Source organism: Puccinia triticina, chromosome 17A, assembly GCF_026914185.1.
Source record: "Puccinia triticina chromosome 17A, complete sequence".
In the NCBI taxonomy this organism is placed as follows: Eukaryota; Fungi; Basidiomycota; class Pucciniomycetes; order Pucciniales; family Pucciniaceae; genus Puccinia; species Puccinia triticina.
In genome coordinates this window covers 2,141,191-2,209,842 of record NC_070574.1, presented here as the reverse complement: position 1 = coordinate 2,209,842, position 68,652 = coordinate 2,141,191, and the positions used below count along the sequence as shown (strand labels likewise).

Sequence of the window (68,652 nt, the reverse complement as noted above, 5' to 3'; positions counted from 1 at the left end):
GATTATCCTATTCCGATCGTAATCCGAGCTAGTTAGCCCTGGCTAATCTAGCCACGGATGCGGATGCTCTAACAACTGCACTCGGGATGATTGGATGCGGACTGTTGCGCCAACGGTTTGGGTAACTACTTTATACTGTTATGACTGGTTATGTGCACCTGTGCACGCAGATAAGCGGATACGTTATAACATGTTTCATACAGGAATGGAATTTTCCCGGTATGCAAGCTACTGGAAGATGTGTCACACTAGTTCAATATATGCATTTGTACAGCTCAAGGAGCCCTGAAAATCCATAAGTTTGAAGGGTCATGGAGCGTGAATGGTTTGACTTCTATGGGTGTGTGTAGCGGGAAAAGATGGGGAAGGGTGAGACGAGTCTCCTGGTCCAAAGGGCATGCGTGGGGCCCTTTGGGAACACGGTCTAAATTGAAAAGGCACAAAATCCCCACCAAAAAAATTTGGAAGATGGGAATCTCTCAGCCCAGTTTGGGGACATTAGTCCCAAGTCCCTCCTTCGGAGGTCGCGCTTCGCGCGAGGGCGCTTCGCGCCAGCCCAGGCTGTACCAGGGCCCTCTGAAGGGGGGACTTGTGTTAAGTTAGACCACTCCCCTCCTGACCAACCTCACCACTCCTCACCCTCACCAACCCTCATCAACTCCAGCATCATGGCTCAGTCCGCCGCCGAACTCATGGAAACCGAACAAGAATCTCTTCGCTATCGTCTGCGCAACAGTCTCACCTCGAAAGGGATCAACACGGTGTCAGATTTCTTGCGTCTTAATCCGAGCCGTAAGCAAGCCAAGCACTCAATCATCAACCGATGTAATCACTAAACATCTCACATTTACCATTTACAGAAATCCAGGATTACGCCTCATCTTTTGTGGCAATCATGTCATCGGATCCTCAATCTAGACGGCTTAACGCGGCAATGATGAAAATACTTTCCCTTCAGTCGCAAGGTCCCCCCGAACTTTTCGAGCCTCTCGTCGCAGTCATCCTCAACGAACAAACCAAATCCGATGAAGACTTGCATACGCTCATCGAAGAAAATTTCACCCACCCCCCAAAGCCCAGTCACCCTTCGACCCGCCCCACAACGTCTTTAGATGCCCCATCAAACCCGGTGAAGACCGGTATGACATCCGGCATCATGAATTCCTCGGGCCAGCTTAATGAGTTTCTTGCTTCGCTCAAACGTGAGCTGAGCGGTTTAACGTACATCAATGTCCCAGGTTTGGTTCAGCACTTCACCGCCAAGCAATGTCTCCCTAGCGCTTTCCGTCTCACACCCAACGAAAGCTTTATTGAAGAAAGATATACATACAAATTTTCCAACAAATCAGAGAAAACTATGCTGGAATGGATCAATTCATTCTATGTCCAGTTGAAGAAGCAAAGCCCAGAGCTTCAGTATTCTCGTGCTTGGCGGTCTTCTCCTACCAAGCCTATGAAGGGCACTACGGACCAACGCAAGATAGACGGCGCGATCGTATCCTTGGGCACCGAAAACGAACATCACATTAAAAATATTTTGGTCCCTTTTGAGCTAAAAAATAGCGAAGCACTGGCCAAAGACGCTTACATCTGCTTGGCCAAAGATGTCTACGAGATCTTCAAACATCAGCCCACCCGAAGCTTTGTTGTTGGACTTACTCTGTGCGGAACCAGTCTGCAGCTCTGGCAGTTCGACAGATCCGGAGCGATTGGTTCCGAATTACTTGAACTCAAAGCGAACCGAAAAAACTTGGAAATTTTCTTTGGTCTAATGTCATTTTTCTTGGCGTGTGATAAGGAACACCTCGGCTTTGACCCAACCTTCATCGAGAATCAAGGGATCCGAACTGTGAAAATCAAAATTGAAAGCACTCCTGAAACACTCATAATTGACGGCCTTGTCTTTCGAGCGTCGGGAATCTGCACACGGGGGACAACCTGCTGGAAAGCGCATCTCAAAGGAAGCGATCAGCAGAAATTTCTGATTAAGGATTCTTGGCAACCTACCAACCGGACAAAAGAAGGTGATATGCTTTGCGACGTGACCAATCAAAAAGTTCCTTATGTGGCCCAATATTATTATCATGAAGACGTCCAGGTGGATAACAAGCAAGTCGACATCGAATCTCACGTTCGGAGGGGCGCCGCTTTCAAGCAACCCGAGTTGGCGATCAATTTCGCTGAAACGACCAGTGATAAAGTAGTGCCAAATGAGTTTGTTAATTGGGTTCATAGGCGCTTGGTCCTCAAAGATGTGGGGCAACCTATTTGGAACGCTGGTTGCCCGATTCGTCTATTGAAGGCCCTCGAGCATTGCATCAAGGGGCACCAGGGATTATTGGGGGCTGGCTATCTTCACCGCGACATCTCGATGAACAATCTTATGATTGGCGACACACACAATCCGGATAAAAACTTCCTGATCGACCTGGATATGGCGATCCCCTACAATCCCACAACGAAGCAAGAACGTCTAGGAAGAACCGGCACGAAACTCTTCATGTCAATCCATTTGCTCGCCAACGAAGAACATTCGCACGATTTCGTCGATGACCTGGAATCATTTTTTTGGGTATTACTATGGATTTGCATCCATTACCCTGAGAATCAAAAGAAAACATCGGAAGTGACAAAATGGAATTATTACCCCCTAAAAACGCTAGGATTGGTGAAATCAGGTGCCCTTCACACACCTGGATAGGTTACGGTCGATTTCACGCCTTGTTACGCCGAAATGCCTCTCATCGAATGTGTGGGCAAGTTTGCCGAAATCATGCGCGATCCTGGTGTCAGAGGAGAGAATGCCGAGAAACTCTATAAAAACATATTGACAATTTTGGAAAACGCTTGGAAAGAGCTCGAGGCAGCTCGGAAAGAGCTCGACCCATCTCGGAAAGAGCTCGACGCATCGTCAGCCTAAGTAGGTCCCCCAATCTTCCTCTGCCTCGTTTGCCTAGCCCGCTGACCCAACCTCTCATATCTAGGATTCTGCTTTTCGCTTACATTTCGTTTCCAATATCGTCATCGTTCCCCGTCGTTTTGATTACAAATCCTGTGGATTTGTTCTTCTTCCCTGTTGTGTCTTTTCCCTTTCCCAAACCATTTCCAATTGTTCCAATCATAATTTTCCTTTTGAATTCAATGGCCAATAGCCTCAATTGCATTCAGAATCATGTACAATCTAGTAAAACTTCATCAAAGATGAGTTGAATAAGCAGAAAATTGCAAATGTATTTGTTATGCTGAGATCTACAGTCGTTATATAATGGAATGGGAATGAATAGTGCGGAGTGTGATTGAGTTCTGCAGATAGCTGCAGGTATGACACAGGGTTGTGTCAGATTCCCATTCCCATTCCATTATATAACGACTGTAGCTTAACAAAGCCTCTCAAACGGAGCGTCCAGGCGGGCCCCTGCGCGGAGCGCTCTCCTTAGGAGAGGCTGACATGGCATCCCTCAATTCAAGCAGGAGTGGAAAGTATCTGCTAAATTAAAAGGAAAAATGGAGGACTTTGTAAGAGTCCAACTGGGACTCTTCACTAGAAGACTCAAATGGGGGGTTGACGTGCTTGTCTCTGGAGTTCAGGGCCCAAGTAGCTTGTATTTCTGAGGAAGTGAAAGGACAACTAGCATGGAGAGAATAATCTCTCTTCAGTAACTACAACCTTTGAGGAGAAAAAGAGAGAGATGAAAAGGGGACATACCTAGCATGGAGAGAATAATCTCTGCCAGGCTAGGTAGGTGGGGGAGGAGCTGGGACTATATGGGTCCCGCCCATTATCAGGTGACTCTTGTGTGACACCCTAGGAGGAGGGCTCACAGTCTCACCTCCTATAAAAAAAGAGCAGAAGAAAGAAGAAGCAGGAATTGGAAAGGAAGGAGACAGTTTTCTTCTGTGTTTTGGATTAGTGGCAGGTAGAAATTTTTTTTGTTTTGTTTTGTCTTGTGAGTTGGGATGAGGGATTCAGAAGAGATTTGAAAGTTAGAAGGAGAGCTGGAAGAGACGGAAGACTTGGATAAGGAAGAAGTGGGCAGTTGGGAAGGATGGAAGGAGTCACAGGAAGGGGGTTGTTGATTGTGTTTTGCCGGGATGACATATCTCAGTGTTTGAGTTGGTACGGTGATTGGCTGAGCTGAGTTCAGGGCATAACACCAGAGGCCGGTTGGTACGAAGGAGTGCAGTGGGATAAAAAAGGATTGGAGTGAACAGGAAGGGAAGGGGTGGAATCGACCGCAGGTAAAAGATCAATCAATTGGTTGGTTCTGCTTGAAGACTGTGAATGGGTGGCCGCGTAAGCGCCTGCCCTTGTGAAATTGGTGAAGCTGGAAATTGTCAGGGGGAGCATAGGGGACGTACCCCTCAACTTCCTCAATGTCTCCCAATTGTCAATGCATCAATACCAATAAGTCGGGGCCGTTGAAAGCGGGTTTGTCTGAGGAGGAAGTCAAAGCAGTATAAAAGTCGGTTCGTTCCTCTTCAACCGTGTCATTTGTGATTGGAATAGCAGCTGCCCCTGTGGTCAAGGAATTGATGCTGGTGCAATTATTAGAGCAACTCCACCGGGGGAGGTAGATTTGTGACAGTTTACATGCGCGGGTACCTCCCCAACTTGAGATTTTCAGGTTGCAGCTTGCGCGCTCTCCACCGCAAGGAGGTAGGTTGGGGTGCAAATTCTTGTGAAACTGATATTCCCAATCCCCAATCCCTCTTCCCTGTCATAGTATACCGCTTTAATCATTGTTCATTCATTGAATACATGAAATCTTTCTCCTATTCAACACAACCATGGATGTGCTATCCATGATGGAAAAGATCATCAGTTCTCAAATTGCTCTCCTATCAACATCAAGAGCCATTGAAAGGGTTATTATTGATACCACACAAATGATAATTGATGAAGATGACAAAGAAGATAAACTGATTCCAAAGCACGGTGGATCACGACCAGGACGCTCTGCCAACCTACCACACAACTTTGAAGCAGGATAGCAGCAGCTCTTTAGTGACTACTTGGCGGAATCACCTATGTACGGCAAAGTCTCATTTCAACGGCGATTTCAAATGCACAGACCACTTTTTCTGAAAATTGTAGATGACGTTGAGGCCCACAACCATTACTTTGTTCAAAAAAAAAATGAGCTTGGCCAACCCGGCTTGAGACCAGTACAGAAAATCACTTCTGCCCTTCGAATAGGGATCGCCTTGGGTACCCGGTATCCGTTGGCGGGTACCTGCAGCTTGCGCAGGTACCCGCCGACGGATACTGGGTGCGGGTGCGGGTGTTTAATTTTGCTGGAAAAAGGGCGGGTACCCAGGTACCCGGCGAAGGTACCCGCCTGTCTGACTGGTCTTGGGACCCAATCAATGGGTCTTCAGACCCAACCAATGGGTCTCAGGACCCTATCAATGGGTCCAAAGACCCATCAATCGGGTCCAAAGACCCATCAATTGGGTCCGAAGACCCAATTCAATCGGGTCGGAAGACCCATTGATTGGGTCTTCGGACCCAATCAATGGGTCTTCGGACCCACTTGATGGGTCTTCGGACCCAATCAATGGTTCTTTGGACCCAATTGTGCCCATGGGCCGCGGGTACTTGCCCCTTGCACCCGGGTACCAGCCATTCGCACCCGGGTACCCGCTCGGCGGGTGCGGGTGCGGGTGTCTGATTTTAGTGAAATTCTGTCCGGGTGCCCGCACCCGTTTGGGTACCCGGGTACGAAGTGCCATCCCTATCTTCAAATGCTTGCCTATGGTCGCGCTGCCAATGCCAATGACAAGTATCTTCGCATTGCTGAAAGTGCCTCAATTGAAAGTCTCAACCGATTCTGTGTGGCTCGCAAAATATATGGCAACGAATATCTTAGACACCCAACTGAAGAGGACTTGAAGCAAATATTATCAATCAATGGGAAGAGAGGTTTCCCCGGTATGCTAGGATCATTGGACTGTATGCACTGGGTGTGGAAAAATTGTCCAGTGGGATGGAAGGGTAAATTTCAAGGCAAGGAAAAGGTGAGTCAGCCCAAGAACTTGCATTTCATCCGGGTAAGTGTTGAATCTGACCATGCAGTTAATCCAGAAAGCAACAATTGTACTCAAGGGTGTCGTTTCACAGCATCTTTGGTTTTGGCACGCCTTTTTTGGGATGCCTGGATCTCATAACGACATCAATGTCCTTGACGCTTCGCCTCTTTTCACCAATCTTCTCAACGGGATTTCTCCAAAATGCAAGTTCAACATAAACGGGAATAAATACAACCAAGCATACTACCTAGCCGAAGTCATCTATCCTGACTATTCCTGTCTGGTGAAGACAATTTCTCAGCCACAAGGGCTAGCTAACCTACTTTATCTCAACAGAAGCCTTGCAGATCACATCGCAGACCAGACCAGAACCACCCTCCTCAACAGGATTACGGGCAGCACCAAACAACAAGGTGAGCAGTTCTGTCCCTTCAGATTCAAGAGAGAGAAACAAAGACAAAGCTGACTTGAGCAAATCATATTCAACGAGCAGATCCTCCAGAAGCAGCCCACCCGTATAGACAGGATAAGACCAGGTTATTCAGATAACTGGTCCCTGCATTGGTAAGCCCAGAAACAGCCAGAACCAAAGCTATGCGCGGGAGGAAGAGCTAATAGTGTAATCTAAGTTCATTAAAGACAGACAATCACAAAAACACAGATCAAGGGTTTCCCCTACAAAATAATAACAAGAAGAAAAAAATCCAGCCAAACAACAACACCAATACCCAACCTCTTCTAGAGAGGTTGCAAGTATTGGGCAGATACCCCCAGCGCGCCGCATTTAAGGCAATTGCAAAGGGGGGTCATCAAGAATTCACCCTCAAACTGCGCAAGTGCAACAGCGGAGGGGGGTGAGGCAACCCGCAGCTGGAATTACAGCTTTGGGAGTTGCCCGAGGAAATCACCATCACGGCTCTATACCCCTATTTATAGCCGTCCAACCTCGACCATGGGCTCAACAGCTGTCCACCACCCAATCTCACCCTTCCGCCACCTTGGCCCAGGATACCAGATACCCAAGCCCTACCAACTGCCCACCAAGGCTTACCATTGCTCACACCTTAACCCCACATGCCTAATGACCACTCAACCAGCCAGCTTTCAAGCCACTCTCCCAAACGGTCATCCTGAACATACTGCTGCGCCTGCTACTCACTTGCTGCTTGAATGACCAGACCCCCACCCACCCATACATGGCACTGATTACCTAGGCCCTGGCCCTTGTCACTCGCCCCCATTGCAACGCCAACCCTATGTACGCTCCAGCCATCTCATCATTCCCTGTTTATTTCCATGAATCACGAACGCCAATTATCCACCCATCTTACTTCCAGCGCTCCCATCCAACAATAATGCCTCGAGCCACAACCATACAACATCCAAGAAGTTTCTGCCACATTGACCGGATCTAGCATCGCCGCCGAGACCACTGAGTAGCAAAAATATAGTGATTGCGTTCTTTTCCGGATTTTGCCTATAGTGGCTGCAATCACCAGTGAGATCCTGGCGTTTCTAAGCGCCATGGCGGCCTGCTTGCGGGACGAGCCAGTGCCAAATTTATGTCCAACAACAAGGATGACACCAGTTTTGGTCATCCGGCTCTGCTGGGCCCGGGCGGTATCCGTGGGAGCCGGAAGGGTTCCTGTGGAAGGAGAGGGGTACAAGTGCCGTACAGTCTCAGCAAACAAGCGGTCGTAGTTCTCCATCACGACTGCTGCTTGTCCCAAGGGTGTAACTGCTACGCTACAAAAAGCTTAGCGTAGCGGTTAGCATAGCTTTTTTCGGCTTGCTACGCTACGCTGCACTGTAGCTTTCAAAAAGGACAGCTACAGCTTTTTGATTTCCCTGAAGAAAAAAAATATTGTATTTAGCGCGCTAAATTCAGCGGCAAACCACTTTTTTTAGCGGTTGCGTAGCGCAAAACCGCTAAAAAAAGCGGCTACGCAGCGGTAAGTAAACCGCTACCAACGCTACCCACCTGAAGACAAATATAGAAGAAAAATTGAAGGAAAATTGATCATAAAAGAGAGGAGACATTTGAAAAACAGGATAGTAAAATGTATCAGGAAATAATAAATAAACTACTTCTTACTGCTGCGCGCATGTTTTTCTTGATAGCAGGCAAACTTTTAATTTTTTCAGCTGCATCAATAACAGCTTGAAAATCAGAGAAGACCCCACCCAACTTGACACCGTTGCGTAGCCACATGTGGCTGGCGATGCAACACTCAATTGTTTGTATTGCAAGCCCAGACCTGCCTGATCCAAAAATGTTGCCGGCTGCCAAGAAAGTATGCTCCACACTGGCGGAGCTGGCTGGACAGGCTAAATAGTCTCTGGCCAACAATGCCAAGACATGGCAGGGGTAAAGCTGTGGTTTGCAAGCGGTGCTGGTAGGCTGCCGCAGCTGTGGTTGCGTAGCACCCCTGCAGTGATTCAGCGCTACACACTTGCTACCCGCTACCGTAGCGGTTAGCGGTCAATTAGCTCCAAATAGCGGTTTGCCGCTACAGCTACGCTTTTTGGTAGCATAAGCAGTGCAATTTCCGCTGCGCTAAAGCTGACCCCCTGGGAAAAAAAGCGGTACCCAGCTAAATGTAGCTGTAGCTGTAGCGGTTTTGAGCACCGCTACAGCTACGTGGTCCGGAAACGTAGCGGTATGACCGCTGCGCTACGCTAAAACACCGCTTTTTTTAGCGCAGCATAGCAGTTACACCCTTGCTTGTCCCTCTGAGGAAGAGTTTGGGCCGCAACTCTTTGGCTTCCCGGCGACCGCACTCGCAGCCACAACAGCACAACTGGTCAGATAGGTATGCGCCAGGGGGTGTCCCATCCGACCCTTATAGTTCCGTTTGGTCGCGCTGATCCCCACCTCATCTTGAGCAGGCCGATGCCAAGCCCTATGCAGAGGCCACATCCGGCGGGTAGGATCTTTGGCCCAGATGCCTGCAAGCTCAGCTTCCGCCTGGACAACGGAGGATGCGGCGGCAACGTAAAACATGACCCCGTCGGCCACCAACTTGCCCTTCATCACCTCCGCTGGCGCCGCAAGGTCCGGTAACCGGGAGTCGACACACAAAACTAGGTATGCCTTCTGGATTGCAATTTCTTCTCCTTCCCCTACAGCCTACTACGCAAACATATCTCACAGGCAACAATCTCTGTCCCCGGCTCCTTCCAGCTAGCAACAGACGTGAGCCACTGATCCCTCCCCAACGCTGCAGAGGCTCATCATGGACGCTCAGCCACTTCTTGTTGCCCTGGAAGCCCTCAGGCTCGCCACAACCCTCTCAGGCTTCATCTACCCCAAGGCCTTGTCAACTTCCTCTGTGATCTTGGTAGCTTTGGGGCTGCTAAACTTGGCCCTTTGACTGTCAACAATCTCCATAAGGTCTGTCTCCGTCCACACAATATATATATCTATATGTGTTTTTCATTGTCATATTGGAGCTACCCCTACAACATGATAAATTATAAGTTTGTGGGCTGGTTCTTAGTGGAGGAATTTTTTTTGACAAGTTACCCAAAAGATAAGAGTTGATTTTAACAATCCTGGAGCTGGATATTTTCAAATTCAGGATTGAACACAGAGGCCCCAATTGTTAAAAAGAGCACATAGATTAGTAAATAATTCATAATCATGGAGCATGTTGCTATGATATGTTGATCTCTTTTTTTCAATTTGTTAAAGCAATCTAACTGAGAGTGTGGAATTGAAATGGAATGATCTATCTAATTTGAAAAAATGTTGATCTAAAAATCTGACTAGCCTATCAAGGGGGGAGGACCTGGGTGTTGGGTTTGCAGCCGCGGAGCCGCCTTGGCCTCTAGTGATTTACTTAAACCATCACTATCAGACTTGACTGAACCTTGTCGCATCTCAAGACTCACAGCTCAGCAACTTAACCAGAAAAATCCCAAGCCCAGCACAATCTCGTGCTGCTTTCAGGTAAACATAAAGCCTAAGCTTTTCTTTATTTTAATATTAAATTGTAAATACAAAATATTAAAATAAAGGAATAAAATTTTCACTTTCTTGAATTCTTTTAGATATACAGTCTTGGGTAGCTCTCATCAATGACCCCAACCAGCAACTGAAAGCAGTTCAAGATGGCAAACACACAAAACCAAAGCGCAAGTGGAAGCAAAGCCACCATAAGATTACCTAAGAATGATGCCTATAGCCCCAATAAGGACCACGTCAACGTGCCAAAACTTGACGGAACCAATTTTGCTCTCTGAAAGCAAAAAATAAAGATGCATCTTCAACCACGACACTTAGACTCATACCTAGAGGAAGAAATGCCGAAAGAACCCAACAAAGAAGAACTCCAACGTGCAGCATTCTCAGTGAACTGATGTCAAACTCAATCTTTACAAGCGTGATCAAAAACAGTAATGAACAAGACCCATACCTGATCTGGCAAGACATTAAAACGATCTACGCTTTGGACTCGTTGCTCTCGGTATTCCAAGTCTGGAATAAATGGCTTGATATTCAATTTGATCAAGACATGAACACATACATTTCTCAGATGGAAGAAATTCTTGCAGAGTTCAGCTCCATTGGACTGAAGGTACCGGACAAACTTGTTGGATGCGGTATTGTAAGCCAAATCACCAAAAAGAGACCAGTGCTCATGCAGGCACTCTTCGCAGATCTCAAGGCGCTGGCCAAACCAAAAGAGATCATCGCCAAACTCTGGGATATTTATGGTATTCAAAATTGCATAAGATTTTTTTACATAAAATCATAAACTGCAATTTTGGCTGGGAGATGTCACTTTAAGTTTTATGCACGCTGACATCTCCCAGCCAAAATGGGCTTTATGATTTTATGTAAACAGTGGCATATGCAATTTTGAATACCATAATTGGTCAACATGAATTTTCCACTAAAAGAAAGCTAGTTGAGGAAGCAGAAGAAAGTACGTCCACTGCTCTCGTGACAGGCACGAGCCAACGGGGCAATGGACGGCCAAAGAGAAGTGGAGGTAGAGGCCCAATCATCAGATGCAGCGGAGGTGTACACAATCTCAAGGCAACCACTCACGTGGAGGCCGACTGCTGGACTATCAATCCCAGCTCCCGACCCGCCAACTGACCTCTCCTTGAGAGACCTGTACCGGCTAAGAAGCAGCGCACCTCGTATCACACATCAGCCGATGCGGAGGAAGAAGCTCATCACACAAGCATCACTAAGCCGGCATTCACTTACAATGTGACCATGTCATCAAAGGATCTCACCACCACCCTTGATTCAGGCACGAGCAATAATATGATTAACTTGCTCACATGCTTCACCAACACAACGCCTGTGCAAATAAACATAATCACAGGCAGTGGAGCGGCAGAAATAGTTGCTGTTGCAAGAGGAACAGCTCATCTGTACCTGGAAACCTGGAATCTGTTGACTTTTTTTTTTTTTTTTTTTGGTCAAAATAATAAATGTTTGTAGTGTAAGAAATGGTGGCACTAGAGCAAATCAAAAAAAGGTCCAATTTTCCTGATGCTCTCAGGCAAGAGGGCCAACATAGTGCATAAGTCCCTCCTTTGGAGGGTCCCTGCAGGACGGCGTCCCCCCTCCACATACAGAGGGACTTAGTTAAGTTAGACCTAATGTAGATGTAGTAGTTCAACCGTTTCTTGTCCAGTTGATTCTGTTCATCTCATTCAACATTGTTTCATCAATTCATTCAACACCTCTTCTCACTCGGTTCTTTAGCTATGCCTTTAATTTTTCTCTCATCATTGTGATCTCTCACTCTCTCACTCATCCTCTTGTCTCAGGTGTGCCTCCACCCTCTTCCGGTGTTCTTAGCGTGTTGTCTCACTCACAGCATCCTGCTGCTATATTCCATCAACAGTTTAGTGTCTTCATCTTCCACACTTGTGTCCGCCCCTTGAATTTTCTTTGGTCTCAAGTCTACCTCTGCTTTTTTTTTGGTGTGAAACCCAGTCAACACATCCATCACCAACGGCGGGAACACCAAGACTTGCAGGCAGAACAACTGTCCGTCCAACCAGGCCTTCGCCCAACCAAATGACTTCCAAGCCATCACCACCAGCCCGGTGGGGTCGACTTTCAGCATCACGTTTTGTGCTTGATGGGAAGCAGATCCGCTCTCACTCGTCTGCTCTTGTGTTCCCCCAACGTCTTTCTTTTGTTGATAGAAATTTTGATCTGGACCCCATTTCTAACAGCAGATTTATGAATGAGCAGCATGTATTGATGTACGCTATGTTGATGAGTAAGACAGAGCACCTTGCAAAACTCCCTGCGAACTCTATTGCCATCTTCCTTTCCCACCAGACAAGGCATAAACGACTGTTGTGAAGGCCCCGGTAGCTTTGGACCCCCACTCCGGCCACGTTCGGTAGTGGTTGTGAGATGGGTGTACTGTTGCACAATTAATTCACGAGAAATAAGCAGGCATCCAGAATGACGTCAAAATGGTTGAACAGGGATGCTACCGCTTCCAAGATGAATTAAGCGCTGCGCTGCATAAAGCGCAGCGCAGCGGGTTCGGCGGTCGCTTCGCTGCGCCGCCGCTTTGTGGGTTGGAGGAAAAGCAGGGACCGGCCCCCCTCAAGAGGTGGATGTTGAGAAAGGTATGGCAAATCGGGCAAAACCTCTGGAAGGTATGAAAGCACCAAAGAGGCCTTTGGGGTGGCACATCTTGGGCCAGACCTTGGGGTGCAGTTGTGTAGTGGGTATGGGATTTGTGTTGGCCCAGTGATTTGGGGTGGTTGGTCAGGCTGCCTTCTCCTGAGAAACAAGGCCCATCTTCTGCAGGGCGGTGCCCTTGTTCTCACTTCAAAGTGTGGTGATGTTATGATGTTCGACTTGAAGCAGCGGATGGTTGGAGTGGCCGTCGAAGTGCGAGGGGTCCCAGCAGCCGCGCCCGCGCCTGCGCCCACCGATCCCACCCCAAACCACGCCAGGACGAACCGACCATCCACCGACACTCCTCAGGCCGGCCGAACATTCCGATACACATACACACACCGACACCCCGACGAGCGCGATCGACGATGTCCGAAGGCTGGTGTCTGACGGAGGTGGGTCCATCTCTGCCCGATCGGCCCACTCCCACCCGCTGACCGTGTGTTGTCCCCCCAACCGATCGATGTCCGCCAGTCCGATCCGGCAGTCTTCAGCACCCTGTTGTCCGAGCTCGGCGTCTCGGGCTTGCAGGTCGAGGAGCTGTGGAGCCTGGACACCGCCAGTCTGGACCAGCTCGAGTGCGCCCCACTCCCTCATCCAGAAGCCCCATGTATGCGCGCTGACGGGTTGTGTGTTTTTTTGGTGTAGACCGGTGCACGCTCTGATGTGAGTCCCCTCTCGCTCTGGCCAGCCCGGCTCGTGTTTTTTTGTGGGGAGGAGGGATGCTGAGACCAGGGCGGGGCCAGCTTCCTGTTCAAGTACGTGGCCTCGAGCCAGCGCGAGCCGAGCGCGCATGCCGGGGTGGCGCAGCCGGCGCCGCCGGGGACGTGGTTTGCCCACCAAGTGCGTTCCCCTCTCTGCTCTATGTGGCCCCAGAAGTGCGACTGACGAGCGATGAAGGTGATCACGAATGCCTGCGCCACCCTGGCCATCCTCAACGCCGTCATGAACATCCCCGCCGCCGGGTCCAGGATCCAGCTCGGCGAGACGCTCGGCCCGCTCAAGGAGTTCTCAGTCGGTGGGCGTGTCTCTCTCTGTCTCTGTGTGTGCGCTCGCCAAACAGGGCCACACTGACGATGAGGAATTCTCTCTCGACGGCGGGGCGGCGGGGCGCAGATCTCGACGCCCAGATGACCGGCGAGCTGCTGACGAACTCGGAGCGGATCCGGGCAGGTGAGCCCCGCCTGCTCTGGCCGCGCTTGTGTGCCGCCTAACATGGGGCGGGTGTTTTGTAGTGCATAATTCGTTTGCGCGGCCGGACCCGTTCGAGCGCGACGAGCCGAAGCAGCCGAGCACGGAGGATGCGTACCGTGGGTGGCCGCTGCTCCGCTGCTGTACGCCGCCCCGAGACTGATTCCCTGCGCTCTTCTCCGGCCGGCGCCCACGCCAGACTTCATCACCTATCTGCCGATCCAGGGCCAGCTGTTCGAGCTGGACGGGCTCAAGGCACTGCCGGTGTGCCACGGCCCGGTGGCGGCAGACGCGAGCTGGACCGCCCTGGCCCGGGAGGTGATCCAGGCGCGGATCCACACGTATTCGAGCAGCGAAGTCAGTCCGCCTGCAGGCCTCCTTGTGTGTCGTTTGGTCTGACGAGTGGGCCTGGTGTATGTAGGTGCACTTCAATCTGATGGCGGTGTGCGAGGACCGGCTGGCGGTGCTGGAGCAGCGGCTGGCCGGCGCGGCGGCGGACGGCGTCGGGCGCGAGACGGTGCGGATGCTGGTGGAGGCGGAGCAGGCCAAGCGGGCCCGCTGGGCCGAAGAAGTGGCCATCAAGCGCCACGTGCGTCTCTCCCTCCTCCTCCCCCACGACACCCTCCTCCGTACCCATGCTGTGTTTTCTGTGTTTTGTAGAATCATGTCGGCCTGGTGCATGCGCTGATGGTCGGCTTGGCCAGGCACGGCTCGCTCGCCGGGCAGGTGGCCAAGGCCAAGCTGGCCGCCGAGCGGCAGCTGTGAGGGTGTACTGTGATGCAATGAACAAATATTTAAACAAATACATGCTGCCCCTCTGTCCCTCCAGTTGTCAGCTGGTTGGCAGGCGACAGTTGCCGGGTGTCGAGTGCCCCGGGGGTCCAGTCCCAGCGAGCCCAGCTTAAATAGCCCAGCACCACCCACCCCCACCCACCAGCACCCACCCTTCGCCCCACCAGCCACCCTCGATGTCGATGCACGCCCGCCCGTCGCCCCAGGACTCCGCACTCGCCCTGCTCCTGCCCCTGCTCGTCCTGCTCTCCAGCCTGCTCTTCCTCCTCCTGCTCTTCCTCGTCTTCCTCATCCTCCTCCGCCGCAGACGCACCCACACACTCCCCGCAGCCTCCGCCTCCCGCCGCCACCTGCTCAGGCTCGCCGACACCGATGGCCCGCTCGACCTCTCGCTGCCGGAGGAGGACGACTACGAGGGCGGCATAGACGGCCTCGAGCGCCGCTGGCTCGACTCGTGCGCCCCTGCCACCCGGAACGGCTATCTCCGCGCAAAAAGTGAGCACTGCGAACACACACACACACACACACTGCCACCGGATACTCACCCTCCGTCCGTCCAGTGTACCAAACCCACCACCGCCCCAACTCGCTCCCCACAGACATCACCCTCTCCCAGTTCCTCTCGATCCAGGAGAAGGGCGTCTCCGCCTGGGCCTTCGAGCCCGACTACGACTCCAACCCCTCCCTGCCCATCCTCGTCCAGTCCCGCACCGAGATCGTCTTCCTGGCCGACGGCGCAGGCATGGCCGAGGAGGAGGGCGGCGGGGTGTGTGTGCAGTCCAACCTGCCCCTGCCCAAGCTCAACGAGGTCTACTACTTCGAATGCAAGATCTACGACAAGCCCGACGGCTCGGACATCGCCATCGGGCTCGCCACCAAGCCCTACCCGAGCTTCCGTCTGCCTGGTAAGCCCTTCCCCCCACCCCGCTCCTCACACACAGCACCACCACCACAATACTCACATCCATCCTCCAGGCTGGAACCGGCTGTCGATCGGATACTTCTCGGCCGACGGCTTCAAGTCGCACAACTACCCCTTCACAGCCACCTCCTACGGCCCGCCGCTGAAGGAAGGCGACGTCCTGGGCGTCGGCTACCGGCCCCGGACGGGCACCGTGTTCTTCACCCGCAACGGCAAGAAGCTGGAGGACGCCTACGTGGGCCTGCACCGCTTCAACCTCTTTCCCACCGTCGGCGCCACCGGCCCCGCATCCGTCCACGTCAACCTCGGCCAGGCCGGCTTCGTGTTCATCGAGGCTAACGTCAAGAAGTGGGGGCTCGCTCCCATGGCCGGCACCCTCGCCCCCCCGCCCGCGTACGGCCACCAGCTCGGCTCCATCCTCCTCGCCTCCGCCACACACGCCTCCCGCTCCGACGCCCGCTACCGTGACAACAACAACGACGACGACGACGAGGACGACGACGACGACGAGCACAGGACCGACCGCTCCTCCGTCGAGACCGTCCGCGCCGCCGGCGCCCAGAGACGCCGCCACCGGCTCATCGGCTACTCCTCCATCGACACCGAGCCCTCCGACCCTCTCCCGCACAACCCCGTAAGCACCCCCCCTCTTCCCTGGCTGGCTGATGTGTACTCATGGGTCTCTCCGATCTCCAGCCCACGCCCCGCCCGCTCGACATCTCCCTCGAACACCTCTCCAACCAGGCCTCCGTCCGCGCCCACCCCCACCGCGCCCGCGACGCCTCTCCCTCCTCCTCCGACGACGACGAGGACCAGCACCACGTCCATCGGCCCTCCCACCCCCCCGCCCGCCCCTCAAGACCCGCCGCCCAGCCCGAGCCCCAGCCGCCCCGATACGCGCCCATCGACCCCTACAAATGTCCGTCCCCTCCCCTCCCCACCTCCCTGTGTCCTTGTGCTCATGCTTGTCTCTCCAGATGCCGCCGGCGTCGCCGAGGTCATGCTCTCCGAACAGTTCCAGGGCTCCACTAGCCATCCCCCCTTCGCCGCCCCCCCTCGGACGCGCGACCGCACCTGAGCCCCCCCGGCCCCCCGCTCTCGAACACTATATATCATTATTGCCTCGTCCTCGCCACCGTCCCTCGCCACCGTCCTTCGCCGCCCGCAGGCCTGCTAGTCTTCGCAGCTCGGCCGCGGCGCAACGGACGCAGGGCCCGCCGGTTGTACATTTATGTATCCCCCCCCTTCCCGGGCCTCCGCCCTGCCCCGCCACATACACGCTTCTCCCGGGCCGCTCTCTCCGCCTTCTCCCCGCCAAAAAACTTGTACTTCTGATCCCCCACTCGCGCCCGCTGCTCCGCCTTCTGGCCGTCTAATCCTGCCCCCCCTCGTCCTTTCTCTCTGTGTGTATGTGGGGTTCCGAGAGCCCGGGCTCCCCCGGGCTCCCCCAGCCCTCCTTTTTTGGTTGTTTATTGCCTGCTTCGCATCTCTACCCTTGCTGCATCTCCTGTCTTATTCTTGCCCTTTTCCCTCTCCTTTCCTTTCCTCTCCTTTCCTTTCCTCTCCTCTCCTTTCCTCTCCTTTCCTTTCCTTTCCTTTCCTTTTTCTTTTTTTTGGCTGGTGATTGTCTTGTTCTTGTCTGCGCTGCTCTGTACATCCTCCGACCCCCGCCTCGCCGCTGGCTGCCCCCAACCACCCCCAAAATAAAACAGAGTGTGAGAGAGAGGAGAGGGTGGCCTCGTTAATGTTGTGATAGATTTTCGATTCTTTTTTCTTTTTCTGGTGGTCACAATAAGCAAAAAAAATAAGGTGGGGTCTGGGCCAGGCGGGTCTGTGTCACTCCCGAATGCCATCACAACACAGACGGGCCAGGTCTCCTGCACCCAAAGCCCTGTGAAGCCGTCAGATGGGCCTGGAAACCCCCTGCAGATGTGGACAATGTAAAACCCAGAAATGTGGCTGAATTCGTGCTTTCTTGGAGGCCTTTCATAAATGGTTCGTGCCGAAGTTCCAAGTGTTTCATGCGTTTTTTATGCCTAAGCATGGGGTTCCCCGGATGGCTGAAAGCCTACTCTTTGGTGAAGCTGGCCACTTCTGGTGGCATCAGCACCCCCACAAGACCAAGCAAGCCCACACGCATGATGATGGTGTTGTTGTGTGATGGACTCCAGCACGGCTGGTTTGCTTCTTCTTTGGAAGAGATGCGGGACTCACAACGGCCTCTTCCCGATGATGTGAGGACGGGGCGTGAGACATGAGGCCGTCCACGCTCGAGTTTTGCAGACCTTTTGCGCGGAGTTCGGGGCTTTCTTGATCCACAGAATGTCTGGGTATTTCTCTGGAGGTTCTGTGAGCGTCAACGTCCAATGCGGAGAGGCTGTGATTCCTGGGGGATGGGTACACCCCCAAAGTGAGGAACATGGGGCGCTTCACTGAGTGACATCGGTGGTCGAGATTGGCTGTTTTGGGGTGTGCCGGGATCCAGGAAGCAGGAGCTGATGTGAAGCGTCCCGCAGCACTTGGCATATCGGGCCCATGTGTATAAGAATAGGAACGCTTATCCCTGCTAGGGGCACTAGCAAGCCGGCAATGGTCTGCTGAGGCATGCTCATCACTTGCCAGAGCTTTTCCAATGCACGTTCTCTGAAACAGAACAATACACTGCCAGACCCCTTGGGAGTGCTTGCAACATGCACAGGGGTCAAGGTTTCAGGAGGAGGAGGGTATCCTCAAGACTTTCACACATATCTAGCTGACGTAGCCTACCTTCCACAGCAGAATTTACGCACATTTGACATTGGTATGCTTGCAGCCAAAAAGGCCATTCATTGCCTACCCTTTTGGCTTTTTGGCCAAAAAATTCCCATTACCCACATTTATAGGGGTTTTCCAGGGTCCTGCTATGAGTTGCACAGTTAGGCATGCATGGATTTCAACTTTGAAGGCCATTATGATTAGGTTATAACATCTGTCATGCATATCAGATGGCTGTTTTTTTCCCTGTGATGGTAAGGACTTGTGTAGTGCAAGTGGGAATGGGCGTGCAGGTAGGCAGGGGAGAAAGGTGTGGGGAGATTGCAAAGCTAGGTCTGCTGCGCTGCTCTCCAACTGGCGCTGTAAGCTGGGGAAGAGCTGCACCCACCTTAATCATGAGGATGGTGTGCCAGCAAGCAATGCAGGCCCACCAGTGGCCGTGAAAAGAGCCATCCCTGCCCTGCTGCTTAGTCCCGCAAGTTTATATTGCAGTTGCATGCTGGACCTTGGCAATGGAGATCTGGTCAGGCTGGCGCATATTCAAAACCCTGGTGTATTCCAAGCGGAGATACATCCCTGGCTCTGCAGGCCATGCAGCGCGAGATCTCTGGAGAAAGAGGAATGTCAAAGCAGTGTTTTTCAGGCAAACACTTGCCTGATTGGCGATTCAGCCCATCCAGAGGATGCAAAGCATTGGCAGGAGCAGTTGATGGGAGTGTCAAGAGGGAAAGTTGTGTGAGCTTTCTGGGTGCAGCAGATTATTATAATGGAATCAGCTTCACTCCACAGAGCTGGATTTGTAGACGCCAATGCACTCATGACATTCACATTTTTTGTTCAAAGAGACTTGTGTTGGTGTTGGTTTTGTCCCTTTTCATTGGTCAAACCGGGATATTTATCCATCCTCAAGGAGGATGTTTGCTTGCAAATTGGGAAAAGGATAGGGATCCAAGCTGGGATGTCTGGCCTGGGAGCTGAATATACATGCATGGCTCAGTCTCAGAGCCTGGGCACGCCAGAGGCCTAGATTTCAATTTTGGCCAAGCCCTAGCATACATGTGTATGGCCGGCAGGAGAGCCCACTTTGTTCAGACAGGGTTTCCCCACATACATACTTGGCCAGGTAGCCAGAAAGATCTGAGTGTGGCTGCACAGCACACATGGGATGATAAGGCGTCCCTGAGGAGGAAATTCCTGCCAGGTACCCTGCTCTGTCTGGATGAGCTGTTGGGGACCAACTAGATCCCCATTTTGCCTGGCCTGCGCCAGATAATCTCCTCTCATCTGGGATGCGCATGCCAAAGTGATTTGGTCAAGTTTATCAAAACTTATTTTGAAATCAAACATGCCGGCAAACACCTGAAACAGGACTGGCGGAAAATTAGTATGTGTGTATAGAGTACAATGGAACAAGTGTTTCACAACCATGTTGAAGGAGGGAGCTGATTTCAGGAAGCCCCCTGTTTCACTATAACACAGTCTGGAATGTATGTTTTTAGGTCAAGGCTTCAGCCTTGTACAAAGCCATCAATATCTAGAGCCTGATGCACTCCCCTGAATGCATACAGAAATTCCATCTCTTGAGGAAAGTGTCAAATCAATATCCTCCCGCCTGTTACACCACAATACAGACAGGCATGTATGTGTTTGGGTGGATTTTTCAGTCTCAGCCTAATGTACAAAGACCTTGAATGTCTAGAGGCACTTTCATGACATTATACAGCATTTCTTAAGCTCGCCATCAATATCCTGCTGCTTGTTTCACCACAATACATTATAATATTCATGTTTCTGGGTAGATGTTTCAGCTTCAGTCCTCCAAAAATTCCCTGAAACCACATTCTCTGGTTGACTGTGCTGATTGGACCTTGTCAGCTATGAATCCTATAACTAATATAAACACTTGACTGGATCTTAATGCCCCCCCCCCCCCAACAACACTTATCATATTTCTTGTGGAAATTCCCACCTCAACCAGGATGAGGACCTCATACCAGCATATGTTATTTTGGATTGCTCTCCATACATTGAGTGTTAGTCAATTGTTACTCTCAAGCGAACAATCTTTAATAAGTGATCTTAAAAGTATGAGTTTAACACTTCATTATTTCTCATTTTGAGGCCATATTGACATTTGAATTACCCCTTTACTGATAAAGACTCAGTAACCGGCCAGGTTGAAGTTTCCTCAAGTTTGCACAGTGATCCTGTGGTTAATTTCCCAAGAGAACATGGAAAGGAAGAGTACTCTGATCAAAAAAGCTTCCAAGACAGTAAACATGCATTGTTGATAAATCCAGGTGAGAAATAAAATTTTGTTTCCTTCTGGATAAACATGAAGGCTTATGTATACTGGTTGGTATTAAGCAGCCAAAATTGAAGAAATGGAACAATATTCACAGAAAATTCCACTATCTGCTGACAGTATATACCCCTGAACTCCATGGACTAAATTCTCAGACATCCTCTTCCAAATTTTATTTGAAAACATATTGTCAGAGAATTTCTGCAATCTTCTGGTCCTGGTTGGCGGAACGCATTGGACAAACTTTTTCTGACAACTGCTTGCAGGGAAGTCTTATTGAAGCAGTTAGCTCCTGCGGTGCTGACAAATAAACCTTGAATGTTGTGGGAAATTTGGAAATAATTTACAAATACATTCACAACAGAATTTGCCAATTGAAGGAAGTCATGAAGAAGTCATCAAAATGGACTCCAGAGGAAAGTCAGTTCAATATTGATCATCTTACCTGGAAAAACTTACAAGAAAGTCTACACAGAGATGCATTGGAAAATACTTTAAGAGACAAGTTCAAGTTCCAATCTCTTAGCTTCTTGCTTCTGTTAGGAAATTACATGATCAAATATGACTTAATACCATCTGATCTTGTTGGTGTTACACTTTTTGAGCCAAATAATCTTGTAGAAACATTTGAATGGAACCTTCACTACTACCCATATTGGTTCACACTTGATCAACATGTTAGTTCAGCTGTTATCCCTACAACAGATTGTCTAACCAAGTACAAGAGGCTAGAAGATTTTCACAGGCCCATCAAAGGTAATTATATCCACCACAGATCTAACCTTAATTTAATTTCATGGATGCTGGATCACACTTACTGACTTACTAAAAATTTCTTCTCATGCAGAACTTTCAACTAAAGACCAGAAGCGTGTAGTCCATACTTCCCTCAAAAGTTTTTATGGATTTGTGAAATACAGATACAGTTACCCACAAAAGCAAACCAAAGAGTTTTTGACAGCTATCAGTCCATTTTTTGAAAATAACTTTCTTGAAATGGCTGATCAACTTAGTGCATCTGGTCCTAAGATCATCACCTATACCTTTCAAAAATCACCTAACTTCTTGATCTCCATACAGAAATCAATGGGCAAGAGGTTCAAAAACAAAATGAGCAGCCATCAAGCAATTCACACAATTAGAAATGCATATCATTTTTTTCAGAACCCTTCAGAAATTTCTCTCAAAGAACATCAAGTGAATGAATTTTTAGTGATTTATTTCATGGTAGATGCTCTTGAAAATTTCCACCCAGAGCTTTTTGATGCAATCAAGCCACAAGATTTTGACAAAGAACTCCTCAAAAAGCAATTAGAATTCATGAGAGTAGGCTTCACCATCTATGAGAATGAGGAAACGGCTGTCACAAAGAAACCCGCATTTGCAGAATTAATTTTGAATGAAATTTCAAATGATGATGAAATGTCAAAATGGGTTGAAAAGGCATCTGTAGGACTAACAGGAGCACCTGTAAAATATTGGATTGATTACTATGAGAAAAATATGGCTTTTGAAAAGCCCTCCTCCCCATGACATTCAAATTTTGGCTTCTTAGTTTTTGGGTGTAGACCTTTCTCATTAAATTTCTAATCACTTGATCAGATTTTCATATTTTTTCCTGATCTCAATTTGAAATATCTTTAGATTCACCAGAAAATGGAATATCCAAGTTTTAATCTTCCCCTTGAAACTACATTTCCAGCTTTTTTTCAAGTGTCCTATGGCATGCTCTCAGCATTCAGTATAGTCTTTGAGTGGTAAATTTACAGAATCATTACTCTAATCTGAGAGTTTGGGTGGTGCATCTTTTTCACAGCTTGAAATTTCATTATTCTATATTAGTGTTATGATTTCATGCAAGTCAAATTTGAACACCTCTACTGTCAATTATTTGATTTTAAAGTTTCAGCTCCCCATTTCTTGGTAATTATTTTGGGTTGGGCTCTAGGCACGCCAACAATTTACTACGCACACGCCAAAAAAGGTGTGAGCCTCCAACCACTCCAATATTTTTGGAGTGGGATGGGGTTCACTCCAAAACCAGGTCTTTTTTGGAGTGCACATCACTGCACTCCATGCTGGTTTGGAGTGAACACCTGAACACTCCTGTACCATTTTCCAGGGCTGGAGGAGGCCGGCCATCAAGCAAAAGTACTCCCCTGGATGGCCGGTCTGCGCCGGCCATTGAGGAGAGTACATAAACATATTTACAAGCCCCTTGATGACAGTTCAGGTTGGTCATCAAGGGGACTCAACCCTCCTGATTACCGGGACCAAACAGTAATCAAGAGCACACAGCCCTCTCAATAACTGGAATCAACAAGTTATTGTGAGGACACAGCCCTCTCTATTTCCGGGACCAACTGGTCATTGAGAGGACAACAGCCCTCTTGATGACCAGTGACCCTACAACAGGAAGCTACCTGCCGGACAAAGCGGTCCATGAGAGGGTTGTGTCCCCTCAATGACCGGTTGATCCCGTTCATCGACAAGGCTTTTGTCCTCTCAATGACCATTTGGCCCCTGTCATCAAGAGGGCTGTGTGCTCTTGATGAATGGTTGGTCCGGTTCATTGAGAGGGCTGTTGTGCTCTCAATGACCAGTTGGTCCCGGTCATCAAGAGGGTTGAGTCCTCTTGACGACCAGTTGGTCCCTGTCATTGAGAGGGTTGACTCCTCTCAATGACCAGCCTGACCTGTCATCAAGGGGCTTGTATGTGTATGTACTCTCCCCAATGGCCGGTGCAGACCGGCCTTCCAGTGGAGTGCTTTTGCTCAATGGCCGGCGGAGGCCGGCCCTGCACAAGGGTACAGGAGTGTCCAGGTGTTCACTCCAAACCAGCATGGAGTGAAGTGATGTGCACTCCAAAAAAGACCTGGTTTTGGAGTGAACCCCATCCCACTCAAAACATATTGGAGTGGTTGGAGGCTCACACCTTTTTTGGCGTGCATGTAGTAAATTGTTGGTGTGCCTAAAGCCTGACCCAATTCTTTCTTCAACTTTGATCTTCAGAATTTTTGAGCCCATCTTGCAGCCAAACAAACAAAAAAGCAATAGAAAAACTATGGCCAGAGAGATGAACTAAATTATTCAAGGGTTTTTGATTTCCAGTCCACCATTATCAGGGCTTCTCTTTCTTGATGTTAATCCGGCTGCTGAGTCCACTGGTGTTCATTTTGTACAAGAAAAAATGAAAAAGGAAATGTTGCACCCAGTTACTGATAACAGTAAAAGTAATGGTACAAAATAAGTGACTTTATTGTTACTTTCTGTGATCAGAAATGTAACTTCCCATTGTTGTTGTTTGGTTGGATTCAGCTGTTTTCTCTACTCTACATGATCAGGAGAGAAGGGAAAATCTGTAAGAGAATAAGATTGATATGATTGAACACTCTTACAAACCAGTAGTAACACTGAGAAACAAGAAAATTTGAAAATGATGAGAAATAAGAATGAGACAAAAAGAAATGGTTGATTGGTTTTAGAGATCGCCAAGTGGACCCGCGCGCGGGTACACGGGACCCGTGGGCGGGTACCCGCCACATGGCGTCGGGTACCCGCGCGCGGGTGCCGTGTACGGGTCCGGGTGCGAGATTTCGGGCAAAAAAGCACCAGGTACCCGGATACCCGCCAAAAATACCCGCGGCAGGCGGGTCTTCCAGGTACCCGGGTACCCGCTGTTACGGTCACCGAGGGGGTTGATTCCTCGAGATGACCGGGACAGATCCTGGTCATCAAGGGGAATCAGCCCTCTCGATGACCGGGACAGATCCGGGTTATCGAGAGGAAACAACCCTCTCGATGACCGGGACAGAACCCGGTCATCGAGAGAAAACAACACTCTCGATGAGCGGGACAGGACCCGGTCATCGTGAGGAAACAACCCTCTCAATGACCGGGATAGAACCCGCTCATCGAGAGGGTTGTTTCCTCTCGATGACTGGGACAGACCCCGGTCATCAAGAGGAAACAAGCCTCTCGATGAGCGGGGTCTATCCCGGTCATCGAGAGGGTTGTTTCCTCCCGATGACCAGGATCTGTCCCGGTCATCAAGAGGAAACAACCCTCCCGGTGACTGGGACAGAGCCCGGTCATTGAGAGGAACCATAACTCCCGATGAACAGTCTGTAGCTGTCATTGAGTGAGGGTGTTGGATAAAAAAAAGCACAAGTACCCGCGGTACCCGCAAAAAGTGTTGTAGCTTGTTACGTAACCTTGGATTACGTCTCACTACATGCGCGTCATGAGTAACACTCACGACATGTCTCGACGAGCAGTCACAGTTTCTCACACTCTTCCTTGTCATTGTCTCTTACATAATGTATACTATAAATACCTTGTATTTCTAGCACATTATGGTTTTCTTTATGCAATCTACAATTACTCTCTCTATTTACATATTCGAGCCTCTTGAGGTTATGAGCCTTCTTTGCTAGTTACTAGGTTCGATATAAACTCTATTCTTTACCTTAGAAAATCTTCCGGGTGTATCTTCCCGTGCCTGTGTGGCAGTACTGTGTGTTTCCGGGTGTATCTTCCCGTGCCTGTGTGGCTGGTAAATCTGAGCCTGTGTGGCTGGTGCATGTGAATCGTTGTTCTCGTTGTTTTCCTGAAACCTGTGTGGTCTGTGCCTGTGTGGTAGTCTGTCTTATCCTATCCGCGTCGGAATTTTCCGTGTTTACCCGCCGAACCCCAACATCAACAACATTATCTCTCCGTTTTCTACCCCAAAGTCTTTCTAGTTACCTTTCTTCCTTTGTCTCGTTTTGCCTCTTCCTTTTATTCTTATATACTCCACCTTTTCGCCCACCACTCTTTCTTTCCTCATCCGCTTTCACCACCTTTTACAACTCTTACCAATTCTTTTGTGAACCCATTTTTTTTGCCACCCTCTCAAACCTCTGTTTCACCATTGTCACATTTTTTTTCTGGAAAACTTTTCGACCTCCTCCCACCCACCAATTTTTTCACTTCAAAACCAACACCATGTCCGTTCAACGCTCCCCTCCTGCTCATCACACTCGCTCCAACGCTAGACGTGCAGCGGCTTCCCACCTGAACTCAGATGACAAGGACGACACTACTTTCCGAGGTCATGGTCTGCCAATTGAAGACCATCGATTTGATCTCCCTCGACAAGAACTTCCCCCTCGTCCAGAACTTCCTCCTCCAGAACCAATCGCTCATCCCGCTCAATTGGCCCCGTTGGATCTTTGCACGGAGCAGGCGCTCATCCGAGACGGGATCGCTCGATTTGCAACAACTGCCCTTCGACCGGATGGGGGCAATTTTCGAGTGTGGTTACGTGAGCTGACCGAGACTGCGTTCTCAGTTCTCAGAGACAAACAGTTTTTTATCAACGATTGGCGTGGTCATCCTTTCAAGCGTGTTGCGCGTGGCATCTTACTTGGTTTGGTGGATGCCTCAATTCGGACCGACCTGTACGATTTCGACCGCAGTGACACCATGATGCGGGCCATTAGGGGACGTTTTGGGACCATCAACCGGGCCACTCAGCTGTCTTGATGGAACGATCTCAACTTCATCACCATTAGCTCTGAAACCAATGCCAGCGAAGTATCTTCCTTATGCCGGACTCGGTTCGACGATCTTATTGCTTCTGGAATTCCCTTATCCCGCGATGCCATCTTAGGTCTCATTCTCCAATCCTCTATTCCTCACGGTACTGACCTTTGTAATGAGTTTGATCAGAGGATGGATATGGAGTTAAACTGGAACAACAATGCCACCCCTCGCTTCGATCGAGTTGTTGACCTCCTATTGGCAAGTCAAACTCGACTCAATGTGCGAGAACGGGACCGACTCCGTGGATCGGCCCCGACGGGTATGGCCGCCGGTTTGCAAAGGACTCCCTCCATTGAGAGTCATCCTGGGAATGTCTACGGGATGGCTGCAAGACCTGATCGACGTTCTGACCAAAGAACACGGTCCTGCTATCGCTGCAATTCCACCTCCCACGTGGTGGCCGATTGCCCTGAACGACCCAGACATACAAACAGGCCAAATCATCCAGCTCCAGTGAACAGCGTGTTGGATTGAAATGTCACATGCATTACACAGTTGCATCAACTTCCATGACATTCTAGAAAGGAGTTCTCTGGACTGAGTGCGCTGGGACAACTCGCGGGCAGGACCAACAATTTTCGAAGCTGGAACAACACTCAAGACCCAAGGATCAAACTATCAACTCAAGCCGAACAATCAAGACTCAATCAGTACTTCACATCGATATCACGCAAGGTACCCAGGGGGAGATCTAGAGTTTCTGTCTCAAGTGTACCATCATCTTATCGTCTGTCTGTTTTTGATTTTTTGTTTTTTTCATCATTGATTCTTATACTTGTTTTTTTGTTCAAGTTATTACTACTACTGGTTTTATCAAGTGTTTGCAATACAAGATCAGACTTCTCAATCTTACATGGTAGCGAGAGACTGAAATTGCACAACCGCCAGAGATAGAATAACGACAGCAGCAGACACGACGATTTCCGCATCATGTCTCAATCGAGTTCCGACGAAGCCGTATCCTCAACCAGAATTCGTATCAAAAAATTAACCCGAACAAACTATTGGGCATGGCGATATCATATGGACAATTACATGATTGGACGCGGTGACGAAGACCTATTTGATAGGACGTACTACGAGCAGAAACCCTTACCAAAAAACTACAAAAAACGGAACGCAGGAGCAATTTCATTACTACTCAGCGTTGTTTCCGATGAGCTTCATCATGAAATTCAGGCTCACGAAAAATTTCTCGATGCCTGGAATGCTCTAGCCACCGCATGTGGAAAGGACTCCGTTGTGGTTATTTGTGAAAAGCTTTTCAAACTACTCTCCCTGGAATTTGAGCCACAATCATCCCTACAAGCGCATATCTCGAAGTTCAAATCACTTTACACCGAACTAACTGTACTGACAACCGACAAAACCTTCATGGACATTTCAACTGGGCTTGCGGCAGCTTTTTTCCTCCGAAGTATCAAGAACGACGAAGCACTTGCAGCTCTGGTACAAACTCTGTACGACGTCAAGCCTTTCAATCTACAATCAGTCACTGATCGAATTGGTATTGAACATATACGTCGTGGAGGAGAAAAAGAATCAGTCCACATGTCAGGCGCTAAAGGGAAAGGACGTGGTTCAAGTGGATCAACTCGTGGTCGAGGCACATTTAGTCGAGGACGTGGAGGATATCGGGGTGTTGCGCCTACTTTTCACACAAATCCAGCCCAGACTCTTGAACAACGACTTGCTAATATCGAACGTGCGATCAGTTCATCCTCTTTGTCCGCAAATCACTCAGCAAATCACTCAGTGCGTGTGGTCGATGATCAACAACCCTCGACGTCGTCTTTCTCTCAAAATTCGGTTTCTCACCATCATACCGATGCCTCCGACTCGTGGTTTCACATAAACCTTGAGCCCGAAAGTATCATGAGTTCTGGCGCAGTTAAAGACACTGAGCTTATTTTCGATACGGGTGCTACTGGTTCGGCTGTTTGCAACATCACCATGTTGACCGACATCAAAGAAATTCCGCACAAGAAAATCACAACATTTTCCTCACCGCTCTATGCTACTCATTCCGGCACGCTCAAACTGGGAGACATGCATATCTCGCCGGTATTATTCGTACCTGGAGCTAGTGTAAACGTTCTCTCCTGTTCACAAGCTGAGGATCATGGATTGCGAGTGCATCACAAACAAGGTGTATTCTTGCTCAAACGAGGGAATGTGATAGTCAAATCGTTTAAACGTCGCGGCCGATTATATCTTGGTAATGGTGAACCCGAATCGATCAACGCTGTCAAATATCTTCCAGTTCAGTCTCGAATTGATTGGCATGTACTGCTGGGTCATCCATCTGATCAATACCTGAAAATTACCTTGGACAAGCTCGGAGTTCAAACTTCTCCTGAAATTTTGGATTCTCACAGACGCTGCGATGTATGTCGCTCTGTGAAACTTAAACAGACCCCACACGTTAATCATATTCCATCTGCCACCTTACCTTTCCAGAAATTACATTTCGATACGATGGAAATCAACACGCCAGCTAAATTTGGTCATAGATATGTCGTTGGCATCGTGGATGATTGGAGTAGATTTGTTCGGATCTATGTGGTCAAATCTAAGACTGAGGTAGAGGCTAAATTACTCAGCTACTTTGAAGAGATTAGGAATAAAGTCGATCGCTACCCGGCCTACCTTCACAGTGACCATGGCTCAGAGTTCAGTTCATCCGCGTTTCTGTCGAAGGTCCAGTCTCTTGGCATGTCCCTAGAGAGGGGTGCTCCATACTCGCCACAAACAAATGGAATCGCTGAACGTTTCAATCAGACCTTGCTGGTGAAAATCCGTTGCTTACTTGCTCAATCCAACGTGCCGTTATGCTATTGGCATGAAGCTGCTCTGTATTCCACAGTCTTAATAAATAATTCACCTCATAAGGCACTCGAATGGCTCACTCCAACCGAGAAATTACTAACGGCTCAAGCAACGATTGAACCTCAGCGAAATCTACTTCATATGATACCGTCTGGTGCAATCACGTTCGTTCATCGCAAACAAGATTCGAAGATCAAACCCGCTGGAGAAAGGATGACTTGTCTTGGTTTTGAACCTCTGTCTGACGCCATGAGATTCCTCGATCGATCTACGGGACGCATCATCCTCAGTCGAGATTATACTCAGGTTGCTCCTCCGAACACAGCTGACTTATTCTCAATGAAGAAATCCTCCGAGAATCTTCCTGTATCTGTTGATGAGTCATACAATACGTCCGAATGGGTGGAGCTTCCATCGCTGCCATCATATCATGACAAACCCACTCAGGAAGATACAACAGAAGCTCAGCGAGAGGTGATACCGCTTCCACAGCGTCACTTTCCGGCGACTCCAAACAATCGCACTGGGGAAAGTTCAGGTCAACGCACGATCAACACTCCGCAAACAAGTACACCTCACGCTCCGGGTGCATTTCCCGAAGTGAGAAATCAGATTTCCGAAGCTCAGTCGACATCCTCTTCCTCGCGCAGGACTGCAACTCACACCGACAAATCATCTGTCACCTTGTCACTCAAGAATCTCATTAGTCTACCAGCTAAACCGCGTAAACCTAACTGGGAGCATGTGGTGAAAGGTCCAAATGACAAAGCGCCCAAGGATATCAGTAGTGCAATCTCAAAAGACAACATCTTGCCCTCATCGAGACGGTCTGAAAACGAGGGTGACGAAGAAGAAGGAAATGAACATGAAGAAGACGAGCGGGTACACTTTATAGCTCTGGTAGATGAAGTTTCCGTCGACAAGGCACTGGCGGACGAAGTCGAACGACCTGTATGGGAGGAAGCCATGGGGAAGGAATTCGCTTCGCTCAAGTTTCACTCCACTGGCCATCTTGTTCCACCGCCTCCAGATGAGAAGATTATTGGCGGGATGTGGCTTTTGTCTCGTAAGCGAAACGAGTACAATGAGGTTTACAAACACAAGGCACGTTGGGTAACTTTCGGAAACCATCAAGAATATCAAAAACATTACTGGGAGACATATGCGTCTGTAGGTCGGAACGAGTCTTTAAAAATCCTCTTGTCATTGGCAATCAATAAAAATATGTGTGTTTGCCAGTTCGATGTCGAAACCGCTTTCCTCTATGGTCAAATCGATGCTCCGGTGTATGTTCGTCAAGTCAAAGGATTTGAGGAGCCGGGCAAGGAGAGTTGGGTATGGAAACTCAACAAGTCGCTATACGGGACCAAACAGGCTCCGCGATGCTGGAAGGCCCATCTGGTAAAAACCCTTGACTCTATTGGCATGTATCCTCTGAATGCTGATGATGCGGTCTTTGCGAACAAATCAAAGACACTGTTTCTACATATGCATGTAGATGATGGCCTACTGGTTGGCGAGACTAATGCACTCGTGGAAGTGTTTCTTACAAATCTCCAGAAAACATATAAACTGAAGATCACAAATCGACCAACACAACATCTTGGATACACGCTTAAGTGGCTTGATAACGGAGAGCTAATCCTTCATCACACAAATGTTATCGAGCAACTTATTGAAGATTTCGGAATGAAGAATGCTAAGTTGGTCCGAACTCCAGCTCCGCCGAACATCCATGAATTACTGAACAAGCCAGATAGTCCGTTTGATGTTACCATTATGCAACGTGTAGTTGGAAGCTTGAATCATCTTGCTTTACATACTTGACCGGACATTCAGTTTACTGTCAATCAGCTAGCGCGGTTTGCATCCGAACCCACTCGGACTCACTGGTTTCTTGTCAAGCATCTGCTGCGCTATCTCAAGGGGACAACAACTCTTGGTCTGCACATACGCAGGACAAAGCCCTCAACCGAGAATAACACACATCTTGTTGGTTGGGCAGACGCCGATTATGCTAACATTATACCCTCTCGGAAATCAATTTCAGGCTATTTTATTCAATTTCTTGGCAATCCGGTATGCTGGCTTACAAAGAAACAATCTGTTGTCGCTCAGTCAACTACAGAAGCAGAATTCATCGCGATAAATGTATGTGCCAAGCAATTACGGTGGCTTTCAAACTTGATTATTGAATTGGGAATTTCAATCAATGCTCCGGTCATCTTTAATGACAATTCGGGGGCAAATAGAATCAGTCAAGAAGTTCAACTAAATCCTAACTCAAAACATATAGAGGTTCGATATCAGTATGCTCGTGATCATGTCAAGAAGAAGCGTCTGATTGTCAAGCAAGTTGCAACTACCGAAATGGCAGCAGATATTCTTACTAAATCACTGGGACCAAAGAAAATTGACGCAGCTCTGCAACAACTGAAGATGGTGCATGCGTGTAACATTTAGGGGGAGTGTTGGATTGAAATGTCACATGCATTACACAGTTGCATCAACTTCCATGACATTCTAGAAAGGAGTTCTCTGGACTGAGTGCGCTGGGACAACTCGCGGGCAGGACCAACAATTTTCGAAGCTGGAACAACACTCAAGACCCAAGGATCAAACTATCAACTCAAGCCGAACAATCAAGACTCAATCAGTATACTTCACATCGATATCACGCAAGGTACCCAGGGGGAGATCTAGAGTTTCTGTCTCAAGTGTACCATCATCTTATCGTCTGTCTGTTTTTGATTTTTTGATTTTTTCATCATTGATTCTTATTCTTGTTTTTTTGTTCAAGTTATTACTACTACTGGTTTTATCAAGTGTTTGCAATACAAGATCAGACTTCTCAATCTTACACAGCGACCCGACTCGATTCCAGGCGCATTATCCCATCATCACTCCTCCTGTCAACTACCGTCAACCCGCTCCCGGCAGACCTTCCGGACCAACTCCGGCCAACTCAGGCTCACAGCCAGGTTTACGACCAGCGGACAACTACCGGCCTCCTCCAAATCGCGGCCCTTTGCGACCGGTGGCCAGACGTGCTGAACCCAAACCAGAAGGTGAGACCCCTCCTGGTGAGCCAATGGAGTATGAGGACCAGGCAGCGCCGTCTCCGGAGGTGAGAAATGTGGAGTTTGAGTTTCCTTCTCCGGAGGCCCTTTTTGATACCGGAGCAACCCATCATTTGACAGGTGATAAGTCAGCGCTCCATCAATTTAGATTGTTAACTAAACCGATCCCCCTGAAAGTTGCCACTAATGGAAGTTCCCAATTCATCACTGCAGTGGGCACCCTGCATTTTTGTGGTCCCAGTTCAACTCCCATCAGGCTTGACGGCGTTCTGTACTGTCCCAACGCGAGCAACACACTCATCTCACCAGCGGCCCTTTGGATCGCCGGTTTCACCTTCTCTTACGATTGTCGGGACGACTCGTTTTCTGTTTTCTCTTCTGGACTTTTCTGGACCAAGTGCGTTCTCAACCCGCGCAACCGGAAATGGCTATTTCCTTTCCCCAAACAATCTATCCCCTCTGTTTCTCCTTTTCCTACCGCTACTGTCTTTTCTCCCTCCCATCGTCATGGCCCCATTGTTCCTGTACTTTCTGGCCTCCCTTCTGTCGTTACTCCCTCTCCTTTTTCCTCCCATGTGGTCGTCGCTCGTGCTAGCCAGGTAGAGGAAGATAATCCATTTGGTTACACCATTCCGGATGTAATCAAACGTGCCCCGGTGGATCCTGGCCTGACGGCGGATGAGAAGCGCCTCTTGCTAATCCATGTACAGCTTGGTCACGTTTCTCTTTGGGTCATCAGGAGAATGATTAAATTAAAAGCTGGGCTGGGTTTGCCGTCCGTCCTGCCTCCAGGACAGATTCATTGCCCCACGTGTATGGTTTCCAAAAGTGTCCATAAGAACACCCTTGCATCCACCCAACGGACCTTCCTGCCCATGGATCTATGGAACGTGGATCTTATTGGTCCTTTTGAGGTGGAGGCAAATACATTCTAACCATCAGGGATATTGGCTCTGGATATAATGAGATAAAAATTCTTTCTCAAAAATCTGAGGCCACTTCTTTTCTTATCAATACCATTCGGCGTCTTGAGTTGCACTCCGGTAAACCTCTCAAAGCTCTGAGATCGGACAATGGGGGTGAGTTCAATAGCCTGGTGTTGGCTAAATTTTTGCGGGAAAAAGGGATCCGAGTTGAGCGGGCGATCGTGTATCATCACTATCAAAACGGGACTATTGAACGTTTTAACAGAACTCTGCAGGATATGGGTAGGACCCTTCTCTTAGGTAGCGCACTGGATAAAACCTTCTGGGCCTTTGCTTTCGTGTGGGCGTGTTTCTTACTTAATTGGATTCCAAACAGCAGGAGCGGGGACATCACTCCTTTCAAGAAATTTTTTGGGCTTAAACCATCTCTGGATACCGCTCGGGTCTTCGGGGATCAGGCGTATGTCCACGTATCTGCGGAGAAACGGAAGAAACTTGACGAACGGGCGATCCCAGGCTTCGTGGTTTCTATCCTTCCAGATTCCAAGGGTTGGTGTTTTTACATCCCTTCTTCGAACTCCTTCGTGAATTCTGCAATAGCCACCTTCCGCCACCATCCCTTATCCAAAGACATAGCTCTACCCCAGTTCTCTCTAGCCGATATGTCGGATTTGAAGCTTGGTGATTTCCGTGACGAAGCAATGGCGGCCGAACAAGATGCAATGGTGGACTTGATATTGTTGTCTGTTCCCGAGATACATGCAGCTGACGTGCCAAACACTTACAAACAGGTGGCAAGGAGTCCCGACAAAGACCATTGGATGATGGCTATTAAGGAGGAGATAGAGAATTTGGCAGACTTAGGCGTCTGGGCAGTAGAGAAGGTGCCGGAAGGGACGAAAGTAATGACAGCCAAATGGGTGTTCACCAAGAAGTTGAAGGCGGACGGATCCGTGGACCGATATAAAGCTCGTTTTGTGGCGCGTGGTTACTCTCAAATTGCCGGCCTACAGTATGGTGAGACCTTCGCACCTACTGCTACCTTTGTCTCCATGCGCCTACTCTTAACCATGGCGGCGTTAAATAACTGGCCCGTTCATTCATTTGACTTCGTGGCGGCATATCTCAACTCACCCATAGACGAGGATCTTTGGGTGATTGCTCCCAAAGGCTTATCGACTCCACCGGGCTATGCTTGTCATTTGAAGAAAGCCCTCTACGGGACCAAGCAGGCTGCAAGATGTTGGTGGCGTCATCTAGCAGGGACGTTGGCTGAACTAGGATATACTGCTTCCAAATACGACTCAAGTATGTATATTGTTGAGGGATTCGGGAAAGGAGGCGCGATTTGGATTCATGTCGATGACGGGATAGTCACCGCGCCGAAAGAAGGAATCCTTCAACAATTGGAGAAAGATTTGTCTGCGAACATTCGGATCAAGTGGGAATGTTCATTAACTGATATTGTTGGACTCTTGATTACCAGGAGCGGTTCCGGTTTTGCATTGAGCCAACCCAAACTTATCAATAAGTTGTTAACGGATCATTGGGACGGCGTTACGCACAGTAAGACCCCGCTTCCGTGTGGCAATCTTCCTCTAACCAATACAGACGTACTCGGTACTCTTCCCTCTCAATACCTTTCTATCGTTGGTATCCTTAGTTATATAGCGGTTGGAACAAGACCTGATATTTGCTTTGCGGTTAACTTCCTGGCTCGGTTTTCCAAGTGTCCTTTGGGTACACATTGGAACTGTCTAAAAACCCTGATCAATTACATTGCGGCTACGAGGAATTGACCACTTCTCTTGCGACCGAAGACGGATCGGCCACCACTTCTTGGTTATGTAGATGCGAATTGGGGGGGTGAGTTCTCCAGGTCTACCTATGGCCTCATCATCCTTCACCACGGTTGTCCTGTTGCTTGGTTCTCTAAGCGGATAGCGACTGTAGCCTCCTCAACGGCGCATGCAGAATATATGGCGCTTGGGCATTGTACAAAACAAATTCTATGGATACGTAATTTACTCTTTGACATGTACGGTACTTGGTTTGTTGGAGACATCAAATGTGATAATCAGGCCACAGTAAAAATCAGCTCCAATGACACCTCCAACAAACGTGTACAACACACCGACCGGGAGTTCTATATTACCAACCAAGCCTTCTCCGAAGGAAAAATTTCCGTAACTTGGGTGTTGACAAAAGACCAGTTTGCCGATATCTTCACAAAAAACCTTAGCCCTTCAGTTCACGAAAATCAACAACTGGTTGTACAAGGGGCGAGCTAGTCGAGTGGGGGGGTGTTGTAGCTTGTTACGTAACCTTGGATTACGTCTCACTACATGCGCGTCATGAGTAACACTCACGGCATGTCTCGACGAGCAGTCACAGTTTCTCACACTCTTCCTTGTCATTGTCTCTTACATAATGTATACTATAAATACCTTGTATTTCTAGCACATTATGGTTTTCTTTATGCAATCTACGATTACTCTCTCTATTTATATATTCGAGCCTCTTTAAAAAGTACCGCCGGTACCCGCCCGCGGGTGCCGTGTACGGGTGCGGGTGTCTGAATATCACGAAAAACACCGCGGGTACCCGGGTCCACTTGGCGATCTCTAATTGGTTGACTGATTTGATTTGCTGATAGATGAATATTTCACTCAAATGTTGATGTTGAAGGTCTATTCAAGGGATAATTACAGTATCCCTTTCACTTTTATGCAACATTTCATGATAACACAATCAAATGAGAAGATAATAAGAGTGAAAAGGAAGAAAGGATCTTAGCTAGCTCAGTAGATGAGATGAATTTGGTTTTCTCTACTGAGTTATGTATACTGGGATTTGGGTATCCTGATACTCTGGGTTGTTTATGTGCTTTTGAAGTGAATTTTCTTGTGGAGCCCACAGCACAAGTGGTGGGGCTTCACACAAAACACAGCTTTTGTATTAAAAATTTGTCCAAGAATGAGGTCCATAAATTTAGCAGCCCAGTCAAAGGTATGTATGATCCAACTTTAGGCAAGCTATCATTTTTCATTAAGCATAATTTGAAATATGGTTCATTTCCGCTGATACATGTTTGATTACTTTGTCCCTATTTAACATCCCTTGACTATTAACCTCAGCGCCCCGGGATATGAATTTTGATTCCAACATTACTTGAAAATCATCCCTGTGGTATAATCCAGGTGCCCTCTGGATTGACCTTTTCCCTAACTTAACTAAGTCCCTCTATTGGAGGGGGGACACTGTCCCACAGGTCTGTTTGGCGCAATGCAAAAGTGTTTTACCACTCCACAGGTAGGGTGAGCCTTTGTTAAGTTAGACCTTTTCCTCACCAAGATTGGAGACCAAGTGATATGTGAGTCCCAGCTACCAGCAACCAATTTGTTTTGGCCAGGCGTGTTCCTTTTCCATTACTTGAGCAACATGAGATTGGAGACTGAGTCAGTTTCCACGGACTGCCCAGCGACGGAACCTTCCTGCAGGCCAGTTTCCACCAACCCCTTGGGGTCCTCATACTTCACTTCCTCTCGGTGAGACGGGGGAATCTCTGAGAGGCTGGCTAGGGTCCAAATCTCCATGTTTGATTGGCAGAAGGTCAAATTCACCTTCCTCATCAGTGTTCACAGTGGCTATTTAACACACACCACTACAGTGATACCAGAACAACTACCCATCCTCTCATTCAATCCCAGTTAGACATAGAAGATTTTTGAATACAACTAGAGGCAACGGTGAAACAGATACTATACAATACAGTATCTTCAGATTCTTGTGTATTGTATCTGTTGAAAAATACAAAATTGTAAATACAAATGTATTGTATCTGCCTGAAGATACAATACCATAGTATTGTATCAATAAATTATTAAAACTTGATTTTCTTGTTTTTTGCCACTGTGGACTGTATACAGAAAAACTATTGAAAAACATAAAAATACACTATCTTGTATTGGGCTGTATTCGCAACAAGATAACAAAGTTTGAATACATTTGTATAGTATTGGTCTTGGAATACAATACAAATAAATAGTATTGGGTGCAAAACAGATACAAATACAGGCAGATACAGATACATGTATTGTATTTGTTTCACCGTTGCTAGAGGCCAAAGCGGCTACGCCGCTGCAGGGTGTAACCCCCCGCCCCCTGTAAGCACATTGCTTGGTGTTGGAACTTGGATTGCCCCCCCCCCCTTTTCCAGTAGTCTCCACCATGAACCATCCCACTGTGAAAACATTAACCCCTGTCCAGTGCCCATCCCACCATTTCACACCCACACTCACGATTTGGCAGAGGTCTCACATTGCCACTCACACAGCACAAGCTCCTTTGGCCAGCCGTTTGTCCCCTTCCCCCTGCAGTTACCCTTTATGTCCCCCAACTGTATCACCCTGTGGGATAAGTGACCGCTGTGACTCTACTATTTGCAACTACTCAATCAATGTTTTCCATGTCACCAGTGTAAATTTGTTTACCAAATTTTATGATTTTGATCTGTTTTCAGAACCTGTTTGACAAATTTAAAGGGGAATGCCCTTCAGCACATCTGCTCCCAAGGCTCAACGGTGGGCCGCTACGCTACACTACGCTACAGGGCCACTTAGCGTTAGCGTAGCGGCAAAAAGCGCCCGCCCATTTTGAGTAGCGTTAGCGCGCTGTTAGCGCCGCAAAGCTGCGCTACGTTTCAGCGGCGCTAACAGTGCGCCAATTGTTTGTTAGTGTTAGCGCGCCGCGACAGTCACTACGCTACGCTACGCTGCGCTACAGCGCTTTTAGCGGAAAAAAGGCCTTTTTTTCAGCTAAAAGCACTGTGGTGCACCGTAGCGCGCGCTCTTTTGCGCCCTGCGTGTGTAGCGTTAGCGCAATTGCGCGCATCTGCGCTAACGCTACGCTAACAGCTAGATTAGCTGCGCACCCTTTGCGCGTAGCGTTAGCGCAGAGAAGGCGCAATTCCGCTAACGCTACGCTAAAATTTAGCGGAATTCCGCTACGCTACGCCACGCTAACGCTACGGTTAGCGTAGCTGGCCCACCGTTGCAAGGCTTAAAGCACTGAAACTGGAGCACTAAGCCCTCATTTGTTGAATAGAGTCTATGATTAACAGCAAACCCACCCATAAACAAACGCACACACACCAACAATGTATTTCAATGTTAGGATCCACTTGCCAATCACCATGTCCTTTTTTTCTTCAATTTCATGCAGTTCACCCAACAGGAATGTGTCCTTTTTTCAGAGTTTAATACAATTAAAAAGTGTCTGTTTTTATCCCTCTATTTCTATTTCTCTCTCCCTACATATTTGAATTGCTACAAGTGTGCAGATTGTCAGATTTATTGACTGAAATGAAGTGGTTAAAAAACACAACCATGGACTTGAAGACAAACCAATTGCTATTTTGGGATATAAGTTGTATAGGTTAGAGGATTTTTTTTGCTGAAAACCTTCATTGATATTGTTGATAAAGACTATGATACATCCTTGATTGATACCTTCTGTGTGGAAATTTGAAATGAAATTACAAAAAGAGCAGCAATGAAACTTAGCTACCAATGTCCTAGCCCCCCAAAAACACTCAAAAAACTGCATTTTTTCAATTTTCCCACCACAACAGAATAATTACAGCCCAAAGACTTGTACAGTGGAACATGGTGCACAACTATATCCTATCTAATTATAAGCAAACTAATTTCAACCGTCATTCTGCACCTCCCCAGAAGCACATTGGAGAATAATCCTAAATCACAGTCCAGCTCCAAGGTTGAAACAATTGGCTAAACTTCTATCAATCTTACACCCAAAGCATGAGAAGCAGCAGCATCATCATCACATCACTCGAAAAAATAACAGCTGAGGCAGATCTCAAACAACAAAGGTTGGATCCAGATCAACAATGTGAAGGGTGGGGACTGGAGGAAGAGCATGAGGAGAGCTGATGAAAGGACTGTAAACCCTAAGAATAGCTGTGTGGCGACTGATATGAAGGCAAATTGTATGTCAGTGTGCTATCAGTTGAGCAGGTGGTTGAGTGGACTGGCCCAGTTGAGGTATGTAGTGGAGACGCTTTGGTGGAGGGGAGCAATGATGGTCACAAATAAATTGTGCGTGGCTTTGTTGGGGTTCCACAACGGACAATCTCTGGCAATCAGCAGAAATAAAATCGGCCCCAATACCCATATATCAATCTCTTTTCCGCCGTGTGGGACACCTTTGAAGATTTGGGGCTGCAAAGCCTTTATATCCAAGAGAAGTAATTATCAATTGTCAGCAATTATCAAGAAGGTGCGCCTGCTAAAAAAACCTGGAAATTGATGCTCACTCTAATGTACCCATAAACGTCTCAAACTCGCTGCCCTCTCTGACGTAAACAGCCCGTCTAAAATCAACCAGTTGGGCAATACCATCCCGGTTGAGGATGACATTCTTGTCTTAGATCCCGATGGACGATGTTCCGTTCGTGCAAGAAGGCAACACCGTTGAAAATATGGCCAAAGATCCTGCGCCCCTTGGCGGTCAGCAGGCCATTGGGGGCCAGCTCGATGTGTTTGAATAGATCTTTGTTGTCTCCAAATCGGAGCATGACCAGACAATAGCAGTCCGAGCCCTCGAAATATTCCAAGATCCCACAGATGTTTGGGTGTCCGGTTTGTTGGTGAGGAACAGAGTGCCTCCGCTCACGTCCTCCTTTGCGCAAAGCTGAAAGAGGTTGCCTTTGGATTTTCTAGCTTCCATGTATGAGAAACCAGATGACAGCGGGTGAGCGATGAGGAGAGATGAAACTCCGATGAGCAAGCAAAACCAAATAAACTAATACCTATGAGAAACCAGATGACAGCAGGTGAGCGATGAGGAGAGATGAAACTCCAATGAGCAAGCAAAAGCGAATAAACTAATACCTGAACGAGGTATTAGGGATGACACGATATGATGAGTTGTGTGTTGCATGTCAAGTAACAAGAGATAAAGAGAATAAGAAATAGAACTGAACCTATGAGAAACCAGATGACAGTGGGTGAGCGATGAGGAGAGATGAAACTCTGATGAGCAAGCAAAAGCAAATAAACTAATACCTGAACAAGTTATTAGGGATGACACGATATGATGAGTTGTGTAGAGAAGAAGGAAGAATGGAACAGTGAAACACAAGGTTGACTAGCGATACATGAGAAGAGAAAAACCTAAAGTATGATAGTCAAACCTTGAGAGTAACCGGTTGATTATCCTTCAAACCTAACCCAGCCTCTTGAAGATTGTGTGACATCCAGTCTTTATTGTCACACCATGTACTGTGTGTCTATGTATATGATTGATGTGTGATAGTTGACTCTCCTGAGATGGTCCAGGAGGGTCCAGGACGTGAATCTTGACCAGGACCGGACCAAGTAGTTTGTGGCGCTCCCAACAGTCTGCGAGGATTTGTTGTTTGATGAAGTACTTGATCACCAGCGGCGAGCCGACTGGCTATCCGTCTGCGCCCTTCTCCTGGGCATGTTTGATGATACCGTAATCACCGGAGTCTCTCCCTCACGCCCTCAATAACACCTTGTGCGGCCAATAATTCCGCGAAGAGCTCGGGATCCCCGGGCTCAGAGACTTCATCTACAATGACCAGAAGTCCGTCCAGCTCAGCTTCCCCGCCTGGGAGTACGACTACCTCCTCCCGGCCTACCGGAGGAGTGGATGACGGACGAGTCCAAGTTGCAATGTCCGGTGATGGCAGAGTATGAGTGCGGGTTAATGGTTTTCCGGGCGATTACATCATGGAATAAGGAGCATGGTTGGGAGGCGATTGGAGTGGCTTTATCAAGAAGCGAGCAGAGTAGGGCTTTGGAAGGGAGAAGTTTCAGGGTGGAGTATTTGGTGGGTGAGCCAACGGAGTAGGAGGACATGGCTGTCAGGGTGGGAAAGGAGTGGTGAGGCTTGGACTTGCAGATCTGCAAGGTATCAACAAGTGGAATTGAGGGCACGTAGAATAACCCAGGCCATAGATAATGGATGTTGATGTTGATGCAAATTGTGCTGGTGTGCAATCTTGAAGACCTTGCTTGTGCTGTTGTTGAGGGCTGCGGAGCTGTTTTCTCAGGAAATGAGGCTTGGGGATCTTGGAGGCTGGAAGGGATTGTCCGGAACAGTCTGGATCTCGTCCCCATCACCTGGACCAGCCCGGAGATAGCCACCATTGCCACACTCGTGCCCAGCGCGAGGCAAAGTGATGCATCATACAGCTGAACTATGGCGGGTGTGGCCTTGGATGGTTGCCAGCATGGTGGGAGGATAGTTGAAATTGGCAGCAAGGCAATATCTTCTTCTGACTGGGACCGAAGGGGTGGCGTGGGTTGGGCAGGCAACAGGGTGGCGGTGGAGACAAGGTCAGCTGAATACAAATACAGGCATGGAGGTTGATGGGATATTATAAATGGAGGGTGGGATGGGCAAGTTTCCCCCCCCCCCCCCCCCCCCCCCCCCCCCAGGGGATCCGGTTTCGTCCGCCCCCTCCCTGGAAGCCCCCTAGTTACTTGATTAGGCCCCTCCTTGGCAGCTCTTTCAAGAGTCTTTCACAACCGGCCCTTTTTTGCTTGTTGCTTTGGCACAGCTGGAGGGTCATCCATAGGGCATTTGGGTCTTTGGGGATATTTTCAACTGCTTTGTGTATTGTCTAAATTGTGTGCTCTTCTGTTGTCTTATTTTTTAATTAGAAATACGCCAAAACTTAGATCTAGGTTTCCATGTTTGTGTGGATTTAATAAACTTGGATTTAACTAAGGGTCAGCCTAAATGCACTCCAACTTTTTACTTCATGTACTCCATCTTTTTGGCTTACAGTGTTGGGTACTCCAAAAGTTTTGGTGTGCCAGAGATATGTACTCCAAAAACTTGGAGTGCCCACAGGAGAACTCCACATAATTTGGAGTACTGACAAGAGTACTCCAAAATTTGCAGAATTGTTGGAGTGCTTAGCCATGCACTCCAGAAAAAAGGGAGTGCATGGCCAAGCACTCCAACAATTCAGTGAATTAATTTGGCTTCACAATCCAGTGGGTTCAACATAAATTGGAGTGCACTCTAGTGCACTCCAAATTGTAAATTCTTTTTTTGAGTGAACTGGAGTGTACTCCAAATTTTACCTTTTGTGGATTGCACACCTGCACAACCTTTTTCATTCCTCTCATTTACTCCACCTTTTCAAAGAAAAGTGATGACACGACTGAGGAAAGAAACCAGCAGAAAGGAAAGAAAATCAGAAGAAAAAAAAGAGTTTCAAGTTGCCTTAGTCGCCTCGTCCTGATAGAGATCCATGCCTTTCTGGACATGATTGTACCAGGCTTTTGCACATTTCAACGTATTCTTGGTGGCCAAGATGGGAGGAGGGATTGGCTTGACCCCGTCCTCCCCCTCCACAAGGGCCAAGGCCCAGTGATTACCGTTGACGTAGAGAAGATAGACGGGCTCAGTTTCGTTGGATCCGGGGCCAGTTCTTAGAGGAAGGAAAGAGGCGCAGGATTCTAATGAGATGAAGCAGATCGGTCGTTGGTACACATTGGCAAGGATCTGACCGTGAGAGAATTTATCAAGCCAGTTTTTGCGTTTGATTTTTGATTTCAAGTTTTCCACCTTGAGGCCGTTGATGATTGTTTTGATTGGCAGGGCTCCACCCTGTAAATTGGTGTAGAGAGCCTTTTTTTGCAGAAATTTCTCCTAGCATCTCGTTCCTCACGCGGAACCATCCATTGTTGTCGTACCCAAGCGCTTTCGCAACACAGCGGAACCCGCAATTACCATCACCCAAAGGATCGAAGATTGATTTCACATATGATTTCAAAGGTTGTGGAATCTGCTTGGTATACCTCGGCTGATCAGATGTATAATGTAGTAGATTATCAGCCCAGGGTTTTTCTATGCAATGAAATAAATAGGGACTCACCTCTCTAGACTCAGGAACGTCTTGCCCGGTCTCATCATCTCTAGACTCAGGAACGTCTTGCCCGGTCTCAGAAACCAATGGACCATCATCGCTATCTTCATTGTTTCCTTTGTTTTCTTCATCAAATTCCTCTTCGTCGGTGGTATCGGCCTCTTTGTTGGTGGTATCGGCCTCTTCGTCGGTGGTATCTGTTTTTCTGATTCTCTTGGACTGTCGTTCAGGGGCCTTTGAGGCCCTCTTTGACCGGGCGATCTGATCCTTTTTAAGTTTTGCTTCAACGATTTCATAGGCTGACGGATTCCTTCTTGTTGAAGTTGTTTGTTTTCTCTTCAAAGCAGGTCGTCCTTTTGTCTTTGTTTTGGCTTTGGGTGCTTGTATTGGGACGGCCATGTGAGTCCCAGCGACGATTTGATTGAGTTGCTCAAGAATATTTGCAAGCATGTTGGGATCTTCGCTAGACAGTGCAACTGTCAGCTTCTTCATTTCATCATCTAAGTTGACTTAAGACTCTTTTTTTTGCTTTGGAATGGATCAAATTAGTAATTGTGAAATCCACATCTTGAAAAATCAATTGCTTACCTTTATTTCTGGATTGTATCAACGGTGGGCCGCTACGCTACACTACGCTACAGGGCCACTTAGCGTTAGCGTAGCGGCAAAAAGCGCCCGCCCATTTTGAGTAGCGTTAGCGCGCTGTTAGCGCCGCTACGCTGCGCTACGTTTCAGCGGCGCTAACAGCGCGCCAATCGTTTGTTAGTGTTAGCGCGCCGCTACATTCACTACGCTACGCTGCGCTACAGCGCTTTTAGCGGAAAAAAAGGCCTTTTTTTCAGCTAAAAGCACTTTGGCGCACCGTAGCGCGCGCTCTTTTGCGCCCTGCGTGTGTAGCGCTAGCCCAATTGCGCGCATCTGCGCTAACGCTACGCTAACAGCTAAATTAGCTGCGCACCCTTTGCGCGTAGCGTTAGCACAGAAAGGCGCAATTCCGCTAACGCTACGCTAAAATTTAGCAGAATTCAGCTACGCTACGCCACGCTAACGCTACGGTTAGCGTAGCTGGCCCACCGTTGATTGTATTTAAGAATCCATTGAGAATGGAAATTTTCTTGGGACAAAGCATCATTGCTTCCGAGTATCTCAGAGATCCAATGAGCACAAGGGATCCCAATTCCAATTGTAACGGTGTTGGAACACGGGTCAGTCGGGTCAAGATGTGCTAATTTTTCATATTGTTCAAGACACATCTTGATTGCAAAGGTTGATATGCGGCCAAGGAGCGGGATGAAAGGTTTTAGGACATTCACCAGAGTCTTGACGGTATCTTGACCAAGCAATTTGTGAACTTGGTTGAGCTACGTGTCAACGGCATGAGCTAAGGAGTTGAATACTGTGAGCAGGTCTCCAGTTGAGTTTTCAATGAAGGGTTTCATGTAGGCGTGGCCGGATTCAACTCATGATGTATTGAGATTCCGGAGGTAGGGGTATTGGCAAGCCCAGGCAACAACAAAGAAATCCTTGACCATTATATTTGTTTCAAGGTAACTCAAGACTGCCGGACGATTCTTGAGATGCTTTTTCAGGTTCTCGAACCGTTCTTTGTAAAGCTTGGGTGTTTTTGCGTTTGTAACTCCTGACCAAAGTGACATGAAGATTTCCCAATTGTCTTTGGGGTTTTTAACAGCCTCTTTTGCTTCGCTGGAAGAGTCAGTTTTACTTTCTTGAGAAGTCGCTTTTGATTTGAGGGAGGCGGGTTTTGTTTTTGCCGCGGGGAAGTACTTCTTACAGTTTGTCGTAATATTTTTTTTGATGTGCCCAGTGCACAAGTTTGCTTGAAAATCCGGGAAGACTGTGGCCAAAGCTTTTTGTAAGGCAGAATCACGACCAGTGAGAAAGACTTGAGGTACGCGTTGTGGTCGCCAGATGCGCTTTCTCAAAGCATTAATTGCCCAGAGGTAATTTTCATTGTCCTCGTACTTCATAAAGCAGAAGCCAATAGAGAAAGATTGGTTGCTTGCGGCCTGATCAATTACATGGAGAAGAGGAAAGTTGTATCGGTTGGTCTTGTATGTCGAATCCAAGAGCGCAACATGATTATTGATACGGGCCAAGTGAATTGAACCCGGGTGCGCAAAGAACAGGTTTAGAACAGCACCGGATGAGTTCACCTTGACTTCGTACAACCAGTTACATTCCTTGAGGATAGCCAATAGAGCCTCCATTGGAGTCCGGCAATCTAGATCCTCACGGCGAATCTTCTGAAGCGCGTTACTAATTGTCTTGTTGGTTGCATGAGTCTTGTTATCCGAAGTTCGCAAATCCAACAAGATCTGCGCCGGCTTGAGATTAGCTTGCGAAAGCTTACGGATCTCATTTAACTGCTCCGGTATGAGCCGTTTGTGCGCAGAATGACTTGAGACACCATTGGACGGGCCATGGTTGTGTGTTCCTTGTAAAACCTTGAGTGTCCAAAACTTTTCAATTAGCTTCTTACTAGTAGGGATCGAGCCTTTCATGTGAAAAGGGCAGTTTATCTTGGTTGAGGCAGTTTTACAACCAGACTTATTCAAGATCGTGGCTCGGAATCGACCGGATCAATCACACTTGATGTAGACATTTTTCCCGGGGTGCGAGTTGGATTTGAAAATGGTGTATCCGTGTTTCTTGGCCCAAGCTTGACAGAAGCTGACCAAATCATCCATGGAGGTGAACCAAGCACGAGGGGGAGGATCCAACGGCCCTATATTGACACAATATCAGCACAAAAGCCCAACTTAGCGTCCCATTAGATCAAAGAAACACACCACCAGTGGAAAAGTCATACTCCTTAATATCATTGATGATTTCGGAGACGGGCGCGTCAGAATCCAAGCCTTTGTTTTGAGCGCTGGAAACTTGATCCTCTCGATTGTCACCTAGATCGTTGTTGTTGAACTCCTCTTTCTGGACATGTGGCAAAGGGACGGTGGGATCTTCTGGCAAAGAAACGGCAGGATCCCCAGAAGGAACTGGGGGATCCAGAGAAGCAACGGCAAGATCTGGAGAACAAACGGTGAGTTCCAGGGAACAAACGGCGAGTTCCGGGGAACAAACGGCGAGATCCGGAGAACGAACGGCGTTTGGTGAGGGAGCTGCAGCTTCTGAGGGTGGGTTCGCCTGTTTTTGGGGTTGTTGGATTGGAAGCAAAGCCAGAAAGCTTTGCATTTGAGCCCAAACTTCTGGACTCACCGTGATGCTATCACCAGTGTTTGATGGGGTGTTTGAGCCAGTGTTGGGAACCGTGACGCTTGGGTTTGGTTGGATTTCTTTGGCCAACATTTTTCTTGGTGTGTGAAAGTGTGGGATTTGATGAGTGGAATCTGATACAAGTGCGTCTCTTTGGCTGATTTTTGAGAATGTAGAAAATGGTCACTGCCCCAAGGGGCCAAGAATGGGTGCGGTGATTGGAGCATGGGTGCTGGTACTCCATATCTACCTGGAGTTCTGAGGTCTGCACTCCCGGTGTGGGGAGGCAAATCAGCATAATTGGAGTGCTGGGAGAATGTACTCCAAACTTATAAGGGGAGTGATTGATGGAGGCACTCATCAAATTTGGGAGCCACTGGAGTGCAGGGCTGTGTACTCCAATCACAATGGAGTCCGGCTGTCTGCACTCCAATATAGTTTGGCGTACTCTTCACGGTACTCCAACCACTTTTGGAGTACCCGCTCCATGAACTCACATTTGGAGTACATGAAGTAAAAAGTTGGAGTGCATTTAGGCTGACCCTTTAACTAATAATCCTCTCATTTTGTTCCAGTGCCACCCCCCCCAAAAAAAAAGTTTTCAAGAATTTCCACTTTAGTCCCAATTCAATCTCACTAACAATTTCAGAAAATTGACCTGAATATCTTCGCAGAAATTTCAAAATGATTGCTTGTCAATATGTGTTAAATTTTATGGCCGTAATTGGTTTACTACTGGCCAAAATATCACCTGTTGAAGCAATAAACAATGCACAATGAGACTGTCAGGAAGTGGTGCCGAAGCGGAACAACAAACAATGTATCGCGTGCGCATCGCAAGCCCCACTTTTCTTTTTCTCTGTTTACAACGAGGTATAATAATCCTAGACCACAGTATATCTGATTTGACCATTCTGAATGGAATCATAAAAAAACAGAGCGCTGCAACGAATTAAACTTGACACCAGTGGAAACTCCCCACATCTTCCTACAATTGAAGGTAAAATTGAGGTGATATCTGATGGCTGCATAGTAAGAAATTTTGTAATATGTTGACTGCATATTATTACCAAAAAAAACTGGAGGAAATGTCTCCTATACACTGCTGATATCTATTACTTCTTGAAACAGGTAACCATTTTTAATCCAACACGTGCTCTTGTGTGAGTGGAAATGAGCACTGATGTCATGGTTCTCTGTATCAGCTTCTTTGGACCAGTTTGAGAGCGCAAAGATACTGATTGAAAATCCTTCTTGTGTGCAGCACCATTGACCAGATCAAAGTGAACCTGGACGCTTTCTTCAGGAAATGCCCAGAAAAGGTATGCTTATTTCTGTTCATTAGATTTGATAGCTTGAACTAATGAGGCAATCTTGAGTCCATGCTGATGCTTGACCTTCTTTTATAGGGCGGCTCTATGAAATTTTCAGATAACCCCAAGGTCCTTCTGAAAATCAGAAACCGCTCCCCACCAGGCTCAGCGTTTGAGGCATACAATCCTGATTTCGAGCTTGAGAAACCCTACTGCTCTCAGTCCCCTGAAGCACCAAGTATTGGAGACAACAACAACTGTATCGAGTCAGTAATTCAGAGATCTCCAAGGTTCAAATATTCTGTCCCTCTATTCTGGACTCTGACCAATTACACTTCCTTTTTCATTTTACTAGGGCCGTTGAAAGCCTCCAAACAGATGCCCAGGGTCGTATCAAAGCCAGAGGAAATGGTGTAATTACAGCTTTGAAATCATGTGGAGTGAGTCAAAAGCACAAACGCAATAGAAATGTTCAGATGATCAGGCAAACAAATGGCACTAATGACAATTCCTGAACTTCTGTAGTTGAGTTTACACACAACAAATGAAGCTGTGGTTCAAGTGTCCGTGTTTTGATTAAAAATCCTGTTGGATTTTTGTTACTGACTTGGTCAATTAATTTTGGATGGAACAGGATGAAGAAAGATGCTACTGAAATGATCAGAAAACTGATCCAAAAATGTGATAAGCAGGTGAGTAAAAAGACCCACCTACTGATCAATTGCCTCTTAATTTATCTGTATGTAATATGTACATAAAAACAAAGTTTCATCAACCTTTTAGGAGCACAGGGACCAAATGGAAGAGTAATTATATCTGTATATCCTTCTCATCCATTATAACCTGGAGATATTTGCATCAATTTTTTCCTGAGTATTATCTCCTCCTAAATGTCATATATTGACTTATGTAGGTATGCTTGCTGTGGGATTTTCAAATCTATTGTATCACCTTCAGCTAGCCAAGTATCAAGTTTTGAAATCCATGTTGAAGCAGATAGTGGTGAGATCTTGTTATTTTCAGTTCTCTGTGTTCATTCATTTTGTTGGTTGTCTATTTTCCTTCTCTGACATATTAGCTTTACTGACCTAGAGCAGCCAACAAGGAGGGTAACTTGACGCGTCTATGTATCCAGAATCCACAGTAGTATTTCACTCTGTTCAACTTCCAGGTAATCCAATTATCAGTCACTCCTTTCTGTTTTCTTTTTTCTTTCTCTCTGTTTCATTTTGTCTCTTGTTGTGATCATTTCAAGAATTTATTCTAGTCCTTTGAGTGTTCTTTCAATCTGCTTCAGCTCTGACCACTGCATGAGATTGGATTATGTACATAACTGGAGGACATATTTTCATCAGTGTCAATGTCAACATCTCTCCTGGAGGAATTCCTTTCAGGAAATGCCCTAGAAGGAAGTCCTTGAACTTTGTCTGGTGAAAAATGGTCTGAATTACAACCCACGCCACCAGCAACTATTTCTTAAGATCTCCCACTAAATCCAGGTGACATGAGGTCTTCCAGTGGAGGACTCCATGTCACCTTAAAAATGGCTTGATTATGGCTTGGTAAGGCAGTCAGTCAATGTCTAGTGAAGCTCAATGTTGTTGGGAAAAAACCCTTTAGTTCCTCAGTATTGTTGCAGTGCAATACAGACCCTGGTTCATGAGGGTCAAGAATTCTTAGCCAATTACCGGGAATGTAGTGGGAGGTGATAATGTCCAAGGAGGGGCGAGACCAAGGCAGCCCCCCCGCGACGAGGGCCTGGAGGGGAGCGGGCCAGAGAGCCCGCAAGAAGGCACAGGCAGCAAGGGGCGCAGCAAGCCCAAACCATGACTGCGGCAAAACCACAGGCCCGGGAGGCAAGACCAGCCGGAAGGGACTGGGAACCCGGTACCATCGGCTAAGGAAACCTTATCGGAACGGGACAATCCTCATCAAGGTTTCAACCCCAGCTGGCTACTGACAAAGGTGAAACAAATACAATACATGTATCTGTATCTGCCTGTATTTGTATCTGTTTTGCACCCAATACCATTTATTTGTATTGTATTCAAAGACCAATACTATACAAATGTATTCAAACTTTGGTATCTTGTTGCAAATACAGCCCAATACAAGATACTGTATTTTTACGTTTTTTGATAGTTTTTCTGTATACAGTCCACAGTGGCCAAAAACAAGAAAATCAAGTTTTAATAATTTATTGATACAATACTATGGTATTGTATCTTCAGGCAGATACAATACATTTGTATTTACAATTTTGTATTTTTCAACAGATACAATACACAAGTATCTGAAGATACTGTATTGTATAGTATCTGTTTCACCGTTGCTACCGAGAAAGGATAAGAGACATCTTTTTTTGCTTAGTTCTCTTTTGTCTTTTAATCCTCAAAGCAAGAATGTCAAACTCAATGCAACAGGCGACGGCATTCGTAAAACAACTAGCAGGACTTCAACAACAGCGCGAGGAGGGCACGGAAGATCCCGCAGCGACGCCAAAAGAAGAGGCCGACGAGGTACGGGAAGGGTTGCTGATGGACTTAGGCCAACCGCAAGGCAAGGGAGGTAAGTAACAAGAGGAACAAGAGGAACACGACGGAAACTAAGCATAACTTGCCTTACCGCTGTTAGCCACCAACCCAGAGGAAAAGACGGACAATACGTCGAATATTCGCGCCCAAAACAAGCGAGGATGGCCATGATCAGGTAAGTTATACAGCAACCCAAAGGAACCACATAATGAGCCAAAGGAAGTCCTGACCTGGTTGGCTTACCCCACCAGGATCAAACCCAGTTATAAAGGGCCCAGGAGGCCACACCAGCCCAGGAAGCGCTTCGAGCTTGGAAGGTCCAGGACACCTTGATCAGGATGGCAGAGAGAGCGATGAAGGCCGAAGAGGATGGAGATATGGCAATGGCAAACCGTCTGTACAACATCGGTGCGGGCCTCGGAAGAGCGGTGCTACGAGCAAACCCAGCAACGGCGGTCCCATCTGGCGCAGGAACTGCGAACTCACCTCTTATAATCGAGGGCTTGAGAGTCACCGTCCCCATCACCGGAAACAACCAGATAACCAAGGAGATCAAAGTGGTGCAACCGTTGGACAAAACAAAACCAAGCGAGACAGCAAGCGGTACAGGAGGCCTCATCTGCGACAATTCAGCGGTCCCAACATCAGTCAATGTGAGACTCACCCCCTTTTTTCAGAAAAACCTAGAAGAGTTGAAGGGCCCGCTGCCACTAACCATCTTCAATGAGGAGTGGCAGGACAAGGCTATAATGCACTGGTCAGAGAAGAAACCAAAGGCCGAAGCGGCAGGAACCGACGTGTTTTGTTATTTGGGGTACCCTTACCCAAGCGAGTACTGCCAAACGTACAACAAGTGGTCGGTAAACCACCAAGGTTTCTATGCCGCCCTCAGGAAGATTCCGACCACAGCTCACACAACCTTTGCCGGATGGCTAGTGATGCACAAGAAACACTGCGACACAATCATCATCCGAGACGGATACATGACCGGCCTGCGATATGACATACAGATTAGAGCAAATGCATTTGCACACCGGGTGACGTTGGGAGATGGGCGCCGCTCAGTGGCAAATATCTCGGTCTATAGGGAGGACGTAGTTCGGAAGGCCTACGGGAAGGCAACAAAACTTGACAAGGTAAATTTCCCCAATAAACCGTACTCAGCAGGTGGCAGGAGATACGGATGGGACACGGCGACGGCCAGCCAAAAGCTAAAGGCAACAACGGAGGTAACGCTCTTCCCCTACACCTCCGCCAACCCAAGGGCCGTCAAGCCGAAGGAAAGCAGCAAGGACAGCAACGAAGGGCTTCTCCAGACCAAACAAGGGGGTATGAGAAAGGCGGCCAGGGAAGCCAGAAGCAAAACCAGGGAGGTTACAAAGGTAACCGGTACAACCCCAGGCACGGTGACCGAGAGGGAGGCCAAGACGGCGGTTGGGACGGAGGCCGAGGAAGGAACTTTTAGTAGGCAAACAATCTAAATCTCTACCTTGTTTGTTTTTCCGCCCATACCAGAGGTTGCCGGATAAACAAAATCCCGCAGGGGGGTAAACCGGTGACTGCACCAGCCCCCCCCTCCCATTTTTCTTATACATGCTCCTGGTTATAGAATATTTCAAGAAACTACCCTCCAGAGGGATCATGATGACCCTGGGCATATAAACAATGAAGTGAGAAATGCGAGAGTAGTCCGTGATGTGTGCTCCTTTGTCTGTGAACAGTGAGGAGGAGAGCCAAGAAACAGAAAATGAGAGAAGCGAAGGCAAAGGAGAAAGGCCCTGCCAGGCATGGCCAGAAGGAGTGACGTGCGAAATGGAAATCCCGCGGTGGCGGGAAGCCTTGAAACAAGCGAACTTGCTCCCAGAATTCAAAGATGTACTAGAAGGATTCGAGCAAGGTTTTGACCAAGGTATCCCCCAACATGTGGTAGAAGGATACGATGACTACTACACCCCGCCAAACCACAGCTTGGCCCTACAAGCGAGAAAGAAAATAGAAGCGTCAATGAAGAGGGAGGTGGAAGTGGGGAGGATGTATGGGCCGTATACAAGGTAACAAGTAAATGAACACTTTCTTTTCTTCCGAACTTGCCCGCTAGGAGCGGCAATCAACGGCGACGGGTCTCTACGGCCAATAAATGACCTGTCCTTCCCTTGGGGGAGGAACAAAATCCCGTCAGTAAACTCCTTTGTGGACTCAGATGATTTCCAAACCACATGGGACAACTTCAACGTCGTTGAAAAATTCCTGAAACGGACAAAAGAACCAATCCTACTGGCCATTTTCGATTGGGAAAAGGCGTATCGGCAGATACCAACAAGGCCGGATCAGTGGAAATACCTAATGGTGCGAGACTTTGACAACGGGATCATGCTAGATACAAGGATCGCGTTTGGAGGCATGGCCGGTTGCGGGTCATTTGGACGACCAGCAGACGCATGGAAACAAGTGATGATGGCAGAGTTTGACGTCCTAACCATATTTAGGTGGGTGGACAAAAATTTATTTGTGAAAAGGGCGGGGTCAAACCTCCTCATGACAGATGTGGTGAAACGGTCCAACGAACTCGGAGTGAAGACAAATCAAGAGAAATATGCGCCTTTCGCAGAGGAGCAAAAATTCGTGGGTTTTGTGTGGAACGGAACCAACAAAACTGTCCGACTCCCGGAGGAGAAACTAGCAAAATGGATTGCGCAGGTGCTAGTATTCCTGGAATTGGGCGCGGAATTCTGGTACAACGAGGTAGAAGTCATTGCGGGGAGGCTAAACCATGTGTCATATATCCTCCCACAACTACGATGCTACCTTTGCAGCATATACTGATGGTTGAATAGCTGGGTGTACAAAGAAAGAAAGCAACCTCTGCCAATCGACGTGGAAGAAGATCTCAGAGTTTGGCTATCAACGCTCAGGAACTTTGAACCAACCCGCTTGATAACATCGCAAGAGCCAACGGAAGTGGGCTGGGTAGGAGACGCCTCAACGTGGTTTGGGAGAGGAGTCCTTATTGGAAAACAATGAGCGCAATCCTTCCTCAAGTCACACAAGGAATTAGAAAAGGGGATATCCCTAGAGCTCAATATAGAAGAGGAAAGGATATCACGCCTCGAGACCATTGCGGTAAGACTAGGGCTGCTAATGCTAATTAAGCTCGGTGCAAGACGTGGGAAGAACTTTATTGTATGGACGGACAACACGACCACGGAGACGGTGATAAACAAACGGAAATCAAAAGACAAGTTTGTAAACGACTAATGGAAAATCATCCAAAATATCCTGATTGAGCGGCAGATAAATCTGCTAGCGAGAAGAGTGATTTCAAAGGAGAACCGGGCTGACGTGCTTTCACTAGGATCACGGAGGAGCCACTGTAGTAGCAACCAGATAGAGATAGAAGTACCTACAGACTTACAAAGCTTAATAGAACAAGTACTATAGTAATGAATGCGTTACAATCTGCGCAGCGGCGCAAGGAAATGATTTGGAGCACGGTAGCTAGAGTTGGGTGTGGATAGGCTAGCTCCGAGCAGGGCTCCAGTCCCCTGGAGTTACGGGTTGGGCTCGGACCTTAGGGAGATGTCCCTAGACAGCCTAGATGGAGTGTGGTGACCTGAAAGGCACCCGCCCCCCTCTCCTCTCAAGGCCCAGCTAGCAGAATCAAAGTGCTTGCGGGAGGCAAAGAGAGAGGGAAAGGGATTCCATCCCACCACAACCCATACTCGAGCAGCTTGGAGAGAACAGGAATCTCGGGCTGCTCTAGATGACTAAGAGGAATTTACCCTACATTAGTTGTTGAAAGAGTCAACCAAAAGAGCGCGCCAGTACGCGCTACAAAGATAAATTCCTCCACGGGCTGCTAACATAGCCGCGGATTGGACGACAGTTCCGGTGATGACCGGCCGGCTCGGCTGGCGGTTCTCTGGCTGTCCCCTGCTGTCCCGCGAGGCTGACGTAATCGCGGCAAAGAATTCAGTACCAAAAGAAAAGATCGGCGGTGCCTTTGCATGAATCCGCCACCTTCTCCCTCTTTCCTCACCATCGTCATTAAGTACTTGCTTTTATTTCCTCTCCCCCCATCTCCACAGTAGATCCGCAAGCAGCAGCCATGAGGCGGGCAGAGCTCGGTCTCGGGTTGATCCTCAAGCCACGCTCGTTCGTCATCAGTTCTCCAACACATGCCCTCCTCCCAAGGCCATTCGACAAGCTCCTTCAAAACAACTCGTCGTAGATTCGTCCGAGTCAATGAGAGCAACGAAACCGGGATCGAGCTAGCACCCTGTTGGAAACCAGAATGGAGATGTCCTGTCGAAAAATATATGCTGGGACTGGCACTTTGAATACTAGTTTTGCCAGGGGCGGCAAGCACACATTTAGTGGTTAGTCTCCCAATGATTTCGGTATGGATGTTTATTGCCTAAATTTTTCTTTCTAGTCCTCGGCCTGACTTGTCACTCGGACTGGAACAAATTATAGGCATCTCGCAAATCGAAGCCGGCGCACATTGATCTGATGCTGGTAAGCAGTGAAATCTATGCTATTATCTACCATTGTGCACTGTCATTTGCCAACCCAGTCCGTTTTTTGAAACAGGGAAATTTGGATGGTCAGAAGCCAGTCAAAGTGTTCGATCACAATTAAAAGGATGCTGCATGGACGTCGCTTTGAGAGCATCTCCAACGGACTCGCTAAAGCGGGACTCGCGACCCCAATTTAGCGAGTCGGGCGAGTTTTCGGGGTCCAACGGACTCGCTATACGACTCGCCAAACGCCTCCCGAGTCGCCTCAACTCGCCACAGCCCTCCACTTGTGGCGAGTCTGCTCCAACCCGACACTTGCCTCTTGGACCACACCTCGCACCAGCTCGCACCCCACGCACACCTATACCGCACGCCACCTCACCTACTGGCTGATCCTCTTTTCATTCAATTGGATCTCGCTGCCGATGAGCGATCATCAATAGGATGACTGGGCATCGATGCCCATGACCGGTCATCAATAGGATGACCGGACATTGAGACCGATCACCGGGAATCAAGACTGATGATCGGTCATTGACACCGATTACCGGGCATCGAGACGGATGACCGGTCATCGAAGCCGATGCCCGGTCATTGAGAGTGATGACCGGTCATCAAGACCGATGACCGAGAATCGGGACTGATGACCGGTCATTAAAACCGATGACTGGGCATCAAGACTGATGGCCGGTCATCAAGACCAAAGACCGGGCATTGAGACTGAGGACCGGTCATCAAGACCGATGACCGGGCATCGAGAATGATGACCATGACTGGATGCCCTATTGATGACCGGGCATGATGCACATGGCCGGTTATTGAGAGGATGACTGGCGGGTGTTCAAGAATCGGAAGGATGACCAGGAGCTGGTCATCTGTCTGTGTGGCTCGAAGGGCAAGTTGTGGTATTGCCGACAACAAGTTGGTCCAGCCTCTTTTTGGGTCTCGATTTCTGGCGAGTCGGCTGTGGACCAAGCCTGGGATACCCCGTTACATGTGGTCCAGGGCCGCGACCCAGGGTCTGCGCGATCCAGGGACCGTTGGAGATGCTCTGACCATTTGCAGACGATCCCGACATCTATGTCTCACACCGAGTAACAACTGGCGTCTCTTGTTTTTGCAATCGGATGCAGCTAAGATTATCTTGGGGTTTGCAGACTTCGAACCCGACATCATGGCCGTATTCCTCCAGGAGATCGTTCAACTCTAACCTCAGCAAACCAAGATCACAGATCGTGACAAAAGTAGGCCAAATGCATTTCGCCGGCTCCACGATCTTGCTAACCCTCCTAAAAACTCATCTCATTCAATTACAGGACAAGATGGAAGCAAACGACCAATGATATGGAAACTCGGTTGAGCAACCAACCAACCTTCCATCAGGGATTTGAAACAACAAGTTCCACCTGTAATGTGGAGGTACCTTGGCATGCAGCTATTGTCATAGCCCTTTCACGTGTGGCAGGGGGGCCCGTAGGTATGATGATGACTCAGGTGAGGCTATTCCGCAAGAATTTAAGATAGGGCCAATCGGGGCTTAAAACATATAACTAAGGGGGACATAGATTTTTACAAAGTGCCTTTTACAATGTACAAGGCCGTGTAAAAGGTGTGCTGTGTAAATTTACCCAAACACTGGGGTCATGTGTAGTTTTACAAAGTGTTGACCCAATTTGTCACCTGGCAAAGTCAGACCCTGTGAAAAGGCTCTTGTATTATAGTACGCTCATTGGTCCAACTACAGTATTACACCACCACATTTACAGTGTGGCCGGTTGCACTGTATAAAATTCCCAATTGGAGGGACCACATGGAATTTTACTATCATACAGCCAGAAAACAGATTACAAGACTGGTAAAAATACAGCTTCTGCCGCTCTCCATTAGAAATACAAGCACACTTTCATCAATTTACATTGTTCATACATATCTATCAAAAAGGCCGTGTGTATCAAGAAGATCAGGAGGAATCTCGGTCGGCATCAGCCTGTTTGATCCATACCATAAGAACTCCTCCCCTCTCCCAATGCGCTTCCCCCCCATCCAGGATCCTGCTTGGCCCACATTCTGATGTCCTCCTCTCCCTTGTTAGATTGTGACCCTCCGGGGTCCAACCCATCAAGCATAGTCCTGCCAAATAACCCAGAAGACCTTCCCGTCTCTAAATCCTTGAGTGTAGTTACCAAGTGGGAGTTGCCACTTGATCTTGCAAGTTTCCAAACATTTATTGATCACGGATGTACTCTGGACCGTGAAAACTATCCAATCTACCCCAACGGTGCAACCATTTTTGTCAAAGATGCTGATCAGGTAGTTGTGAATTTTGGATTTGTTGGATTTACAAAAACCACTGGAGTGGAGAAGCGAGCAAAGGGAGTCTGGAAAATCCAGAGGTTCTACTGCCTTGGGGCCCTGGTTTGCGACATGGATACTTGTCAGGGGTTTGGCTCGCCCCCAACTGCCAGGGGCAGCTTCCAGGATTACCTAGACAGGTGAGTTTTTACGAGTTTTGTCAGATCTTGGCTCCATGTCCTTACATGTACAACAATGCCTTGCTGTTTGATACTTTCAGGAAGCCAAAGTGTCCAGGAGCCGCCAGACAATGCCCGGGGAATGTTATCTGGGTTTCTTGTGAAGGAACAGCCACACGATTTGATTTCCACGTCCCATCTGGGTGGGGGTTACTCCGCCATCGAGGTTTACACCAGCATCCATGGCCAGAAGCCAAAAAACCCGAGCCCCTCTCACGTGCAGATCTCAAAGCTGAGATAGTCAAGAACCCAACCAAAGGAGCATTGAAATTGAAGGTTGGTCAGGCTCGATTTTCTTTCCACATACATGTTCAGCTTGTTTATTTCTGCCGGGTCTTTTTCCAGATGGGTCAGACCGACAGCCTCAATGATCCTCACACAATTGTGACTGAGATTCACAGTTTACTGGTCAACGCCGATCGCTTGAGATATTACCGCCGCCTTATGCTACAAGAGCTCAACATTGTGCCTGACAAGTTAGGCGCGGGCATTGGGGATAAGTTTCTGATGGACATGTTCAAATGGAACAAGTAAGTCTGGTCCTATCTCCTTGTTCATTTCTAATTCTCTCCTTATTGATTTATTATTTCCGGCTAGGCATGGGCTGCTGGTTATCTTGTTGGGATTTCAGACCGACTGTGAACACTTCACATTCCAAATGAAGTGGATGGCCGAACGGATGTTGGCTCAAGATGAAAACAACAACGTCTACCAAGGAGGCCTCATATCGGACGTGACCTATTGATTTTTTGAGAATGGTTACTTATTTACAACATCAATGTTTTGCAAGCAAACCACCCGGTGGATTCCGGTCCAGCTTTCTTGGATTAGGGGCCTCAGCACCAATTACTACAAGCTGCATTTCTTGGCGCTGTTGAGACAGTTTGTTTGGCTTGACTTGACCCCCACGGAGCGTGATCTGATGGTTTGCTAAGTGGTTGATTTCTTGCTGGCACAAACTGAAGGCTTCAAAGCGGCATACATGGACATCTTTGCATGTACCGATCCTACTTGAGCGGCTAAGATTATCAAAGGGTGTCACCAGCACTTCCACGCGCAAGTGACACAAGTGAGGCGCAATCGTTCAATCCTCTCCGCAGATCAAGATGTGAGTTTCATGATTCCTTTCGGCCTTTCATCTTCTTCCCCTCGGCTTCAAGAGATCTTACTAGCTTGTTTCAGGCCAACTTCCAAAAAAAGTGCATGGCCTTACTAGATCCAATTGAAGAAGACGGTCCTACACCCAAGGAGAAGATTGACGAGATACAACGCCTTTTCCCTAATACTAAGCGCTGGCTTGACTGGTGGACAATGTCCGATGTCCAATCAATGCTATTTCCCTTGCGTCGACCCATGTTGGATGACCACCCAGACGGCAATGATGGACTGCCCAACACAACCAGCATGCATCGGGTCTATTACATGATAAGGTGAGGATCCAATCAGCCTTTTTTTTGTTTCTCAAATTTGAATCTGATTCTCATGATGTCTCTAGTTTGGGGAAGAAATGCCTAATGGTAGGCATGGTGGAGCTCTTTAGTTACATCAATGTCTTGGAGGAAGAGTTTAATGCTTTCATGTGTTGAATCTCTGTCAAATATGGATCCCAGAAGTCAACATTACGCATTCGATGGGCTGGGCCAAACCCACAAAGCAAAAATTTATCAATGACGGTTGCCCGCCGGATACCACTGCTGCTCTTCTGGACGGACCGGATCCTTCTACCAAGAAGAAGAATCTAAGTCATCCAAAAAAATCTCAGAATGTCGACCGAAGTGAGTGGTCAACATACCAATCATACACTGCCTCCTCCAAGGATCACTTGAGGAACCGATGTTGGATGGCCGCCGCCATGGAATCCTTGTTTGCGCTGTAAAACCCTCTCTGGCTTTGCAACAGCACTGGGAAAGGGTCTTTGCTTTTTTATAATCTTGTCCTCCACTTTGGTTCCCAAACAACCTTCAATCTTAGAAAGATCGGCCGCATCAGAACTGTATTGACAAACGGACAGTCAAAACTGTTCAAGATCTGCAACAAAAAGCATCAAGCAAACTTTCAGCCTGGTTCCTTTGCTTTGTGCAACTTCTTCTTGGAGCTGCTATTAGACCCCAAGAGAAATCAAACCAAAGCTTTGAATGGACTGTTTGAACTTGTCAGCACAGGGAGTTCATGTGCAAATCGGCGAAGCCTTGCTTGGAACAGAAAACCCAATCACTGACCACTATCAAGATTGAAAGGAGCATGTTTCAAGCCAACAATGTTTCTGAAGCTGATGTTTTGGGCCTGATTGATGTTTGGACTACTACTGGGCTTCCCAAATCACCCGAGCTTGTGTGTCGATGTGATTCAATCTTGGGTACAACTGAGAAGATTCCGAAAGCCAGAGTTAGACCTTCCAAGAAGGTCAAGAATGTCGATCTTGAACCCGAAGTCACGGTAGTTTCTAACACGCAAAACAATCCAAATCATCGAGTGGTGTATGTTTAGGAGAAGTCACAACTTGCATTCAAAGACGAACTGCCTCCTCAACACCTTTATTTCTTTTTCAAAGTGACTTCAATTACCAATCCTATTGAGCAGCAGGAATACATGCAATCTTTGAACTGGCCGTACCAACTGAAAATTGCGGGTGAAACATACACCCTATTTTCTCGCGGATTTTGGAACGGGTACCACTACTGGTGCAAAGTGGTCCGGAGCGGCTGTGGCAGCACCACTGGTGTATGGCTGCATGACAATCAAAAAAATGAAGGTATTGCCAGACTGGTGAATACTGATGCCTCATCCATTGGAGGCTGTCATCTGTTCAACAGCTGGATCTTTTACTCCCGTCGCTGGACCGCCTCCGAGGAGAAATATGTACGGGAATCAATTGCGAAGATAAGCAATGACCACCCAAACGCCAAAGGCAATACTCTGTTTGTGCACTTGGGAAAGTTGATCAACCCTCAAGTTGAATCCGTCCCGGTTATCAAATCTTTGGAGCCTCTAGATGGTGGCGAGTATGTGGACAACTATGGGGATTTGGAAGCGAGCGACCTAGATTACAACTTGGACAACTCTAGTGAGGCCAATTCTGAGTCCAATGATGAAGACGCTTCCAAAAATGTGGTCTCACATCCAACAAAACCCCTTTCCAATAAATCTATCAAGTTAAAGCTAAAGCTCAACCCCTCTTCGCATCCGGTGCAAGAAACTGTCAGGATTCGGGACCTGGCCCAAATGGCCCGGGTACAGCCCCTGTACTTCCCAACTTGGAGACTGACAACCCGAATCTCTCATCATCAGCATCACTCAGCCATTCACCTATTCGTAAGTACAACAAACCCGTGCATTCCTGAAACCAAAGCAACCAAACCGGTTGATATGCCAAAGCTAACCAGTCCCTTGCCATACCGCTCCATTCAGGCAAAGAAAACATGGACCAAGAAACCAACCAGAACGGTCAGGTCGACACAACCCTGCTCTCTGATCTGGACCAACCCAGCCAGCAACCGAGCGCCCTAAACGCCTTGTAGGGAAAACCCTGGACCCTGTGACCTAACCAGGCCAAAACTTGTGCGTAATCTCTGAAGCCACATCAGCAAACATCTCAAGTATAAAAGGCCTAACTTTCTGTGCTCTGTTTCTTTTTTCCCCAGCTACTGTCCACTTCCCTTTGACCAAACACCAGCTCAAACCAGTTCACCCCCCCTTTTCACCACAACTCAGATCTGCTCTTCACACGCTCAACACCAATACTCCGCACCAATCCTTTTTCATTGTTATCATCGGCAGCTTGCAACGAACTCGTACCGCACTCTTGTTATTCTCAGATCTCCTTTTTCCCAAAATAGGGGAGTGCAGCTAGATGCACTCCAAAAAAAATGAAGTGCAAGCCCAAGCACTCCACCTTCTCAGTGAAGGATTTTGGCTTTGCACTCCAGCTAGCAAATACCAAATGGAGTGCATTGGGGTGCACTCCAAGTCTCCTTTTTTTTGGAGTGCCCACAGCAATCACACCTCTCGATGACCGGTCTGGACCGGTCATTGAGGGGACTCACACGACCGGTCATCCAGAGGACTCATACCTCTCGATGACCGGCGCGGACCATTCATCAGTCACACCTCTTGATGACCGGTGTGTACCGGTCAACGAGGGCAGGTGCTACTCTCGATGACCGGTCTTTACCGGTCATCGAGGGGACTCCCACCTCTCGATGACCGGCGCGGACCGGTCATCAGTCACACCTCCCGATTACCGGCACAGACCGGTCATCAGTCACACCTCCCGATGACCGGCACAGACCGGTCATCAGTCACACCTCCCGATGACCGGCACAGACCGGTCATCAGTCACACCTCCTGATGACTGGCACAGACCGGTCATCAGTCACACCTCCCGATGACCAGCACAGACCGGTCATTGAGAGGACTCACACCTCTCGATGACCGGTCACCACCGGTCATCGGGAGGACTCACACCTCTTGATTATTGGTCAGACCGGTCATCGAGGGGACTCACACCTCTCGACATCTCCGGTCATCGAGGTGAGTCACATCCCTCGATGACCGGTCAGAACGGTCATCGAGGGGAATAACACCTCCTCTGGATGACCTGTGTGTACCAGTCATTGAGGGGAGGCGCTACTCTCAATGACCGGTCATCAAGAGATGTGACTCACCTCGATGACCGGAGATGACCGGTCATCGAGTGTTATTACCCTCAATGACCGGTCTGACCGGTCATTGGGTGGTGTGAGCGGTGTGAGCCCTCTCGATGACCGACCGGTCATTGGGAGCATTGAGAGGTGTGAGTCCCTTCGATGACCGGTCTGTGCCGGTCACCAAGGGGAGCAGCACCTCCTCTCGATGACCGGTCAGACCGACCGGTCATTGAGAGTAGCGCCTCCCCTCGATGACTGGTACACACCGGTCATCCAGAGGAGGTGTTATTCCCCTCGATGACAGGTCTGACCGGTCATTGAGGGATGTGACTCACCTCGATGACCGGAGATGACCGGTCATCAAGAGGTGTTATTACCCTCGATGACCGGTCAGACCCTTGATGACCGGTCAGACCCTCGATGACTGGTCAGACCCTCGATGACCGGTCTGACCGGTCATCGAGAGATGTGACTCACCTCGATGACCGGTGATGACCGGTCATCAAGAGGAGGTGTTAATCAGCCTTGATGACCGGTGTGACCGATTATTGAGGTTTGAGTCCCCTCAATGACCGGTCTGTGCCGGTCATCGGGAGGTGTGACCGGTCCGCGCCGGTCATCGAGAGGTGTGAGTCCCCTCGGTTACTGACACAGACCGGTCATCAAGAGGTGTGATTTCTGTGATTTCCCTCAATGACCGGCGGTCTGGTACAGACTGGTCATTGAGAGGAGATTTTAATCTGCTCAATGCCGGTCTGTACAGGTCATGGATATCAGGAGGATCAAGTGGGGTGTGTTTGTACATAGCCCAGTTGAAGTTGTAGGCACTCCAGCTCTGGCTGGAGTGCACAGTACTGCACTCCCCTTTTGAGGAGGAGAAATATCAGGAATGGAGTGCTGGTGGAATGCACTCCAATCTGATGGAGTGAGACTCATGGGCACTCATTACATTTCCTGGCCACTGGAGTTCTTTGTGGTGCACTCCAAAGAGTCTTGAGTCCCCGGTTCTGCACTCCAATTGACTTGAAGTACTCTAGTCTGTACTCCAACAATCATTGGAGTGCACACTCCATACACTCACTTTTGGAGTGCTTTTGGGATTTTTTTGGAGTGCATTTAGGCTTACCCCTGCCCTTAAGGTACAAGATTATCATTTGTTTCGTTTCCTCACTTCTTTTCTCATGAAGAAAACCATGAGCTGACTAAAGATGAAATTTAAACCTTAAGTCTTGTTATTCTTACAGATTTACAGTCTCGGGACCCTTTGAACAAACAAACCCCTCAAATCAAACGACTTAAAAGGGCAGCGAAGCAATGGCATCAAGCATTGCAACCAAGGAAGAACTAGCGTGTCTTCTCACTCTACAGGGAGACACCAACTACGCTCTCTGGTTCCTTTGCATGCGGACCTTTATGAAGAACAAAGATCTCTGGGGAGCAATCAACGTGGAACCCGGAGCAAACCCCGCCCGCGCTTTGAAGAAACAACTCAACGACGCTGCAGCAGTCATCAGCATGAAGATCTGCAATCGACTCTACCCCAGTCTAGTCACCAAAGAAAACAAAGACAACGGTTTTCTTCTATGGCGAAAAATCACCACACAGTACTCAAGGTACACTGCACATCGCTTTACCAGATGCACTACAGCGTGGGACAATCTTTGGTTCAACGGGCACATGCTTGACTTCCTGGACGGCCTCGACCGCTGTCTCACCAACTTTGCCGCCATAGGCGAGGCTCGCAACAGCAGAGACATTTGTGGACACATTGTTGCCAAGCTTGGTTCCTCTCGTCGCGCCCTCACCGACTCGTTTCTCATGCAGCCCGATCTCATGCGCAACCATGAGCTCCTCATCAGCAAACTAAGAGACATTGCTGAGGAAGAAGAACCCTCCAGACGCAAATCACCTGCTGAGAAAACCGCCACAGCACTCAGCGCCAGAACCAGACCTCCTCCCGGATGCAGAAACGGTCAACACAACCCGGAAGCGGCCCACACTGACGACCAAAGCTGGGCACTACATCCTGAGAAGTGACTGGTTTGGAAACCTTGCATGGCACCCACCCAACACACCACCACAACCTCCACCAACAGCCTCGTCCTGCATTTGCCAACGTCACCACCGCCAGCATGTTCTCAGCCACCCCTCTTGTGCTTCCCTTGGTGTTGGACTCCGGAGCATCTCACCACATGTTCAACGACTTGACATTCTTCTCTACGGCTTCCGACTGCAACATTCCCATCAGCACTGGCAAAAACTCCATTGACTTAACAGCCACCAAAATCAGCACCGCCAGCGTCATCGATTCAAGAGGGAAAATAGTAGTTCTCGACGAGTGTCTTTACGTTCCTGGTCTAACTCGCAACCTCCTCTCTATAGGATGATTCCTCCGCACTTCTGTTAAAATTTCCAGGACTAGGGATCTCTGCACAGTCTCAATCAATGGAGTGGCCATCTTCAACTGCGTACTCCGCAATGACATCCTGGAATTGAAAGACAACATAGGCCCAATACCACCCGCTACATCTGCGCTGGTCACCAAGACTCACTCAGGAGAAACCACCGCCTTCAAAACCTGGCATGCAAGACTTGGACACGCGGGAGTAGCTAGGATCAGAGAAGCCGTCTCCGATAGAAGCATTGTCAACAAAACTGCGTGTGACACTTGCATGAAAGGGAAATCCTGTCGCTCTCCCTTCAAGAGTCACTTCGACAAGACCTCTCATCCATTGGAAGTCGTTCATGGAGATCTTGTTGGCCCCATCACGCCTGCCACCAACGCTGGCTCCAGGTACTTCCTCACCCTTGTCGACCAACACACGGGATACATCAGTGTGACCCTCCTCAAGCAAAAGTCAGAAGCGACATCGGCGATTGCTGACTTCAAGTGTTTCTTTGAGCGTCAAACCAGACACCTTATCAAGAAGTTTGTCACCGACGGTGGAGGAGAATTCTGCAATTGAGAACTTTCCGACACTCTTTGACACAACAGCATACAACACAACGTTTCACCACCATACACTCCTCAGCACAACGGCGTGGCGGAACAAGCAAACAAAACTATCATCAAAATGTTGCGCTGCATGCTGGTGCAATCAGGCCTGGCGAAGGAGTGGTGGGGAGAGGCCGTGCTCACAGCCATGGCTACCACCAACTGTCTCCCCTTGCTGAGCAAAAGCAAAATCAGTCCTCTCAAGCAACTCTTTGGTAAACCTCCCAACATGGCCTTCTTTCGCCCGTTTGGCTGCAAGACCTGGGTCATCAAGCCCAACCAACTCCGGACGGCGAAGTTTGATCCCATTGCGTGGGAGGGCATTCTGCTTGGCTATGCCAATGACTACTCGGCATACAGGGTTGTTTGGCTTGAGGATAAAAAGATTGTGGAAACCAGGAACGCCTACTTCGACGAGTCGATCTTCCCCTCTCTTTTGGCGCTCAACCCCAGCACCAACATTTATCCCAATGAACGCCTCCCAGACTTCTCCAGCACCGCCCCCCTTCCCCTAATGACCGACGACAGCGATGAGGACGACCTCCCTGCATCTACTCCTGCCACCGCCATCCCGGAGATGCTGGAGGAAACCAAGGATGAGGATCGCATGGATATCAATGGTGACTCGGAGCCCAGCCCCCTCAGACAACGGCTCATCCTGCGCCTGGGTCCGCACCCCACTCAGATCACCAGCAACATTGACTCCTCCAACATTGTAAATCATCCTCGGCGCTCTGCGGCAACCTACAGCACGCTCACAGTGGAACCCAGCAACCACTTCCAGGCCATGAGGTGCGATGAAAGTGAGCATTGGAAATTCGCCAAACTCAGAGAGATCCATAACATGCGCGATCACAACGTCTGGACTGAAATCCCGTGCCTTCCGTCACACTCCACTATCCCTTCCACCTGGGCCTACAAGAAAAAACTCGGCTCCGACAATCAGGTCACTGAGTACAAGGCACGCATCTGTGCTCAAGGCTTTCGCCAAACATATGGGCTGAACTTCAACACCAAATACGCTCCCACCGGAAAACCGTCCTCGTTACACCTTCTTCTCTCTCATGCGGTCTCCAACTCACTCCGTATTCACCAGCTCAACATCAAAAGTGCTTTTCTCACCTGTCAGCTAGATGAGACCGTCTACATGTTACCACCTCCTGGTTACAAACCGGGAGAGAACATCGTCCTTCACCTCCAGAAGGCCATCTATGGCCTCAAACAGGCATCACTTGCTTGGTACAAAGGATTAAGCCGTTTCCTCGTTTCCATTGGCTTCTCGGTTTCTCTCGCCAACCCTTGCGTTTTCTGGCGTACTCTGCCTAGCCCTCTCTGGATCTTTTCTCATGTCGATGATCTCATCATTGTTGGGATGGACCCCGAGTCCTTTTGGGTCCAGATGGCGGGGGAATTCTCCATCAAATACATGGGGGATGCCTCCTTCCTTCTTGGCATGAAGCTTGAGCGTGTGTTGGGTGGCTTCGTTCTTCATCAGTCACAGTACATCGAACGCAAACTAGTCGAATTCGACGTCACTTCCCTTCCCAATGCATCCTGTCCTCTTGACCCGCGCACTCACCTGGCCAAAGCCTCTCAAGCTGACATTGACCGTCTCGCCCCACTCCACATCAACTACAGAGCCCTCATTGGCTCACTCAATTATCTTAGTATCCTCACACGCCCCAATATCTCGTTCGCGGTCAGCAAACTGTCTCAATTCCTCAAGAATCCCGGGGGCGGCATCTCTGACTACACCGCGGCGTTACAGGTTTTCCGTTACCTCAAAGGCACCATAAACCGCGGCTTGCTCTTTTGCCCCTGCACCGCGACTCCTCTTCTAAGCTCCGTCGACGCTGACTGGGGCAATTGCCCGGACTCCAGACGTTCTCACACTGGGTACGTTGTTCTGTGGAACGGCCACCTTATCTCGTGGAAATCCACCAAACAATGTACCGTCTCCCTGTCTTCCACGGAGGCTGAATACAAAGCACTCATGGATGCCAGCAAGGAGTTGGCATGGATGACCAATCTCATGAAAGAGATCCTCTGCGACGTCTCTCGTCCGACTTCTGTTGTTTGCATCGACAACCGCGGCGCTATGGACCTAGCGCACAGTGAAACCAGTCAAAATGGTTTCCGTACCAAACACATGGACCTACGACTTCACTTTGTTCGGGACCTGATTCAATCCAAAATCATTCGGCTCTGCTATGTCCCTTCTGCAAACAAAATCGCTGACTTCCTCACCAAACCGGTCGGCCGCAGCAAGATTGCTCAAGCTCTTCGACATCTGACCAGGGACGCCACGAGCATCTCTGCTTCGCGCTCCGACGCACGAAGCATGGCAGCCTGTCAGGATTTGGGACCTGGCCCGAATGGCCCGGGTACAGCCCCTGTGCTTCTCAACTTGGAGACTGACAACCTGAATCTCTCATCATCAGCATCACTCAGCCATTCACCCATTCGTAAGTACAACAAACCCGTGCATTCCTGAAACCAAAGCAACCAAACCGGTTGATATGCCAAAGCTAACCAGTCCCTTGCCATACCGCTCCATTCAGGCAAAGAAAACATGGACCAAGAAACCAACCAGAACGGTCAGGTCGACACAACCCTGCTCTCTGATCTGGACCAACCCAGCCAGCAACTGAGCGCCCTAAACGCCATGTAGGGCAAACCCTGGACCCTGTGACCTAACCAGGCCAAAACTTGTGCGTACTCTCTGAAGCCACATCAGCGAACATCTCGAGTATAAAAGGCCTAACTTTCTGTGCTCTGTTTCTTTTTTCCCCAGCTACTGTCCACTTCCCTTTGACCAAACACCAGCTCAAACCAGTTCACCCCCCCTTTTCACCACAACTCAGATCTGCTCTTCACACGCTCAACACCAATACTCCGCACCAATCCTTTTTCATTGTTATCATTGGCAGCTTGCGACAAACTCGTACCGCACTCTTGTTATTCTCAGATCTCCTTTTTCTTTTATCTTGTTCTCTCACTTTTCCATGCTACTCCAGAACATATCCTCACTTGTCTACCACTGCCCTTAAGGTACAAGATTATCATTTGTTTTGTTTCCTCACTTCTTTTCTCATGAAGAACACCATGAGCTGACTAAAGATGAAATTTAAACCTTAAGTCTCGTTATTCTTACAGAAACATCCCAGAAAGTGGACACCAACCCAGCCGGACAGCCAAAATCACTTGACGCAAACGCTGCCCCTGTGGATGAAGCCAATCAGCCACAGTCAACCCAAAGAAGAAAGAGGACTTGCAGTTCAAGAAAGTAGTTCTTTTTTCCCTATATTTCTTAGTAATCCTTAGTCTTTTCTGTACCTTGTAAATTCCATCAACCAGCTTGTAAATTTGCTTTTACAAAGTCTGGAATGAAATTTTGCCTTACGCGGTGCTGTTAATTTACCGCTGGGAGATCAATACTTGAGATTTGCATGGAGTTCTGTTTACAAAGTGCCACCCTGAAAAAGGATGCCTTGTAAAATTGTACATAGGTAATTACATTCTTACTTTTACAGGGCTCTTTTCACATGGCCTCCCTTTGCAAGGTGACAAATCAGGCGGCCCCAGCGTAAAACTACACATAGCCCCCTCAAATGTACACTTTTACAGGGTCCTCACTTTACAGGGCCTTGTACCCTGTAAAAAGGACTTTGTAAAAATCATCTGCCCCATAACTAAGAGCATTCGCATTTGTTTGCTAAGTTTTCGGGTTAAATAAGCCCGGGTTTGTGGGCAGGTTAGCTGACGAGGTTGCCTTCAAGTGGGCAAACGCATTGGTTCGGTCAGCTTCAGGCTAAAGTGCGCTGAAATGAGTCGCAGACCGCCCTAGCCTGAGGCTAGATTTCAGGTTA

General features: G+C 48.3%; 6 protein-coding genes across 6 annotated transcripts; 4 read left to right on the top strand and 2 right to left on the bottom strand.

The window, feature by feature from the left end:
• Window positions 1-7,331: 7,331 nt before the first annotated feature.
• On the bottom strand, window positions 7,332-9,064 carry PtA15_17A183 (uncharacterized protein; the record flags this gene model as incomplete). Its single annotated transcript, XM_053164272.1, has 2 exons — window positions 7,332-7,747; window positions 8,788-9,064. The coding sequence occupies 2 exons, from the start codon at window positions 9,062-9,064 to the stop codon at window positions 7,332-7,334; spliced, it is 693 nt and encodes a 230-aa protein (XP_053028256.1).
• A 4,004-nt stretch (window positions 9,065-13,068) lies between these two features.
• PtA15_17A182 (uncharacterized protein) lies at window positions 13,069-16,981 on the top strand (the record flags this gene model as incomplete). The annotated part of the gene is made up of 15 exons (XM_053164271.1): window positions 13,069-13,095; window positions 13,175-13,278; window positions 13,349-13,366; window positions 13,447-13,543; window positions 13,601-13,718; window positions 13,817-13,873; window positions 13,936-14,010; window positions 14,091-14,248; window positions 14,313-14,480; window positions 14,552-14,652; window positions 15,042-15,178; window positions 15,244-15,588; window positions 15,659-15,840; window positions 16,302-16,427; window positions 16,583-16,981. 15 exons carry the CDS (start codon window positions 13,069-13,071, stop codon window positions 16,979-16,981), a joined length of 2,112 nt encoding a protein of 703 aa, XP_053028255.1.
• Window positions 16,982-39,485: 22,504 nt separating this feature from the next.
• Window positions 39,486-41,283, bottom strand: PtA15_17A181 (uncharacterized protein; the record flags this gene model as incomplete). Its single annotated transcript, XM_053164270.1, has 4 exons — window positions 39,486-39,799; window positions 40,429-40,564; window positions 40,632-40,702; window positions 40,773-41,283. The coding sequence occupies 4 exons, from the start codon at window positions 41,281-41,283 to the stop codon at window positions 39,486-39,488; spliced, it is 1,032 nt and encodes a 343-aa protein (XP_053028254.1).
• A 5,740-nt stretch (window positions 41,284-47,023) lies between these two features.
• On the top strand, window positions 47,024-48,075 carry PtA15_17A180 (uncharacterized protein; the record flags this gene model as incomplete). Its single annotated transcript, XM_053164269.1, has 4 exons — window positions 47,024-47,067; window positions 47,512-47,569; window positions 47,657-47,826; window positions 47,916-48,075. 4 exons carry the CDS (start codon window positions 47,024-47,026, stop codon window positions 48,073-48,075), a joined length of 432 nt encoding a protein of 143 aa, XP_053028253.1.
• A 1,887-nt stretch (window positions 48,076-49,962) lies between these two features.
• PtA15_17A179 (uncharacterized protein) lies at window positions 49,963-50,265 on the top strand (the record flags this gene model as incomplete). The annotated part of the gene is made up of 2 exons (XM_053164267.1): window positions 49,963-50,128; window positions 50,195-50,265. The coding sequence occupies 2 exons, from the start codon at window positions 49,963-49,965 to the stop codon at window positions 50,263-50,265; spliced, it is 237 nt and encodes a 78-aa protein (XP_053028252.1).
• Window positions 50,266-53,985: 3,720 nt separating this feature from the next.
• PtA15_17A178 (uncharacterized protein) lies at window positions 53,986-54,322 on the top strand (the record flags this gene model as incomplete). Its single annotated transcript, XM_053164266.1, has 2 exons — window positions 53,986-54,088; window positions 54,180-54,322. 2 exons carry the CDS (start codon window positions 53,986-53,988, stop codon window positions 54,320-54,322), a joined length of 246 nt encoding a protein of 81 aa, XP_053028251.1.
• Between the last annotated feature and the right edge of the window lie 14,330 nt (window positions 54,323-68,652).